The sequence below is a fragment of the Spinacia oleracea genome, chromosome 6, assembly GCF_020520425.1.
Source record: "Spinacia oleracea cultivar Varoflay chromosome 6, BTI_SOV_V1, whole genome shotgun sequence".
Taxonomy (NCBI): domain Eukaryota; kingdom Viridiplantae; phylum Streptophyta; class Magnoliopsida; order Caryophyllales; family Amaranthaceae; genus Spinacia; species Spinacia oleracea.
The window spans coordinates 56,344,972-56,417,060 of NC_079492.1; the positions used below are offsets into that span (position 1 = coordinate 56,344,972).

Below are 72,089 nucleotides of genomic sequence, written 5' to 3' on the forward strand. Positions count from 1 at the left end.
TGCTAGACAAATAATGCTAGAAAACCAACGACGACCTCAAAAACTGCTCAAACATTCATAAACCAATTGGCCAAAGAGTTATACCAAAATACGTGTTCCGCAAGCCCGAACGATCGCCACAAAAATAAGCGACGCTCGGGATGGCCTGTAACGAATCCCACAAACGCTGCACAACGCGTAAGGACGTTATTAGGCAAGCACGCAAAATCGAAGTCGCATAAACAAAAAATATACGCAAACAGAAATCGAGCACCAGTCATGGACGCATTTTCAGCGCCCCTGGCTGGGCGCCAATATTTCTAACGCCCACTGCTGGGCGCCGAAGTTGCTGCCTGGCCTTTTGGTCAGGCACAGCAGCTTTGGTGCCCACGCATGAAGAAAATACGTAGCAAAAAAAAACTTTTCGTGAAAAAAAATTTGCTACGAGGGCGTATGAAAAGCACTCGATTCTAAAAGCGACTTATAAAAAAAATAACCCTTTGTTTCGTTGTTAGGCCTCCTACGACGATGATGTTCGGCACCAAAACCGAGCATGCTAATTAAACCTTGAATGTCACATGGGCAAAGTATTCAAAAAATATAATGTTCAAATGAAGTTTTCAAAGAAAAATAATGTTCGAATAAAAAAAATAAATCCGAGTCTAGACTAGGCTATGCCAAAGTACAATCTAAATCCTAATTCTTAGTTGTCTTATCCATAGAATCAGTCCTAATGCTTGGTGTCGTCCTACAAGTCAAAAGGTTAAAGTGTTAAACCATATTGAGTCTCCCCTCCTAACATTTAAATCAATAAGCACCCATATGTAATTGTCATCCCTTGCTAAGAATCCACGGCCTCAATACTCTCTGACCAATAAAAAGAATATACTATAGTATTTGCAAAATGGAAACAGTCACATTCTGGAAATCATCCCCCATAGTCGCACAACCCCAAAGTGAACCTAAGGTGTCAATACCATTGGCAAGAAAAATTAATGGCCTCAAGGCTTATAATCACATTGGGTCACGACTATCATAGTCCTCTCGAGTCACTCACTCCTTGAAATACTACTAAGTACGGACTAAAAGATTTTCCATGAATGCAACATGACAAACCATGAAAATACCCAAATCTGCATGCCATAAGGCTACCATTGGGGTAAAGCAATACACACTAAGAGAGAAGCCGCACTAATGATTCTAGCCTTGCAAAAATAAAAATTCGATCTCCCCAATTAACTACCTTGCCAACATTAAGCAAAATGGCGCATGACAAATGAACACCCAAGGGTTAAAACCTGAAGTGTCAACCAACGAAAGTTATGGTCCAATTAGCCTAAGTCTGAGAGTCGCTTGGTCAAGCATTATAGGCTTACGCCACGTCATCGTTTTGAGTCTAGGCCACCTCCTTATATTCATACACGGGTTATAATCAGAAAGATTAATGAAAGTTTGAGTCTAAATCACAACTTCCAATTAAATCCCAGAAACTGAAATCTGAAAAGAAGCAAAAAATTATTTTCGATGTAATTCTTTCGTTAAATTTCAATAAGGTAAAAATAACATTTTGAAGCTACGCTATTTGCACATTTTAAGAAACGACTAAATACGCTTGCAAAGTAAGACAATTTAAAAGGTCCACCCTAGGCCCACCAAAGTTAAAGGTCCACTATAGGCCTACCAAACGAGGCTCACTCAGTCTCGCCTCGTGACTCAAAGACCACAACCATCTACCTTTTAGCCCAAACAAAAAATTGATTGAAGGATTTGTGTTGGGGTGAAATCCCAAGCAAAAAGAAAAAAATAGAAAGAGAAAAGGGAGAGCGAAAAGAGCAAGCCATGAAATACTTAGCCCGTACCTCCCAAAGTGCGAAATTTACCCAACTAAACAAAGCAAAAGAATTGAGTCAACCAATCCAAATCATAAAATTCTACGATGTCTACCCTTTCCAATCCTTATGCTCTTAGACGCCCTCGCTCTGGGGTCCCTGTTCAGCTCATTTAACCCATCCATGTTCTCGTTGCCATAACCCAAGAAACCATTACCTCAACTCTTGTTTTTTGAACTTGTTATCAACCGCAAACCGCGCATGGCCATTGGCACGTGCGTCATGCCCATCATTTCCAAAGTCCAAACCTGCTCTTACACCACCATTAGCATAATGACCATATAACTTGTTTGGATGCATCCTGTTGATATACCCTTGAGTCGTCCCCATGCTACTCATTGGCCCTGGTTGATGTAAACTCATGACACTAGCTCGAGGCTGCAAATTGTGAGTCCTAGCAAACATAATCCTCATGCTTGACCAATACCTACACAAATTATCCTATCCCATTCAACCCATCTTTCAAACCGTCTTGAGTCACAAATAATAAAAAAGGAAAACAAATGATAAGTACAAAAAAGTAATAAATAATAAAAAAGGAACTTTGCAAAGCGCCTCTAAAGTTAGTCTAAAAAGAAAAAAAAGCATTTAGCGCACCAAAAAAAAAGGATTCGCCAAATATCATTTTCAGCGCCCAGAGTTGGGCGCCGAAATATTTAGCGCCCCAGCCTGGGCGCTGAATCTCTCTGCTTGCCAAATTTTGTCTAGAAGTGCTCGTCATTTTATCCGCACATGCACGGAAAAATAACGAACACTTGGAGGGGTACAACACGTATTCAGATATACGTACCACCAAAAAATACATGTACTCAAAAAAATATAAAATAAATTTTTGGCTTAAAATAATAATAAACTTCACTTATTCTACCGTTTCAAATAATATGTTTCCACCTCAGAACGTACTTGTTTAAAATCGGCATTCTAAAAAACCATTTTCTAGGCTAAGAACTACGCAAGACCTGATTCCAAATTAAATCTATTTAAGGCGGATACGTAGGCAATCCATGATTCGGTCCAACCAATTTGCAAAAATATTAAAGCCTATAGAATAACAAGAATAAAAATAGAAGTCCCTCATTGAAATTTAATTACTTGCAACCCAAGTCGAAAGAAAAATTTAAGTCAAAGGAAGAATCCAAATCACCAAGATGCCAAATTAATGAGCACACATCGAAAAATAATAAGGGCACGTACCCTTGCCAGAAGGAGCACTCACACTCCTAGGCACTTAGCCAAGACTCAAAAGATCACTCTGCCTTAATTGAATGGGGGCTAACGCAAGCGTCCATGATCTCTAAAGTACTCGACTTGACCCTCCCTAAAGCGAACTAACTCACTTAAAGACTTTCTTTCACCACTAGACATAGTCGCTCACTTAAAGACTTTCTTTCACCACTAGACACAGTCATGATCGCCAACAAGTAGTAAGGGCAGTAAACCTTGCAATAAAGAGGATTGTTCTACGGCATCGCCCCATCGTTCCTTCGAACTCAGGGCACCCGTTCATGGTAATTCAAATGCTTGCTAATCCCCTTTGAAAAAAATAAAAAAATGGTACATTGTCAATAGGACTTGGCACTTAACCAAGGCTCACCCTACTCAGGAATATGACATGGGCATCTAAAATCGAAATCTGAAAGCATCATAAATGGGAAGACATAATAAGCAACTGGGGGCTAAAAAATTGAAATGAAAGAGCTAGGGAAAGAACTAAGTATACCTTGACCTTTTGTGCAGACATACACCAAGTAAATCTAAGTCAATTTGAAAACGGTTTATATTCCCGCAGTTCTGGAAAGGATGGCCTTAAAATCCTAAAGCATATGCCAAACGGGCACAAGTATATCTTGACGCCTGCACCCTGGCTCCCAGCAAATCCTTAGACAGCATTCCAAAAATCGTAACAGTATTTTTGATTCACTCATGTAATCCTGTACGAACCCTTCTATAAGTCAACCTACTTAGGACACCTCGGATTGTACACAGTAGGACTCGGATTTTAAATAAATTTTAAATGATTTTTCAAAGACTTCTTCGAACATAATAAAGTGTCATTGGTTTAATCTAAGTATGCATTTATCTCGATGTTGCAAGTGAGTCAAAAGATTTCCAAATATGATTATGGGTAAAGAAAGGCACCTAGTTTTTGGTCAAGGCACACTTCAACATGTGACTACCTTGACCATGGCAATGTCGCACAATACGACATTTACAAGAGAAGTAGCAGATCACTACTCGAGCGTACCTCGCACTAAACGAGTCTGGTTCAAACTATTCATGATCCATGTCACCATGAATGCACAAAAACGTATGCAAGGCATTATAGCACCAAGCTAATCCCGTAGCTACAATTGGGGGCTTGAGAAAAACACTCTAAAAATGCTCGAAATGACGATTTTATCGCAAATTCTCGACGCTAATGCTATACATATGTCATAGGGGCACAATCCTAAGCTTTAATCGCGTAAAGCGAACCTTAGAATAGGCTATAACCCCTCCCAAATTCTAAGCGCTACTTAGAATATATAAAATCACCCCACTAACAAGGGTAACTGAAAATCGCGAGTCACCAAAACTCCGATCAAACTACTGCACATAACGCTCGCCCTACAAGCATCCGTTACACAGTCTACATCGTTCCAAAGCAAAAGCGAAAGAAAAAAATACTGTCAAAGTTCTGCCCAGAAATCATTTTCAACGCCCAGAGCTGGGCGCCGATATCAAGCTTCTAAGCAAACTATTCAAAATCAGTCATTGCTCAAAAAAAAAAATGATTCAAGCAAACTGATTAATGGACCGCACACAACGGCCATCCTATGAACGCTCGTTCGCACCACTAGTGGAAAAAGGCTTATTTGCATCCCCGCATTTGCCACGCCATTCTGAACATGTGACGCAAATAACAAATTTTAACATAAAATATACTCATTTGCGTCCCAGCTTTGCTAAACTGCGAAGCAAATAACTTTAGGATGCCCGCCAGAGTCATTTGCGTCGCAGATTAGTAAAACTGCGACGCAATTTACTAAATCAAGTGCATCGCAGATTTACTAATCTGCGACGCAAATGACTCTAGGATGCTCCTAGAGTCATTTGCCACGCTGATTTGTAAATCTGCGACGCACTGGAATTTTTTTTTCTTCCCTCAATTTCCCGCTCACGCTTATTCCTTTCAACTTTTCATTCTGACTTAGGTTTTGCGACAAACAACAATAGTGCTTCAATTCACTCCCACCATACGAAACAAACAACATTGCTTCAATTCACTTCACCGGCGCCGCCGCCCACGGCCAAGGAATTGGTCTTCACCCGCCGTTTCCCTCGCCTGCCCTTGCTCTCACATCCGTCGCCCCCTGCACAGTGTCGCCGTTGTACATATCCTTGTCGTCTCATATTGACTCGATTAAGCGGCAGGTTGAGCGCTCTCACTCTGACATTCTCAAGGAGGTCGATTCTTCTAATTCTCGCCTACACAAGCGCTTGAAGGTCTATTTCTCTTCTCTCTGATTATTTTTCTAGAAATTCCCGTTGATATTCTGTTGAATTTTGAAAAACCATGTATTAATTTCAATGTAACTCTAGAATTGTGTGATTTGTGCAAGTAATTAGGTTACTTCGTCTCGGAAATAATGTTTAGGTTTTCGGATATTTTGCTGAATTTTCAATGGTAAGAGATGTTGATTAGTAATGTATGAATTTTGTGTGAATTCGTTGTTATGAATAACCGAGGATAACCTAGATGTGAAATAATTAGTAGTATTAGGAAAGGCTTTGATGCAAATTCAAACTATCAGTTGCTGATCTCTATGAGATGCCAGAATTCTGTGATTTGTGCGAGCAAACAATTAGGTTGATAGCTGATAGTTTTATCTGCATTTGTTATTAGACTTGTTACCAGTGTTTGAAGTTTGTGTTACCAGGGAAGTTGTTAAGCGAGGCTTCCGTGTGTTTTTGAACTAGTAAGGCTCATTTAAGTTTTGGATGGACAAATTTTATGCCTATTGATCTGGATTAGATTATAGGTGCTATTTGAAGGCTCTTGAAAGAAAATGCCAAATCCTTGCTTATCTCCTTGTAGATGCAATGTCCTAATTGGTGAGAGCATGAGAATTAATTTTCTCGGACAGTAAAATGATAATTTTCTCGTCATTTTTGCCTAAATATGTACTATAACGACCCAATTACCCTTAAATGTGGAATAATAGATTAGTAGGAGGCTTAGAAAGTTATAACTATGCATATGAGACATGTAATAAGTTTGAAAACATTCCTTAGGTTCTTTAGTTAAAAGTTTGGTTCGAAAACGTCATTTTTGCCTAAATATGTACTATAACGACCCAATTACCCTTAAATGTGGAATAATAGATTAGTACGAGGCTTAGAAAGTTATAACTATGCATATGAGACATGTAATAAGTTTGAAAACATTCCTTAGGTTGTTTAGTTAAAAGTTGGGTTCGAAAACGTCATTTTTGCCTAAATATGTACTATAACGACCCAATTACCCTTAAATTTGGAATAATAGATTTGTACGAGGCTTAGAAAGTTATAACTATGCATATGAGACATGTAATAAGTTTGAAAACATTCCTTAGGTTGTTTAGTTAAAAGTTGGGTTCGAAAACGTCATTTTTGCCTAAATATGTACTATAACGACCCAATTACCCTTAAATGTGGAATAATAGATTAGTACGAGGCTTAGAAAGTTATAACTATGCATATGAGACATGTAATAAGTTTGAAAACATTCCTTAGGTTGTTTAGTTAAAAGTTGGGTTCGAAAACGTCATTTTTGCCTAAATATGTACTATAACGACCCAATTACCCTTAAATGTGGAATAATAGATTAGTACGAGGCTTAGAAAGTTATAACTATGCATATGGTTTGGGTTAGAATCGAAATAATGACAGCATGCATGATTGATGGTGTCTTTTATGGGTTTCGATCTGTTCCAAAATGTTGCAAAGCTTAGATCAGAACTGTGCAGATCAGTGCACAGAACTGATCAAAACTGACCAGTTCTGTGCACTGATCTGCACAGCTCAGATCAGAACTGTGCAGATCAGTGCACAGAACTGGTCAGAACAGATGTTATAACTATGCATATGAGACGTGTAATAAGTTTGAAAACATTCCTTAGGTTCTTTGGTTCAAAGTTGGGTTCGAAAACATCATTTTTGCCTAAAAATGACCTAGAACGACCCAATTAGCCTTAAATGTGAAATAATAGATTGTAAAGAGCCTTAGAAAGTTATAACTATGCATATGAGACGTGTAATAAGTTTGAAAACATTCCTTAGGTTCTTTAGTTCAAAGTTGGGTTCGAAAACATCATTTTTGCCTAAAAATGACCTAGAACGACTCAATTAGCCTTAAATGTGGCTACTACGTATATAATTGCATTTACATGTGTAAACAAAGTATATAATTGCACTTACATGTAAAATATTCTTTGCATTTACATGTGTAAACAAAGTATATATAATTGCATATTTTATCGAATGTGTAGTGCTTTTCGGAGTTACAAGAGACTAGGTGGACAATCTAAGGGAACTAAATTAACATGGATTCCAGCACAGGTATAATTAGTTTATTATTTACCTAAGAAGTAAGTTTTTCAAAATTATAACATACAATGTGATAGAAATTTTACTTGTGTTATTTATTTTAATGCATTTAGTGTGCTCAACAACCGGGATCACTAGATTGTGGCTACTATGTCATGCGTTTTATGTACGACATAATAATGAATCATGGTAATAGTCAAGATCTTACTAAGGTATGTTCTCATAAACTACGTACTTTATATAATAAATTGAAGTACACAAAACTATTATATTGATCAATCGTTGATAAATTGAATTATTTACACTTTTTTAGGATTTTTCAAGAACATTGCCTTATTCACCGGAGGAGATTAATGAGGTGAAAGATTTTTGGGCAGATTACTTCATGAACAATGTCGAATTTTTAGCTTAATTTGTAATATGAACTTGATCTCTAGCTACCTACGTACCTTTGTTGTAATAATTTTATGTTTGTTGTAACATGTTGGTTGATCGATCTATGCCGAATTTAATTGCCTTTTATTGGGAACGTTACAAGATTGTGTTGCATCATTTTTGAAATGCACAATTGGGAACGTTAATTACGTTGTAATCTTTTGTGACAGGTATTATTTATAAATGTATTCCCGGTATTGGGAATGAAGCGTCTAATTTCAAAGACGATCATGTCGGAATTTCCAACTAAAATATTAAAAAACGAATTTTTTTTTTAAAAAAATAAGTCATTTGCAACGCACATTAAGCTAATGTGCGTGGCAAATGACTTTTTTTTTGGCGCCTAAAAGTCATTTGCGTCGCACATTTAGCTAATGTGCGTGGCAAATAACTTTTCATCATGGTGCCTGAAAAGTCATTTGCCACGCACATTAGCTAAATGTGCGACGCAAATGACTCTTATTTGCGTCGCACATTTAGCTAATGTGCGTGGCAAATGACTTTTCAACATGGTGCCTGAAAAGTTATTTGCGTCGCACATTTGCTAATTGTGCGACGCAAATAAGGTTCATTTGCGTCGCACAAATGTGCGACGCAAATGACTTTTAGTCATTTGCGTCGAGAGCTTTTGCCACGCACGATGTGCGACGCAAATATGCTTAAAAGTGCGATGCAAATGACCCTTTTTCCACTAGTGCACATACATATCATCATTCACGAACACGTTCAAAAAATATAAGAGCGATCAAATTCTTACACCTCAAAGTATGTTCCTCGGGCCATATAGACTTGCCCGACCATTGCAATAACTGTACACCTTAAGAGCAACAGTTCCTTAAAGTAATTGCCCCAAAGCGACAAGCACCGTAGTCCACCAATCGGCTACGGCTTCTCAAGAAAATCATCACGTTCTAAAAACAAAGAAAAAACACAAAAGAAAAGAGAATACATAGAACTTCCAAGTGAAATAAACGAATGAACAAGAGGCCAACTGTGTCATCAAAAGACCAGCCCAACGCCCAGGTGGGGCGCCAAAAATGTACCCATGCTCAAAAAAGGCCCTAACTTCTAGTGGGCCCTACCATACTCATTCGACTTGAAAATTGCTGAAAGTCGCACCTCACGACTTTGTTAAGAGTAGCACACCACTACAAAGGTCGCTCGCACATACGAGCATGACCCCAAACATGATTACAAGATGCGAAAAACAACCGACGAGCCCCAGTGCTTGGGGGCTCGCGAAAAAAATAGACTCCAACGAGGAGCGCGCGATCAAAATCACATTCCCGGACTGCGCCATGCACCATGTCATGTTTGGATATCTCAAAAAATATATTGTTAAACAAAAATATACACAGTGTGGACCCACTTATAGGACACATCTAAAAATATTACGACCCACCAACAGGTTGTAATCACAAAAGCCCTTATACATAGACAAAATAAGAAATTCAAAATGGGCTCGCCCACCCTCAGCGGGCGGGGTCTGCGTCTCTAAGCCGCGCAGGTCCTTAGTTTTCGAAAAATAAAGTCTTCAAATTTAAAATAGGCTCGCCGTCTTCAGCCGGCGGGGTCTACGACGCAAACCACGTAGTTCCTTATTTTAAAAAAAAAACAAAATAAAATTTCAAAACAGATTCGTCCACTTCTATCGGACGGGGCGTCCACCCTCAGCGGAAAGGTTCGCCATCTTCAGCCGGCGGGGTCTACGTCACAAACCGCGTAGGTCCTTATTTTCAAAAACATCAAAACAGATTCGTCCACTTCTATCGGACGGCGGGTCCACCCTAAGCGGACAGGCTCGCCCACCTTCAGCGGGCGGGGTCTGCGTCACTAACAGCGCAGGTCCTTAGTCGCTGCAGCGATAACTTTTATCGGTTTTCCCTTTTTCCGAAAATTAAAGGATCGGTTTTCCCTTTTTCAGAAAATTAAAGGATCGGTTCTCCCTTTTTTCGAAAATTAAAGGATCGGTTTTCCCTTTTTCCAAAAATTAAAGGATCGGTTTTCCCTTTTTCCGAAAATTAAAGGATCGGTTTTCCCTTTTTCCAAAAATTAAAGGATCGGTTTTCCCTTTTTCCAAAAATTAAAGGATTGGTTTTCCCTTTTTCCAAAAACTAAAGGATTGGTTTTCCGTTTTTCCAAAAAAGAACGATGTGCTTGATTTTCCTTCGTTTTACGTCCTATAAAAACAAGGGGGTTTTCTCGTTTAGCTAGCCCTGAAAATGAGAATCTTTAAAAACGTTTTACCTCGTGATTGGGCTTGGCCAGGCCCAATTACACTTTATAGCTTTGATTTCGAAAAACTCTGTAGCTACTCCCAATGACAAAGTGAGGGAGTTTTCTACGCACCTTTAGATTTCTTCCAATGACAAAGTGAGTAAGTTTCTATACTATCAGTTGAAAAATCCCAATGACACGTGAGGGATATGTCGACACTTCAAGTGATGACCCTTAAGTCAAATGTTATCAATCGGGGGCTCGTGAGACCCTCGTAAAACAAGTCACATACACCATGGCTTGTGTGACGCACTCCGTCTAATACTTTGACCATCGTCTTACTCCAAGACTCAGTCAAAGTGGGGGCTAACTGTAGACACCTACTTTTGTCCCCATTACCGAAAGGGAAAGGTTCGATGATGAAAGCGTAAATCTCCACTTGACAACGCATCTCCTATAAAATAAACGAATCTCGATTCCCCATTTCATTTCACCCGAAACCTGCTATTTATGGAAACCTGCTAAAAATAGTAATTGCCGTAAAAGGTAGCTTCTAAAAGTGGCAAGTCATAAAGGATAGAAACCTGTCAGAATTAGGTGTTGCACTCCAACATAAATCCTAAATGAGATAGAAAACTGCGAGAATCCTATTCCTAATAGGATTCGGAAATAAGAGTTACGTATTAATTAAAATCCTAACGAACCTAGAGTTCGTAACGGGCCCAGACGCATTCCTTCATGAAATTGATACGCGCTAAAAGACTCGAAATAATCTCAAACTCTCCGGATTCTAGGAATCCGAAGCTGACAAAGAAGCGGCCCAAACAGCAATTTCAACGCCCAGCCCTGGGCGCTTAAATTGCCAGGATCCTATTTTCAACGCCCAGAGCTGGGCGCTGAAAGTACCTGGGTACGAATTTTTTCCTAACTCTTCGCGGATTAGAAGTCTGCAATTCTATTTTTCCACGAACTCTTCCCTATAAATAGGTCCCTAGTTTCGACGTGAAACGACACACAACAACACACAATTATATTCTGAGTATTGACTCCAACCCTTAGCCTAAGCCTCTCGCTGCGAAACTGTTCACGCGTTCTGTCGCAATCGATCCATAAATCGAACAGAACGTATCCTGTCCCATAATTGAGATTCGTTAAATAAAAAGGAGAAATAGCAAAGTCAAAGTGGTTAGTTTTCTGAGAACCATGACGCACCTCTCAAGGGTGCGTCGTAATGTGTCCCTTTTCGGTGATTTAACTACTTTCCTCGCCCTTTTTATGAACTGTTAAACTAACCTACTCTGATTGTTCTATCACGCCTAACAAATATAATATTTTTGGGAAATCGGATTATCATGCTAGGTCCCTTAATGCTATTTAAATCAGATAATCACGATCAAATTAGTATTTTATGTTGCATATTGCTAAAATCAACTCAGATTAGTTTAATAGTTAACGCATGTCCCTTCAATTATTTATGCTGAGCTAGTAAGGATATCCTGCCTCTGGAGTTATCGACGAGCGAATTACTCCTCTCGGTAGTTACAGTCCCCCGAACCCTTAATCTCTACCTTGCGGGTGTATATTGAGAGATCCTCACACCAGGGATCACAAGGGAACCTACGGCCGTCGTGGTCAAACATAATTGCACTCCCTTTATGTCACGATAACCGGGTTTTGTCAGTTTTTCTCATTGTCGTTAAAAACTGAATGACGACTCCTATATTACTAGTCAATTTGGTGTATACTCACAAGAAATCTAATTACACTTGATTGAATAAAAAGAATCGTCACACCCACGAGGGACGAGGTCACGCATTAGCCTCGCGCTTTTTCGACCCCCTCACAAAAGCCCCCCACAACAGATGACCTGTTGAGGCGAACAAAGCCCGCCTCAACAGCTCACTGAGCTGTTGAAGCCCCGCCTGTCGAAGAGGGCCTTGTTCGCCTTTATAGGCCCAAAATGCCCCCCTCAACAGGTATTTGTTCTACTAGTGTGCCTACTTGGGTATAGAACATCAAACAATAGAATATCAACAGGCACTTTGAGAGTCCTTTGAATATTCTTTTCTCCTTGAAGCACTTGTAAAGTCTTCTAACAGATGTCTATTCTTTAAAGCCACTTCTAAGGTCCTTAAAAAATAAGTGTTCGGATTTTCTGAAGAACTTCGAAAAGCCTCCGGAATGTCCGTTTATGTTTGTTGTTCGCCTTGGAAACGAATCTCCAAAAGGACATTATTTCGAGCAAACAAACATTATGTTCTCAAAAATTCGTGGTAGAAACAATACCCTTGTGTCTCATTTGAATAAATCACAATGAAACATATATCTATACTTGGGCCTTAGTTTGTTGAATAACAAACACTAAGCTCCCACTGAGTTTAGGAACTCTTTAGATATATATTATGGAAAGATATTCTGAAATTACTTTTCAATAGCTTTGACGAATTTGGTTTAGTTTGGTGTAGCTGAGCATTTTGTTTTAGAAATTATAGGAAAAATCTTTATGAATCATCATTGACCGAATCAAGTACTAATTGACTTCGACCATTCCAACGTAGATATGCCATATCTTATGGACTTAGATCGTGAAATTACTACACACAATCATTGATGATCATTCTTGGTTTAAGTAATCAACAACATGATTTTACCTACTCCCTCCGTCTATTTTTGTTCTTTACGTTTTCCTTTTTGGGCATTTCAAAATGTTCTTTACATTTCCTTTTATATTATCACATAAATGACATAGTATTCTATCAAAATTTGTGTCCAATTATTATTTTAACCAATTAAATTATTTAATCTCTCACACTTTTCCATTGGGACATTAATTTTTTCTCATTTCCCAATATCAGAATTTTGATAAAAGTGAAAATATTATAAATAAACGTAATTTATCTTGTTTAAATAAAAAATTTGAGGAATTTCGAAGCAAATTAATTAAACGTTAAAACGCGTGAAAAATATCAAACGTAAAGAACAAAAAGAGACGGGGGGAGTAGATCTTTATGATTTCTTGCCAAGTGGATTTTATACTTCTGAATCTTTAAACTAGCCAAACAGATTCAAACTTATATCACATTGAGTAAACAAATCCACATTCACTCAAAACCATGTGAAATAATAAAGTCATAAAATCTTTCTTTAGCTTTGAACTCTATTGTCTACGTGTTCTAACAATAGTTCATGTCTTTTGTTACTTTCAACAAGTAAGACTAGCTTGTCTTGAATTGATCTAGAAATCAATCAACTTTCAAAAGTCCATCAAAATAGATCTTTTGAATGTTAACTTGTTGATATGGTCTAAGCAACAATGCCAAAGATTAGTGGAACTCAAATCAAGAGATTGATTTGAACCTAGTAAAGTTCTTATTGTTTGTTTTTAATCAAGCATATTGACTCAACCCGTAAATGACCATTGCATTCAAATAATCAAACAAACATTGTTTTTGGTTTTCTTGAATGTGAGTCTTTCTGTGTTTGAAGCAGAAATTTAGGTATGATGATTATGGAGGAAAATAGCCATTAAGTTCCAGCCTTGAAAGGACTTAAAACAAACCAGATGACCCTACAACTAATGTAGCATTGCCATGCTTCATTTCCCACTTGTAGGTCATTAGTGTAGCCTAGATTCCATTGTTTTAGTTATTAGCGAAGTAAGAACCTCAAACGGTATATGATACCAAGGAAGTTTGATTTCTAGGTCACTTCTCCTTAAACATAAACTTATAGGTAGAAACGGAATCGTAAATTCCTTTCCTTTGTTCCTTGTTTCCCTATTTCTTGTACCCTTTCTTATAGCCTTAAGAATTAACTTCTCTCATGTTGACTTTTATATTTTGTTAGACATGTCCAATGTCACTCCAACAAAGTTCTTACCATTTTATTTATGTTGAATATTTGCTTCAACTAGATGATCTTACCAGAAACTTCTAAAGTTCTCTAAGCATCGATCTATTCGAATGTCTAGGGACTAGACTCATTCGAGAATTAAATGGAAAAAGATATTACGTTGTTAACTATTGGTAAAGCTGAGCGTTTAAACTCAATGCTTTATGATCTCAAAACTACATTGTATTTTGAATTCACAAGCACCAATCGGTTTGCAATTCGACTTTGATACTCGAAAATAACCATAAAAGTCGCTAAAAGAAACGTACATTTTAAATTGCTCACATCTCTCATTTCGGTGAATCGTTCTTGGATTCACTACCAATCGAGGAAATTCACTGTTACCTTTCTAAAAGGATTTACTGCAGTGCAAGATATTTAATTATAAACAATAATTAAAACATACATCGAAGCATGCAAAGTCTAAACATTTATCATGAGTAATAACTTGAAAATTAAAGCATTCGTGCAATTTAAACAAGTCATTAGCATTTATTCGAATTTATTGTTCCGGCAGGTGTGAATAAAATGATTCCAAGATACTTAAATCATTGAAGAATTAAGCACATTATGTATTTAGACTCAATTCTAAAATATTTTAGGTAAGCAAAGCCTTTGCTTATAGTCTAGAAACTACTCTTGGTTGATAGGTACGTCTAAGAACTTATTAGGTAAACCTATCGCATTTACCACGACATAAAAGAACTCCTTACTTATATCGTTGAGTTTCACCAAAACTAACATGTACTCACAATTATTTGTGTACCTTACCCCTTTAGATTCAATAAGTAACACCTCGCTATGGCGGAAAACTATTACTATGATTGATGTAAAGGTTAACTAAGTAAGTGTTATTTTGGCACGGCACCTTTCAACTCAATTTTTAAGTTTGGAACTTAAGGCTCTTACTATGTTGGTTAGATTTTAAGTGAACTAAAATCCTTAATCATGCAACATAATCAAGCCATAATCTCATGCATAATTAAGACATATTTAAAGCAATAAATAACTTAAAACATGCATAAGATATAAATGTGATCTAGTATGGCCCGACTTTATCTTGAAGTTTCAACTTCAAAGTCCGTCTTGAAAATGGATTGGGAACTTCGTCTTGAATTTTCCATGGGAGGCGCCATTTTCTTCAAATATGACAAGCTATAATTAAACTAATTACAACTTTTTGATGGTATGCAGACCATATTTAAAGCAATAAAATTTGGTACTTTTGACCAATATTACATTCAAATTAATGGTACGCAGACCATATTTACTATCCTACTTGGGCCATACTAGTCACTTTTCAATAACCTGCAAAACAGTACATATACAATATATACCATTCACCCATTCATTATTATGAATGGCCCACATAGCTGGTTAGTAGAACATATTATGTATCACATAAACATTTGCAGCAATTAATCAAGGCTTCCAATAATCTACCAATTATTCAATCCTTATTAATTCTAATCAAGTTGTTTTAACCTTAAAGGAATGTAGACCTAATCAAGAGTTTATGACTAAAAAGCTCCCACTTAAACCAATAAATTTACATGCTTTACTAATTTTAAACATAAAAATGTATTTCCTAGTCTAACCGGAAACATACAAATTTAATTAAAATTTAAAGCTCATATAAATTTATAATTGAATCCTTTAAATTTATTTTCAGTTGAATTAAATGAATGAATTTAAATTAATTCAAGGTTTTAATTTTAGTAAAATAATTAGTATAAATTAGAATTTATAATAATTAGATTATTCAAAATTAAATTCCGAGAAAAAAATTTAAATTATAAATTTTAAAATTAATTAAAATCGTTTCCGGACTGAAAATTCAAAATTAAAATTAAAACGAACCAATCGGGTCAAGACAAGGCCATGGGCTTGCGCCCATGCCTCGTCAAGTCCAACAAGCAACAAACCCCTTGTCACTCGATTGATCGTACCGCAAAGCCCAAGCACCAACGCAGCAGGCCCAGCGAGCCACGCTTGCGCGCAGCCCACTCGCCCATCGCATTGGCACGCTGTTGTGCATGTTGTTGCCTTGGCTGCTTGCCTTGGCGTGCTTGCTGGTCGAGGCAACGTACGTGTTGGCGCAGCATCCATCGCTGCCCACGAGTGCTTGCCTTGCTCGCTGCACTTGCCTTGCCCCTCGCCCCATCGCCCTTCGAGCCACACATGACCAGCTCCCTTGCTTTGCGTGCGCGCCCCAGCTTGTTGCTCGTTGCATTCGTACCGCACGGGTGACGAGCTCCCTTGCTCGTCGTCGCGTGCTCGCACTATACAACAATCATGAGCGTATTTCATAAAAATTAAAACTTTTTAATTCAAAATTAATGACAAATTAATATATTATATTAATTTCATAATTTTAGGCCGAAAAATCGAAATTTATTAATCAATTAATTTCCGATTATCATGGATTCAAATCTAGGTCATAAAAATTTAAAATTTATCATAAATTAACAATTTTTATGGTGGTTTTTAATCATAGATGCCTAATTAAATTGTTAATTAATTATGAAAATCAAATCAATTCTAAATTATTCGAATTTCAACTAGTTTTAGACCTGTGCGACGCACGGATATATTATTGTTTTTAAAACTAACATTTAAAAGGTTGGCACATTCAAAATAGAAGAGTGAACAATATGACTAAAAATATACTGGATTTTCTCCCATCCAGTCCTCGTAATATAGGATTCTTGCAACCTTGGAGAGCGGGCAGTTGGACCAGGCGATCCGTAGAAGATAATTAATGAAACGAATGTCTTCGAAAACTTGAGTTGTCAACAGAAAAGGTTTTATTGAAAATCTTCCTACTATATGTAACTTCAGAACCCTGTAATTTAAATTTTACCAGAAAACACATTAGTCAAAAATACTGGTTCACAGTCAAATACAAAGAATCATCTTGTAAGTGCAGTCTATTATTACCCCGATGCAATATTTTGATAGAGTATTGAACAATGGATGATGGATACACTAAAGATGGTCAGCGTTAAATTTTCAGCAACACACAAAAAGTTCTTCCTCTGGTGTTCATTTACGGGAAGTTCCGTACCAAAAACACAACCATGCGTGGCCTTTGCTGTTTGTGTGGTGCGCGGGCTTGCTGGACGCGGACCTGGCTTCGTGCTGGGCCTTCGTCTAGCAAGCTCGTCCGATGCTAATTCGTACGACGCGCTTCCGATTAATTTCCCGATTCCGGAATTCATTTCCGATACGAACAATATTTAACATTTTCGATTCCGGAATTAATTTCCGTTTCGAACGAATATTTAATATTTCCGTTTCCGGAATTATTTTCCGATTTCGATTATATTTCGGATACTGACAATTTTTCCGTTTCCCGCAATATTTCCGATTCTGGCAATATTTCTATTTTCGATAATATTTTCCGATACGTACCATGTTTCCGTTTCCGGCAACATCTATGACTTGGATAATATTTATATTTCCGATACGATCCATATTTCCGTTTCCGGCAATATCATCGTTTCCGGAGTATTCACTATTTGCCTTTGACGATCTCAGCTCCCACTGAAACCAAGATCCGTCGATTCCGAATATTCATAGATGGAGTATTTAATGCCATTAAATACTTGATCCGTTTACGTACTATTTGTGTGACCCTACGGGTTCAGTCAAGAGTAAGCCGTGGATTAATATCATTAATCCACTTGAACTGAAGCGGCCTCTAGCTAGGCATACAGTTCACTTGATCTCATGAATTATTAACTTGTATAATTAATACTGAACCGCATTTATTAGACTTATCATTAAATGCATACTTGGACCAAGGGCATTATTTCCTTCACCCGGAACACCTCAATGGAACGGTGTGTCGGAACGGAGGAATAGAACCTTGCTAGACATGGTTAGATCAATCATGGGTCAGCCGAACTTCCAATAGAATTTTGGGGACATGCACTAAACACAACTGCACTCACTATAAATAGAGCTCTGTCTAAAGCTGTTGAAAAGACTCCATATGAGTTATGGTTTGGAAACCTCCAAAAGTGTCTTTTCTTAAGATTTGGGGTTGTGAAGTATACGTCAAACGATTAATTTCAGACAAACTTCAACTAAAATCTGACAAATGTATCCTTGTGGGCTATCCAAAGGAAACAAAGGGGTATTACTTCTACAATACATCTGAGTAAAAGGTGTTTTTTGCTCGAGATGGTATCTTTTTGGAAAGATATCACATTTCCAAAATGACAAGTGGGAGAAAAGTAGACCTCGAAGAAATTCGAGTCGAACAAAAAACTCTAGAGAATTCTCAAGATGACATTCAGGTTGAAAGTCAGAGACCTTTAGAAGAATTTGGTGAGGATCAAGGACCATCTAGAAATGTAACCCCGCGTAGATCGCAGAAATATAGATCTGAACCGGAAAGGTACTTAGGTATTTTGACGAACTAGAGCTATGAAGTTCTATTACTTGAAAGTGATGAACCTGCGACTTACAAACAAGCTATGACGAGCCCTAGCTCCAAGCAATGGCAAGAAGCCATGCAATCTGAATTAGACTCCATGTCTGAAAACTAAGTTTGGGATTTGGTCGATTTGCCAGATGGCTACCAACCCATAGGAAGAAAATGGGTTTTCAAACTGAAAATGGACAAGGATGGGAAACTTGAAGTTTTCAAAGCTAGATTGGTTGCAAAAGGTTACAGGCAAGTCCACGGTGTGGATTACGATGAAACATTTTCACCAGTTGCAATGCTAAAGTCTATTCGGATAATGTTAGCAATCGATGCATATTACGATTACAAAATATGGCAGATGGATGTCAAAATCGCTTTCTTAAACGGCGTTTTAACAGAAACTGTGTTTATGACACAGCCTGTGGGTTTTGAGGATCCAAAGAATGCTAAAAAGGTATGCAAGCATAAGAAATCAATTTACGGATTGAAGCAAGCATCAAGGAGCTGGAATATACGTCTTGATGAAGCAGTCAGGGACTTTGGTTTTATCAAGAACGCAGACAAATCTTGTGTATACAAGAAGGTCAGTGGGAGCAAAATTTATTTTCTAGTATTATATGTCGACGACATATCACTTATCGGGAATGACATTCCTATGTTGAACTCAGTCAAGATTTTGCTTGGGAAATATTTTTCGATGAAGGATCTAGGAGAAGCACAGTACATACTGGGCATCAAGATTTACAGAGATAGATCTAAGAAGATGATTGGACTCAGTCAAAGCACTCACTAGTAGATAAAACCTCAAGTACTTTGAACAAAGTGCTTGGGTTTTACAGAAACCTCAAGCACTTAATTGAACCCAAAAAAAATTCTAAGTAAATGCTTGTGGTTTTCTATTCACCCAAGCACAAAGTTGTAAATTTACAAAGGGCTTGGGGTTTACTATTCACCCCAAGCACTAAACCTTCCCCTTTACAATTTTTTCACTTAGGTTACTTTCGATTTACACTGCCAAATTTTCATTTCCCGCCTAACGCACACCTATCATTTCCCTTCTTTCTTCCTTTTTCCCGTTGCACAGCCGTTCTCTTGCTTCGTTCATTTCGAAACCTCTGGTCGCTGCTTGCTCTTTTCTTGGCTCTCCATTCTTCGCTGCTTGCTCTGGTCTTGGCTCCGTTCTTGGCCCCGTTCTTGGCTCCGTTCATTCCTCCGTTCTTTGCTCCGTTCATTGCTCCGACCTTGGCTCCGTTCTTGGCTCTGTTCTTCGCTCCGTTCTCCTTTCTTTCCTCCGTAATTTGCTCCGTTCTTGCACTGCCATTTTCTTGCATCGTCGTCGCTCTTGCACCGCCGCCGCTCCTGCACCGCCGTTCTTCTTGCACCGCCACCACCGTCGCTTATGATCTGTTCTTCGATGTTTGGCTCTGTTTGACTCCTTGGTTTTGGCTGGTTCGTCTCCTTCCTACAAGCAAACTTCCGTGATTTTTTTAATTTTTTTTGTGAATACTTGTGTGATTATTTTGTGAAATATTTTGTGAATTATTTTGTGAATATTTTGTGAATTATTTTGTGAATTATTTTGTGAATATTTTGTGAATTATTTTGTGAATATTTTGTGAATTATTTTGTGAATTATTTTGTGAATAGTTTGTGAATTATTTTATGAATTATTTGCAATCATCTACACTTGATTTGTGAATTAAGTAGAATAAGTTCCTGTAAAAAAATGTGCTAATTAATGTACTTATATTTATGATTGATTTTGTAGCGATACGATTCATCTTGGAGCTAGTGAAGAGTGTAGCGATCGAAATTAATAGCTTGCTTTGATATTGGTATGTATTTCTAATATTTCATTCTTTCTCCTTGTATTTAGTCTATGTACAATATTTGACTGTACGTGGTATTGTTAGTTATTTGATGGAAATGTTCTAGTTAAGTTGTTATATATAATAGAAGTTAATGCATGAACCTAAAATTTGCATAACTTGACCAAAGTAGATGTTAATGAGTCTTATCAACCTAATATTAACTATATTTAATATGTAAATGGCTTATAATACGTATTTAGGTTCATTAGTTGAGAGTTGGGAGCGAAAATGACCATTATAGTCAAAATATATCCTATTACGGTCAAACGAGCCTAAAATTTGCACAACTTGACAAAAGTAGATGCGAATGAGTCTTAGCAACCTGATAATAAGTATATAAACGTGTAAAAGGTTCAAAATACTTATTTAGGTTCATTAGTTAAGAGTTGGGACCGAAAACGACCATTATAGTCAAAATATGTCCTATAACGGTCAAACAAGCCTAAAATTTGCATAACTTGACCAAAGTAGATGAGAATGAGTCTTATCAACCTAATACAAAGTATATAAACATGTAAAAGGTTCAAAATACTTATTTATGTTCATTAGTTAAGAGTTCGGACCGAAAACGACCATTATAGTCAAAATATGTCCTATAACGGTCAAATGGGCCTTTAATGTGCATAACTTGACCAAATTAGATAAGAATGATTCTTAACAACCTAACATTAACTATATTTAATATGTAAAGGGATTATAATACGCATTTAGGTTCATTAGTTGAGAGTTGGGAGCGTAAACGACCATTATAGTCAAAATATGTCCTATTACGGTCAAACGAGCCTAAAATTTGCACAACTTGACCAAGGTAGATGAGAATGAGGTTTAGCAACCTAATACTAAGACGTATGTAAACATGTAAAAGGTTCAAAATACTTATTTAGGTTCATTAGTTAAGAGTTGGGACCGAAAACGACCATTATAGTCAAAATATGTCCTATAACGGTCAAACGAGCCTAACATTTGCATAACTTGACCAAAGTAGATGAGAATGAGTCTTAGCAACGTAATAAAAAGTATATAAACATGTAAAAGGTTCGAAATAATTATTTAGATTCATTAGTTAAGAGTAGGGACCGAAAACGACCATTATAGTCAAAATATGTCCTATAACGGTCAAACGAACCTTAAATGTGCATAACTTGACCAATATAGATGAGAATTAGTCATAGCAACCTAATAATAAGTATATTAAATGTGTAAAAGGTTCAGAATACATATTTAGGTTCATTAGTTGAGAGTTGGGAGCAAAAATGACCATTATAGTCAAAATATATCCTATTATGGTAAAACGAGCCTAAAATTTGCACAACTTGACCAAAGTAGATGTGAATGAGTCTTAGCAACCTAATACTAAGTATATAAACATGTAAAAGGTTCAAAACACTTATTTAGGTTCATTAGTTAAGAGTTGGGACCGAGAACGACCATTATAGTCAAAATATGTCCTATAACGGTCAAATGCGCCTAAAATGTGCATAACTTGACCAAAGTAGATGATAATGAGTTTTAGAAACATAATATTAACTATATTTAATATTTAAAGGGATTATAATACGTATTTAGGTTCATTAGTTGAGAGTTGGGAGCAAAAACGACCATTATAGTCAAAATATGTCCTATTACGGTCAAACGAGCCTAAAATTTGCACAACTTGACCAAAGTAGATGAGAATGAGTCTTAGCAACCTAATACTAAGTATATAAACGTGTAAAAGGTTAAACAATACTTATTTAGGTTCATTAGTTAAGAGTTGGGACCGAAAACGACCATTATAGTCAAAATATGTCCTATAACAGTCAAACAAGCCTAAAATTTGTATAACTTGACCAAAGTAGATTATAATGAGTCTTAGCAACCTAATACTAAGTATATAAACATGTATAATGTTGAAAATACTTATTTAGATTCATTAGTTAAGAGTAGGGACCGAAAAAGACCATTATAGTCAAAATATGTCCTATAACGGTCAAACGAACCTTAAATGTGCATAATTTGACCAAAGTAGATGAGAATTAGTCTCAGAAACCTAATACTAAGTATATTAAACATGTAAAAGGTTCAGAATACCTATTTAGGTTCATTAGTTAAGAGTTGGGACCGAAAACGACCATTATAGTCAAAATATGTCCTATAACAGTCAAATTGGCCTTAAATGTGCATAACTTGACCAAAGTAGATGATGATGAGTCTTAACAACCTAATATAAACTATATTTCATATTTAAAGGGCTTACTATACGTTTTAGGTTCATTAGTTGAGAGTTGGGAGCGAAAACGACCATTATAGTCAAAATATGTCCAATTAAGGTCAAACGAGCCTAAAATTTGCACAACTTGACCAAAGTAGATGAGAATGAGTCTTAGCAACCTAAAACTAAGTATATATACGTGTAAAAGGTTAAAATACTTATTTAGGTTCATTAGTTAAGAGTTGGGACCGAAAACGACCATTATAGTCAAAATATGTCCTATAACGGTCAAACGAGCCTAAAATTTGCATAACTTGACCAAAGTAGATGAGAATGAGACTTAGCAACCTAATACTAAGTATATAAACATTTCAAATTTTAAAAATACTTATTTAGGTTCATTAGTAGTTAAGAGTTGGGACCGAAAATGACCATTATAGTCAAAATATGTCCTATAATGGTCAAACAGGCCTAGAATTTTCATAACTTGATCAATGTAGATAATAATGAGTCTTAGCGACCTAATACTAAGTATATAAACATGTAAAATGTTCAAAATACTTATTTAGGTTCATTAGTTAAGATCAAGTTGGGACTGAAAACGACCATTATAGTTAACCATGTCCTATAATGGTCAAACGAACCTTAAATGTGAATACTTGACTAAAGTAGATGAGAATGAGTCTTAGAAACCTAATAATAAATATATTAAACATGTAAAAGGTTCAGAATACCTATTTAGGTTCATTAGTTAAGAGCTAGGACAGAAAACGACCATTATAGTCAAAATATGTCCTATTACGGTCAAACGACCCTAAAATTTTCATAACTTGACCATAGTAGATGAGAATGAGTCTTAGAAACCTAATACTAAGTATATAAACATGTAAAAGGATCAAAAAAATTATTTAGGTTCATTAGTTAAAAGTTGGGACCGAAAACGACCATTATAGTAAAAATATGTCCTATAACGGTCAAATGGGCCTTAAATGTTCATAACTTTACCAAAGTAGATGAGAATGAGTATTACCAACCTAATATTAAATATATTTAATATTTAAAGGTATTATAATACGCATTTAGGTTCATTAGTTGAGAGTTGGGAGCGAAAACGACCTTATAATGAAAATATGTCCTATTACTGTCAAACGAGCCTAAAATTTGCACAACTTGACCAAAGTAGATGAGAATGAGTCTTAGCAACCCAATACTAAGTATGTAAACATGTAAAAGGTTCAAAATACTTAATTAGGTTCATTAGTTAAGAGTTGGGACCGAAAACGACCATTATAGTCAAAATATGTCCTATAACTGTCAAATGGGCCTTAAATGAGCATAACTTGACCAAAGTAGATGAGAATGAGTCTTAGCAACCTAATATTAACTATAATTAATATGTAAAGGGATTATAATACGTATTTAGCTTCATTAGTTGAGAGTTAGGAGCGAAACGACCATTATAGTCAAAATATGTCCTATTACGGTCCAACGAGCCTACAATTTGCACAACTTGACCAAAGTAGATGGGAATTAGTCTTAGCGACCTAATAATAATTATATAAACATGTAAAAGTTTCAAAATACTTACTTAGGTTCATTAGTTAAGAGTTGGGACGGAAAACGGCCATTATAGTAAATATGTCCTATAACGATCAAACGGACCTTAAATGTGCATAACTTGACCAAATTAGATTAGAATGAGTCTTATCAATCTAATACTAAGTATATTAAACGTGTAAAAGATTCAGAATACCTATTTAGATTCATTAGTTAAGAGTTGGGACCGAAAACGACCATTATAGTCAAAATATGTCCTATTATGGTCAAACAAGCCTAAAATTTGCATAACTTGACCAAAGTAGATGAGAATGAGTCTTAGCAACCTAAACTAAGTATGTAAACATGTAAAAGGTTCAAAATACTTATTTATGTTAATTAGTTAAGAGTTGGGACCGAAAACGACCATTATAGTTAAAATATATCATATAACGGTCAAATGGGCCTTAAATGTGCATAACTTGACCAAAGTAGATGAGAATGAGTCTAATTATACTTATATTAACTATATTTAACATTTAATTGGCTTATAACATGTATTTAGGTTTATTAGTTTAAAGTTGGGAGCGAAAAGAACAATTATAGTCAAAATATGTCCTATAACGTTCAAACGAGCCTAAAACTTGCATAACTTGACCAAAGTAGATGAGAATGAGTCTTAGAAACCTAATACTAAGTATATAAACATGTAAAAGGTTCAAAGTACTTATTTAGGTTCATTAGTTAAGAGTTGGGACAAAAAACAACCATTATAGTCAAAATATGACCTATAATGGTCAAATGGGCCTTAAATGTGCATAACTTGACCAAAGTAGATGAGAATGAGTCTAATAATCCTATTATTAACTATATTTAATATTTAAAAGGCTTATAATATGTATTTAGGTTTATTAGTTGAGAGTTGGGAGCCAAAAGAACAATTATAGTCAAAATATGTCCTATAACGTCCAAACGAGCCTTAAATGTGCATAAGTTGACCAAAGTAGATGAGAAAGAATCTTATCATCGTAATATTAAGTATATTTAATGTGTAAATGGTTTGGAATATATATTTAGGTTCATTAGTTAAGAGTTGGAACCGATAACGACCATTTAAGTCAAATTGTTCATATAACTCAATTATTGTTTTAAAATAATGTTTATATTATATTTTACAATATTCATTTCTCTTACTAATTTATTGCGTGTTTTTTTGTTGGATTTGATTATAGGAATTCATGAAAAAACCAAGGGAGCGTTCCTTCACGACTGATGAATAAAAGGTGCTCAAGACAAGTTGGCACGATTTATTACTAATGAATGTCTTTGATTGTTCGCGTTTTTAGCATTATTATGAATCTTATACTGTAGTTTTCTACCTTTTTCCATTAACAATTTAGATACAATATATTTTAACCCGTTGTATGATATTTATTTTGATTTTTTTCAATTATTGAATGGTGTATGGATGAGACAAGGGCATGTTTATTGGTGTATAGGATATACGTTGTGGTTGGATGAGTTTGTTTGGTGTAGGTAAAGGTTTTATAGCTATAACATATTGTGCTAAAGTGGTACGGGCCTGACAATTTTATTTTTTTAAATAATAATAATATTATGTGCTTGGTGTATTTTTTTTTTAAATACCCAAGCACTTGATAGTAGCAGATTTTATTTAAAAATATTGTTAATATCAAGTGCTTGGGTGTTTTGGAAAACCCCAAGCACTTTACAAGTCAAGTGCTTGGGGCTTTCCTAAAAACCCAAGCACTTAACATGTCAAGTGCTTGGAGTTTTCCATAAATCCCAAGTTAAGTGCTTGGGGTTTTTCGTAAACCCCAAGCACTTAACATGTCATGTGCTTGGGGTTTCTGGAACCCCAAGCACTTAACATGTTAAGTGCTTGGGGTGAACCCCAAGCACTTGAAATATTACAAAGTGCTTCACCCTCAAGTGATGGGGGCATAATCACCAGCACTTGATGGCATTTTACCCCAAGCACTTGAGGTTTTTTCTACTAGTGAATTATATCAATAAGGTGCTTGAAAGGTTCAATATGGCAGACTCCAAGAGAGGCTACCTACCCATGTCTCATGGAATAACTCTAAGCAAGACTCAGTGCCCAAAAACACTAGATGAGCGTAGACGAATGAGTGGGATTCCATATGCATCATTGATTGGTTCAATAATGTATGCTATGATATGTACACGCCCGGATGTTGCGTACGCACTTAGTGCTACGAGCAGATACTAGTCAGACCCAGGAGAGGCATATTGGACTACTGCCAAGAATATTATGAAGTACCTGAAAAGGCACAAAGATGATTTCCTGGTCTATGGTGGAGATGATGAATTAATTTTTAAAGGCTACACGGACGCAAGTTTCTAAACCGACAAAGATGATTACAGATCACAGTCTGGGTTTGTCTCCTGCCTCAACGGAGGAGCAGTAAGCTGGAAAAGTGCTAAGCAAGCACCATTGTGGATTCTACAACTGAAGCGGAGTACATTGCTGCACATGAAGCAACAAAGGAAGCTATTTGGCTAAGGAAGTTCATAGGTGAACTTGGTGTAGTCCCCTCCATTAAAGGACCAATAGCTCTGTATTGTGATAATAATGGTGCTATTGACATGCAAAGGAGCCTAGACACCACCAGAGAGTCAAGCATGTACTTCGTAGATTTCACCTTCTACGAGAGTTCGTTGAAAGAAAAGAAGTCGAGATAAGGAAGATTGGAACTGACGACAACATCTCAGATCCATTAACTAAACCTCTACTGCAGGCGAAGCACAACTCGCACACTGAAGCTATGGGAATCAAGCATGTTGGAGAATGGCTTTGTTGTCCTTATTTAATGTTTTAAAGTTTTATAGTTTAATACTTTGTAAAACGTTATTGGTTAAACATTCACATTATTGAATAGAATTCATTTTTCCATTTAATTTGTGGTTTATTAAATGATGAGTCCCTTCAAATTGACGATATATTCGAGATAGACTGTCAGGACCTGACTAAGAAATGTCTATCAAGTGAACTTGAATGTCAAAAGTTGAAAATGGTCCCTGGTCGGAGTTTTCTATAAAGATGGACGCCTAGAAAACGTTAGACGACTAGAATGCAAGATGACTAGTGGTTCTGTTTCTTGAACTATGTGGACATGGCGATGTCGCGATCATTTGCATAGATACTTACTTTGGGAAGACTAGTATCGGACAGACCTATGAAACTTTACTGTAAGAGATGAAAATCTGTCATAAGTAAATTTCATTAAAATTATTAGACACTAATCCTCAATACCTGAGTGATTTGAGATTACTTGTTTAAGAACTGGTTACTTTGACGTTGTCAACCGTCGCACCGTAAAAGGAGGCTATAAAGGCAACGCTTGGGTAATCACCTATCAAACGAAGTCTAATCTCAAGATCGCAAGATTGGGATTGTCCTCCCCTAAATCGGGATGAGATGCTGAAAGTTGTACAAGGCCACTAGGAGAGCTAGAAACTGTAAAATGCATGGCCGTGCTCAGATGAATCATAGGCTATGATTATCTGTTTATTTGATCAGGTGAACTCTGAAACCGAGAAACACCTCTGGACATAATAAGATTGACAACTCTTACCTTATGTTCAAGAGCAAGCATCAAGCGACAAAGGAATTAGGCAATGCACACTTGTCCCTAAGGACAAGTGGGAGACTGAAGGAAATAATGCCCTTGGTCCAAGTACGCATTCAATGCTAAGTCTAATAAATGCGGTTCAGTATTAATTATACAAGTTAATAATCCGGTGAGATCAAGTGAACTGTATGCCTAGCTAGAGGCCGCTTCAGTTCAAGTGGAATTAATGATATTAATCCACAACTTACTCTTGACTGAACCCGTAGGGTCACACAAATAGTACGTGAACAAATCAAGTATTTAAGTGAATTAAATACTCCATTTATGGATATTCGGTTCCAGTGGGAGCTGAAATCGTCAAAAGGAAAATTATGAATACTCCGGAAACGATGATATTGCCGGAAACGGAAATATGGATCGTATCGTAAACATAAATATTATCCAAGTCGTATATGTTACAGGAAACGGAAACATGGTACGTATCGGAAAATATTATCGGAAATGGAAATATTGTCGGAAACGGAAATATTGCCGGAAACGGAAATATTGTCATAACCGGAAATATTATCGAAATCGGAAAATAATTATGGAATCGAAAATATTAAGTATTTGTTCGAAACGGAAATTAATTCCGGAATCGGAAATATTAAATATTGTTCGAATCGGAAATGAATTACGGAATCGGAAAATTAATCGGAAGCGCGTCGTACGAAATAAACATCGGACGAGCTTGCTAGACGAAGGCCCAGCACGAAGCCAGGCCCACGCCTAGCAAGCCCAGCGCGCAAGGCATGAGCAGCAAGCAGCCAAAGGCACGCAAGGCCCAGCGCAAGGCCAGGCCCAACGCGCCGTTGTGTTGCGAGCAAAGACGCGGACTGCGAGCGAGACACGGGTTGCGAGCACTCGTGGGCTGCGAAGCCACTCGTGGGCTTCTCTGCGCGAGCGGGCATGGCCTGCACTCTTGTGTTCCGTGCTCGTGTGTGTGTTGAAGTTCGTACATGCATCGAATCCTTAAGAAATTAGGATTAGATTAAAAAGATTAATTTCCTAAAGTTACTAGTTTTAAGTAAAGTCTAATTCTAATAGATTTAGATTACTTGAATCCTAGTAGACTTCTAATTCCATTATTCCTACCCTATAGATATATGATGGCATTCACAATTTATGAACACATAATTTCAATTATTCACATAGTTTTAAGGATTAAACTAAGATTAATATTGCTTCAAATATTCAAATAAAAATAATACCTTAGGTGCAATTCTATTTAATTAAATCTAAGGCGGATCCGAACGTGTTGTGGACTATCTACGGAGGGACAACATTTGGAGTCCTAAACTTGTTCTTGTTCGGTTCGGGCGCAGCTAGGGAGGGCACGCTACAAAGTGTATGTATCCTAAATTATGCTAATTGTTATGTGGCAATTAATTTGGATTCCTGGCTTTATGGTTTTTCCGCATGATTTATATATGATTTATATGTATCATAACCTAACAGTTAATCCCCCTTCTTTTTATCTTTTACTGATTGTCCTTCATTGATCATCTAAACTCTTCGTGTTAATTTTTTTGCCCTTCTTTTTTATTTTAGTTGTCCTTCATTGATCATCTAAATCCTTCATGTATATTTTTTTTCCTTTTTTCTTTGCAATTTGTTTTTCCTTCATCGCTAATTTTATTTTAAAAAAATATTTATCCTATTATTCACTCCCTCCATCCCAAAATTAAAATCTTGTATTTCAAATCGCGCGTCCCATAATTATTGTCATATTTCCTTATTTGAACTTAAAATACTTCTCATATTACCCTCATTTGAGACCACAAAAAATGCATTGAAAACCTCCCCATGTACTATATTCTATTACCTGTGTACTTGATTTCTTTTTACATGTTCTATATTCTATTTTCTCATCCAAATTAATCATCAATGTACTATATTTCTATCTCTCACACACTATATTCCACTTTTATTAAAATTCGTGTTTTTAATCAAACGGGACTATAATTTTGGGATGGATGGAGTAGTTCATGATTTTTCTTTTACAAATAGTAATGTTATTTTTTCTTCATAAATATTTTGTAATTTTCAAAAATATAATTCTAGTAATGTACTTTTACACTCCACTTTTATAGATTTATAGTTGCATGTTTTTTTTTTTTTTGACAAGCAAGAGAGAAAATATATTATAACCTTAAACTGGTTACAACCTAGACAATGCAACCAGGCAGAGAGACAAGGAAACACTGTCACACACAGCAAGTCTCAACACACTGAGACTGAACAACCCTAGAGCTAACTATAAAGCAAACAACCAGCTCTTATCTAACTCATTACATCTATCTTGACACAGCTGAATAGCTCCATGTTTTACACTATACTTCAAAGATTGAATGACAGTAGCAACAGTTGGCATTGTCCCTTCCCAAACTGAAGTATTCCTAGCTCTCCAAATTGGATAAACCAAGCCTGCAACAGCAACAAAAAAAATCTTTCTTTTAAAAGCACTCTTGCAGTATCTTCTAGTCCAATTCATAACCTAGAGAAAACTTTCCTGGTACAAGACAGACCCAACCAATCTGTAATTTCAGCCAAGCATCCAAGACTGTAGGAGCAGTCAAAGAAAATATGAGTACTGGTCTCTGGGGTAGAACCACAAATATCACATAGATTATCAGTGCTTATGCCATATTGATGAAGTCTACTCTTGGTTTTGTGCCTATCCAACAAAGCTAACCACAAGGAGAACCTATGCTTAGGAACATACAAAATATACCTGGCCCATTGGGTTCTTTCTGATGGAGTGCAAAGCTTGATGTACATACTCTTAATAGAGTATTTAGTATCAGTGAGCCAGCTAGGACCATTAAGCTTTTCAGTACACATCCCTTTGACCTTGAAAATATGCTTCACAGGCCAACTAGCAGCTAGTGATGGTGAGAACAGCCGCCAATTTTTGTTCTTTACATACAGAGCATGTATCCACTTCACCTATAAGTTATCTAGCTTTTGCTCAATTTCCCATGCCAACTTTCCCACAGCTGCTTGGTTCCATAAAGATAAGTTCCTGAACCCTAGACCACCTTGCTCCTTAGAATCACAAAGTTTGTCCCAATTTACACTACCAGGTCTACCATCATCATATACTCCAAACCACAGGTATGATCTACAGATGGAATTGATTTCTTAATGATAGTGTTAGGAAGGAGAAACAATTGACACCAATACACACTTATGCTCATGAGGACTGAGTTCACCAATTGCATTCTCCCAGCAAAAGACAGATGTCTTGAGCTCCAGACTTTAATTCTAGCCACCATCTTCTCCACAAACAAATTGCAATCACCCAGCCGAATTTTCTTGGGGCTAATGGGAACCCCTAGGTATCTGAAGGGGAAATTATCAAGCCAGAAAGACCAGTGATGATGTTTTTGGTGTGAGCTGACAACCCACATCAGTAGATAGAAGATTTACTAGGATTCACCTGTAAACCAGTAGAAGCAGAGAACAGCTTGAGACCCTCCAACATAAGCTGGAAGGAAGTTACATCTCCATGACAGAAGAGCAAGAGGTCATCTGCAAAACATAAGTGGTTGAGATTGACTGTCTTACATCTTGAGTGGTGTTTGAAATTGTGATGAGAGGCAACCAGCTTCATAATTCTTGAAAAGTACTCCATATAGAGAGTGAATAACAGGGGGGAAAGGGGGCCCCCCTGTCTTAAACCTCTTTTAGGTTGAATTAGGGGAGAAGGAACACCATTTATGAGGAGAGAATACTGAGTAGTGGTCAAACAAGTCATAACCAACTGGATAAAGTGATGAGGAAAGCCAAACTCCTTCATAACTTCCTCTATGAAACTCCACTCTACAGTGTCATAGGCCTTCTTGAGGTCTAATTTCATCATGAAACTAGGCTTAGCATTGCCTCTAGTATAGGACTTAATGATATCTTGGCAGATCATCACATTATGCAAGATTGATCTTCCTGCAACAAAGGCACCCTGAGTGGGAGAGATGATATATCTAGTTGCATGTTTCTTGTACTTAAAGGCTTAATTAATTCCTTCATATATAATAGCATATTGCCCCGCCCATAAGCGTTAAGAATGATGTTACTTCTTTTATTAGAATGTTTGTGTGCTATTTGTTCAGTGATAATTATTGTAATAAAGTAAATCTCCTTCAAATTATGAAAAACACGTTTTTTCCATTTTAAATTTAAATTGCGCCAAGTTATTTTTGCAATTTGGACTAGGTGATGAATTTATTGTTTTGAAAATCCAAAATTAAAGTTCCTAAATTCTCCACACAATTTTTATGCCGTTTTTAATATTTCAACTACTTAGCTCTCAACTTTAACCCTCAAAGTAAATATGAGAAATTAGAAAGCAAAATATAATTTTTTTTGGGACCCCCATTTGTAAATTCCTAGATCCACCCCTTATATTAGGCCCTCTCTGAATTGAGGTTAGAGAGAATTTCAAGAGAGGAATCGTTAATTACCAGATGATTTATTTAGGGTAATCTTTCAAAAGATCTAGGTTTGATGTGTTAGTATTATTTACAAGAGTGACTTCATCAAATCAATGTACTATGTACAAGAGAAGATAGGACTTCTCAAAATAATAATGCAAAATTAGTTTTTTTTTAAATTTCTTTTTTGCAAAATATACAAAATTAAAAAAAAGTAAAAAAAAGGGAAAAAAATTAATGTAACTGGAACACGGATTTGTATATGAGCTCCCATGAAAGAAGAGAGAGATTTCGATGGGGCAAAGGAGAGACAAAGAGAGTCTAATGTTTTATGGTGGTGTTGTATTGTTACACTACGGGTAATGTAGTACCTGATCGGCAACAGAAAGTGAATACAACATAATGGAACGAAATTGAATGGTAGATTTTATAAGAGAACTTGTGATATGGCCGGACCTACAAATCTTGAGAATCATTGAATAGACAAATTCTTTGATTCTGTATTGTATTTGACAAATTCTTATCTGTAGACGTTTATTGAATAAACAAATTCTTTGATTCTGTATTGGTATTTGACTAGGTCCTTCAGAATCAACGTAACCTGCTTATGAGGCGAGGATATGCAGATATAAACATTAATTTAATTTGATTTTTCTTGCCGACTAGCTCCTTGGTTTTTAAGGTGACTAGCCCCTTTAATTTTTTTCAGGCTGACTAGCTCCGATGCTTTTTAAGGCTGACTGGTGTGAGGGGGTCGAAAAAGCACGAGGCTAATGCGTGACCTCGTCCTTCGTGGGCGTGACGTTGTCAGATCAAGTGTAATTGGATTTCCTGTGAGTTTACACCCAATCGACTAGTAATATAGGAGTCGCCATTCAGTTTTTAACGACAATGAGAAAAACTGACAAAACCCGGTTATCGTGACATAAAGGGAGTGCCATTATGTTCGACCACGACGACCATAGGTTCCCTTGTGATCCCTGGTGTGGGGATCACTCAACGTACACCCGCAGGGCAAAGATTGAGAGTTCGGGGACTGTAGCTACCGAGAGGAGTGCTCATCGATAATACTCTAGAGGCAGGTTATCCTTACTAGCTCAGCATAAATAATTGAAGGGACATGCGTTAAACTATTAAACTATTCTGAATTGATTTTAGCAAGGGAAATTTGGTAATATTAATCCAAGTTTTGGGCGATTTTCTTTTATTAATCCCACCTACGACATATTTTTTAATAATCCCACATTTACTACCCAACGACTTTTGTTGGGCTTAAGTGATCGATAACCGGTGAAAAAATCAACGAGATGGTGATGCATTGATGATGATGACTGAATATATCGAGAGAGAGTACTGCCACATAGGGACATATTACCGCCTACAACAGGTTTATGACTTGTTAGGCCCAATAAAAGTCGTAGGGTAGTAAAAGTGGGATTATTAAAAAATATGTCGTAGGTGGGCTTAATAAAAGAAAATCGGCCAAAGGTTGCAATATGCAACACAAAATACTAAATCGATCGTGATTATCTTATTTAGATTGATTTAAGGTCCCTAGCATGATAATTCAATTGTCCAAGGTATTATCTTATTAGGCGTGATAGATCAATCAAATTAATAGTTTGACAATTTTATAAAAGGGGTGATGAAAGCGATTAAATCATATGAGGGACACATTACAACGCACCCTTGAGAGGTGCGTTGTGGTTCTCAGAAAACTAACCACTTGGCTTTTCTATTTCTCCTTTTATTAACGAATCTCGGGTTTCCAAGCAATGTTCCAGTATTTAGGCTTAATTCATCAAGCTACAAGGGACAGGATGCGTTCTGTTCGACTTTTGGGTCGATTGCGATAGAACGCTGGATCAATTTCGCAGCGTGAGGCTTAGGCTTAAGGCTAGAGTCAATACTCAGATTATGGAATTGTGTGTTCTTTTCACGTCGGTTTTAGGCTGTATTTATAGGAAAAGAGTGTGTTCAATGATAGATTTTTAAGATACGAATCCAAAAAGAATCCGGAGATAAAACGGCCCCAGGCATTTTTCAGCGCCTAAGGCTGGGCGCCGAAGATTTCGGCGCCCAGATCCAGGCATTAATGGGATCTGGGCCGAGTTCTTTGTCATATTTGGACTCTTAGAACACGGAGCTTTTGAGATTTATCCGAGTCTTTTAGTGCGTTTTAACTTATGACGGAATGCGTCTGGGCCCGTTACGAACTCTAGGTTTGTTAGGAATTTAATTAATACGTAACTCTTATTTTCGAATTATACCAAGAATGCAAATTCTATCTCTTTTAGGATTTATGTTGGAGTGCAACACCTAATTCTGACAGGTTTCTATCTTTTATGACTTTGCCACTTTTAACAACTACCTTTTACGACAGTTACTATTCTTAGCAGGTTTCTATAAATAGCAGCTTTGGCTGAAATGAAAAGGTGATTGAGATCCGTTTTTTTATAGGAGATGCGTTGCCAAGTGGAGATTTATGTTCTCATCATCGAACCTTCCCTTTCGGGAATGGGGACAAAAGTAGGTGTCTACAGTTAGCCCCCACTTTGACTGAGTCTCGAGATGATACGATGGTCAAAGTACTAGACGGAGTGCGTCATACAAGCCATGGTGTATGTGACCTGTTTTGCGAGGGTCTCACAAGCCCCCGAGTGATAACATTTGACTTAAGGGTCATCACTTGAAGTGTTAACACATTCCTCACGCGTCATTGGAATTTGTTAACTGATAGTATAGAAACTCCCTCACTTTGTCATTGGAAGTATCTAAAGATGTTTTCGAAATCAAAGCTATAAAGTGTAACTAGGCCTGGCCAAGCCCAATCACGAGGTAAGACGTTTTTAAAGATTCTCATTTTCAAGGTTAGCTAAACGAGAAAACCCCTTGTTTTTATAGGACGTAAAACGAAGGAAAATCCAGCACATCTCTCTTTTTTGGAAAAACGGAAAACCAATCCTTTGATTTTTGGAAAAGGGAAACCATCCTTTGATTTTTGGAAAAGGGAAACCTGGAAAAAGTTATCGCTGCAGCGACTAAGGACCTGCGCGGTTAGTGCCACAGACCCCGCCCGCTGAAGGTGGGCGAGCCTGTCCGCTGAGGTGGACGCCCTGTCCGATAGAAGTGGACGAATCTATTTTGATGTTTTGAAAATAAGGACCTACGCGGTTTGTGACGTAGACCCCGCCGGCTGAAGATGGCGAGCCTGTCCGCTGAGGGTGGACGCCCCGTCTGATAGAAGTGGACGAATCTGTTTTGATGTTTTTTGAAAATAAGGACCTACGCAGTTTGTGACGTAAACCCCGCCGGCTGAAGATGGCGAGCCTTTTTTTATTTTGAAGATTTTATTTTCTTTTCATTTTCGAAAATTGAGGACCTGCGCGGTTAGTGACGCAGACCCCGCCCGCTGAAGGTGAGCGAACCTGAATTCGTCTTTTCGATTTGGGACTCGCGTGGTACGTGCCGCGATCTTGTCCGATTGAGGTGGGAAAGTCCCTATTTCATTTGTTCTTGTGATTTCTTTTGAGAATTTCTTTTTATTCAGTCTTGTAAGAGCGAATTCTTTCGAGGGATGCTCGGATTTAGTTGCAACCTGAATGTGGGTTGACAACGTGCTTAGACGGACCATTGTCTCGTGGTCATCATCTTTCATGGTTTTGAGCTAGTCTTTACGGCTCAATTTTGCCACTACCTGGGTCCTTGATTAGGGGACTATGTATAAGTATCAACGGCGACCTTTGTCTTGAGGTCGTAATCCGGTTTTATCTTTTGAGATTATCCAAACACGGGACTTCGTACAACGTAGTCTGGGAATATTGTTTTAACTTTGCATACTCTCTTTTGAAATATATATTTTCTTTCGAGCCCCCAAGCACTCGTGCTTGACGTTCATTTCTTGTCAAAGAGGTTCCTTGGGGATACGCATTTTTTAATGTCTTTGTAGTGGTGTGCTACTCTTAACAAAGCCGTGAGGTGCGACTTTCAGTAAAGAAATCGGCAATTTTCGAGTCGAATGGATAAGGAAGGACCCTATAGAAGTCAGGGCTTGTTTTGGGCCTGGGCTCATTTTCGGCGCCCAAGCCTTGGCGTTAGAAATAATTCACGCCCAAGTGGGGCGTTGAAAATATTGTTTGGGCTGGTCTTTTGATGACAGTTGGCCTCTTGTTCGTTCGTTTATTTCCACTAGTGGAAAAAGGGTCATTTGCATCGCACTTTTAAGCACATTTGCGTCGCACATCGTGCGTGGCAAAAGCTCTCGACGCAAATGACTAAAAGTCATTTGCGTCGCACATTTGTGCGACGCAAATGAACCTTATTTGCGTCGCACATTTAGCTAATGTGCGACGCAAATAACTTTTCAGGCATGGTGCTGAAAAGTCATTTGCAACGCACATTAGCTAAATGTGCGACGCAAATAAGGTTCATTTGCAACGCACATTTAGCTAATGTGCGTTGCAAATGACTTTTCAGCACCATGCCTGAAAAGTTATTTGCGTCGCACATTAGCTAAATGTGCGACGCAAATAGCTTTTTAGGCATGGTGCTGAAAAGTCATTTGCAACGCACATTAGCTAAATGTGCGTTGCAAATGACAATTTTAGCGCCAAAAAATTAAGTCATTTGCCTCGCACATTGAGCTAACGTGCGTTGCAAATGACTTATTTTTTTTAAAAAAATATTCGTTTTTTAATATTTTAGTTGGAAATTCCGACATGATCGTCTTTGAAATTAGACGCTTCATTCCCAATACCGGGAATACATTTATAATTAATACCTGTCACTAAAGTTTACAACGTAATTAACGTTCCCAATAAAAGGCAATTAAATTCGTCATAGATCGATCAACCAACATGTTACAACAAACATAAAATTATTACAACAAAGGTACGTAGCTAGCTAGAGATCAAGTTCATATTACAAATTAAGCTAAAAATTCGACATTGTTCATGAAGTAATCTGCCCAAAAATCTTTCACCTCATTAATCTCCTCCGGTGAATAGGGCAATGTTCTTGAAAAATCCTAAAAAAGTGTAAATAATTCAATTTATCAACGATTGATCAATATAATAGTTTTGTGTACTTCAATTTATTATATAAAGTACGTAGTTTATGAGAACATACCTTAGTAAGATCTTGACTATTACCATGATTCATTATTATGTCGTACATAAAACGCATGACGTAGTAGCCACAATCTAGTGATCCCGGTTGTTGAGCACACTAAATGCATTAAAATAAATAACACAAGTAAAATTTCTATCACATTGTATGTTATAATTTTGAAAAACTTATTTCTTAGGTAAATAATAAACTAATTATATATATATATACCTGTGCTGGAATCCATGTTAATTTAGTTCCCTTAGATTGTCCACCTAGTCTCTTGTAACTCCGAAAAGCACTACACATTCGATAAAATATGCAATTATATATACTTTGTTTACACATGTAAATGCAAAGAATATTTTACATGTAAGTGCAATTATATACTTTATTTACACATGTAAATACAATTATATACGTAGTAGTCACATTTAAGGCTAATTGGGTCGTTCTAGGTCATTTTTAGGCAAAAATGATGTTTTCGAACCCAACTTTGAACCAAAGAACCTAAGGAATGTTTTCAAACTTATTACACGTCTCATATGCATAGTTATAACTTTCTAAGGCCCTTTACAATCTATTATTTCACATTTAAGGCTATTTGGGTCGTCCTAGGTCATTTTTAGGCAAAAATGATGTTTTCGAACCCAACTTTGAACCAAAGAACCTAAGGAATGTTTTCAAACTTATTACACGTCTCATATGCATAGTTATAACTTTCTAAGTCCCTTTACAATCTATTATTTCACATTTAAGGCTAATTGGGTCGTCCTAGGTCATTTTTAGGCAAAAATGATGTTTTCGAACCCAACTTTGAACCAAAGAACCTAAGGAATGTTTTCAAACTTATTACACGTCTCATATGCATAGTTATAACTTTCTAAGGCCCTTTACAATCTATTATTTCACATTTAAGGCTATTTGGGTCGTCCTAGGTCATTTTTAGGCAAAAATGATGTTTTCGAACCCAACTTTGAACCAAAGAACCTAAGGAATGTTTTCAAACTTATTACACGTCTCATATGCATAGTTATAACTTTCTAAGTCCCTTTACAATCTATTATTTCACATTTAAGGCTAATTGGGTCGTCCTAGGTCATTTTTAGGCAAAAATGATGTTTTCGAACCCAACTTTGAACCAAAGAACCTAAGGAATGTTTTCAAACTTATTACACGTCTCATATGCATAGTTATAACTTTCTAAGGCCCTTTACAATCTATTATTTCACATTTAAGGCTATTTGGGTCGTCCTAGGTCATTTTTAGGCAAAAATGATGTTTTCGAACCCAACTTTGAACCAAAGAACCTAAGGAATGTTTTCAAACTTATTACACGTCTCATATGCATAGTTATAACTTTCTAAGTCCCTTTACAATCTATTATTTCACATTTAAGGCTATTTGGGTCGTCCTAGGTCATTTTTAGGCAAAAATGATGTTTTCGAACCCAACTTTGAACCAAAGAACCTAAGGAATGTTTTCAAACTTATTACACGTCTCATATGCATAGTTATAACTTTCTAAGTCCCTTTACAATCTATTATTTCACATTTAAGGCTATTTGGGTCGTCCTAGGTCATTTTTAGGCAAAAATGATGTTTTCGAACCCAACTTTGAACTAAAGAACCTAAGGCAAAAATTTTGGCAAAAATGGCATTTTCATATGCATACTTTACTTACTTGTTTAGTGGCTCCTTAATCATCAAATTTCTCTTCTTCTGTTGAGAATCAAATATGTAGACCTCACGTTTAGACAAGCAAAGAACTAAAAGCATCCAGTGACTCCTACATACAAACAATAAACGTATGTAGTTAGAAAAAAAAAAGTTAAATTTATAACAATCAATTAAAAACGAAGTTCAAAGTAATTTTCATACTTTTCGTAGTATGGACATAAGATGAATGTCTTAGAACTAAGTGCACTCATGGACCTCGTGATGTACAATAGAATTCGATCTGCATCGGACTTTAACATGGTGGCCGAGATCATCTCCGGGCACATGAATCCAATACTATTGGGGTGACAATCATCGTGAAAACACAACTCACTCAAAGCCCTATAATATAGAGTGTAAGAACGTTAAGACAATCATAAAAATCAAATTTAGGGGCAAAATATGAATTTAGGTAACTCACGTAGCAAAAACTTGTATTATTGATATATTGAGCCATGCTCCCGAGAGAAGTTGATCGGTGTCTTCAACGGTGACACTAATTTCAAAGTCCTTTTCCATATTGAATGTCCTTTTAGTGCAATGTACCTTAACGTGCTCCCCTTCTTTTAATCCCAACATCATAGTTTTCATCACATTGCACTTACCACTCAAATTTTGCACTTTATAATTTTCAAGGAAATAGGTTTTTGATTTAGTGTTGGACGCTTTTGTTCCACTTCCCCCAACCACTATCTCTTTCCCTTTGTTCCCTTTCCCTTTAGGCTCTTTACTTGTAGGCTTGTTTACCTGAGGTATGATTTTCAAATAACGATATACATATTAGTGAGCATACATGGTATAATAGTTCTACTTCAAATTATCATGCATATGTTAGTTACCTCCTCATTCGTAAGCGACACCAAATGTTTTGGCCACTGAGTGAAGGTACCATGAGCTTGAGCAAGTTTCTTAATATATTGAGAAGGCACGGGGACGGGAGCTTCTTTGTACGCGGGCTCAAAATCATCAACGCTCACTTTCACGTTATCGGACGTGACGTCGTTGTGGTGATCAAGGAGCAACTCTGGACATATGGTACCATAGGCAACAAAGACTTTCTCCGAGCCTATGTTCAGGTATAGATGGCACGGGACAGGTTCCTTATTATTTATTTTGAACAATAACGCAAATACAATGTAACATGTTAGAAAAGTTCAATAGAATTAACTAGAAACAAAGTACTTGAAAAACACAAATTATCATACCGTAATGTCGGCAAATGGATCTAAACCCCCGGAACGACAACTACTATGAACATTTGCGTCTATCCTCATATGGCTTGGTATTTGGACACCAAGTTCTTTAGCAAATGTGATAAATTTCTCCATGACCATGGCATCCATCTTGGAGTTCATCTCTTGTATTGTCTCATCTTTGACCCTTTTGGTCACTCTTGCTTCCATTTCCTCCATCTCCGCATCTCCATACCGTCGAAAGCTACGCCGCTCTCCGGTCCCCCACACAGCTTTGATGCCTACTCCACCACCAAATGTTAGTGGTCTCCCTTCTTTAGTCTTACCAAGTGCACGAGATAAGACATCATCTCGTGCACTTTTGGGAACAAATTCCCCTTCATCTTGTTTCCTTTTCCATTCATCCTACATGAAATCAAATGGTTTTGAGAAAAGTTCAACACTTGGTTTCATATTTAAGAACATATATGAAATTAGAGGAATCACAACATTACGCAAAATTGTTAAATGAACTTACAATATTTTCTTTGACCTTTTGTGTGCCCTCATCCGGCAAGTAAGGATTTCCTTTCTCATCTGGTTTCGATCTTGCAAGAAGCCATAAACATGTCCTACTCGGCAAACTTGAAGAAATTGTAGACGCAGAGGAACCTTCAGATGACGAAGAAACTGAGGGAATGTACCCTTTTCTCTGCCATTCACTTGTCATTTCAGCATATGATTTCTGTCCCATATGATGAGGATATATGTTGAAAGATTGACTTTGTCTTGCTTTCTCACTTATTTCCTAATTTTAGGGGGGTAAAAGAAATTATTACAACAAAATAAAACTTAGATTATAACAAGACTTTAAATAAGAATAATTTTTATACCTCAGCTTCTTCGGAGGTACGTATCTTCACAAATTCCTTCCATATATCCTTAGTTATATAACTATACAAATCATATGGCATCTTTTCATCTTTTGGCCTTTTCCTTGTACCCCGAATCCAACCAGTCGCCAATCTTGATTTGAATTCCCTCCAACGCTTATCACAACTCTTTAAGACAACTTCTTTCTTAGTTTCATCTGTGATATGAAATTCTCTCTAAATGAAAGAAAAAGAAAAGGAACAAGAAAGTCTTTTAGCACATGAAAAAGACACGTAGATATGTACAACTGAATTTCCAAAATAAAACCGGTTACCTTGACGTCTTCCCACAAAGTGTCTTTTATTCCTTGTGAAACATCTTCCCAGGTTCTGATCAATATTGAAACCTTTGCGCGACTTATCTCGCCAATGTGATTCTTGTAATCCGTTGCCCATTTCCCTGTGGGTCGGTCCAAGTGATCCCATTCAATTTTTCTTGGAACCCCGGGCATGGATTTTATTCCTTTTGTAGGGCCTCTTGGCTTCTTTTTTTGCTTTTGGGGCACTTGATTTGGTGATTTGTTAGAAGGACCTGAATTTGCGTGTTGATCTTCATCCATGCCTGACGCTACTGCATTGGAAAATCATTAAAATTACATACCTTCAAAAGCAGGATTTTAAAATAAAAATAAAGTTCTGATCAGTTCTGTGCACTGATCTGCACAGCTCAGATCAGAACTGTGCAGATCAGTGCACAGAACTGGTCAGAACTGATCAGTTCTGTGCACTGATCTGCACAGCTTTGAACTGATCAGTTCTGTCCACAAACCCACCCAGTTCTGTGCACTGGTCAGAACTGATCAGTTCTGTCCACAAACCCACCCAAAAACAGACTGTTCTTTAAAGATTAAGCAACAAAGAAAGCACAACCAAGCTCCTGAAATGACGTTTTCGAACCCAACTTTGAACCAAAGAACCTAAGGAATGTTTTCAAACTTATTACATGTCTCATATGCATAGTTATAACTTTCTAAGCCTCGTAATAATCTATTATTCCACATTTAAGGGTAATTGGGTCGTTATAGTACATATTTAGGCAAAAATGACATTTTCGAACCCAACTTTGAACCAAAGAACCTAAGGAATGTTTTCAAACTTATTACATGTCTCATATGCATAGTTATAACTTTCTAAGCCTCGTACTAATCTATTATTCCACATTTAAGGGTAATTGGGTCGTTATAGTACATATTTAGGCAAAAATGACATTTTCGAACCCAACTTTGAACCAAAGAACCTAAGGAATGTTTTCAAACTTATTACATGTCTCATATGCATAGTTATAACTTTCTAAGCCTCGTAATAATCTATTATTCCACATTTAAGGGTAATTGGGTCGTTATAGTACATATTTAGGCAAAAATGACGTTTTCGAACCCAACTTTGAACCAAAGAACCTAAGGAATGTTTTCAAACTTATTACATGTCTCATATGCATAGTTATAACTTTCTAAGCCTCGTAATAATCTATTATTCCACATTTAAGGGTAATTGGGTCGTTATAGTACATATTTAGGCAAAAATGACATTTTCGAACCCAACTTTGAACCAAAGAACCTAAGGAATGTTTTCAAACTTATTACATGTCTCATATGCATAGTTATAACTTTCTAAGCCTCGTACTAATCTATTATTCCACATTTAAGGGTAATTGGGTCGTTATAGTACATATTTAGGCAAAAATGACATTTTCGAACCCAACTTTTAACCAAAGAACCTAAGGAATGTTTTCAAACTTATTACATGTCTCATATGCATAGTTATAACTTTCTAAGCCTCGTAATAATCTATTATTCCACATTTAAGGGTAATTGGGTCGTTATAGTACATATTTAGGCAAAAATGACGTTTTCGAACCCAACTTTGAACCAAAGAACCTAAGGAATGTTTTCAAACTTATTACATGTCTCATATGCATAGTTATAACTTTCTAAGCCTCGTAATAATCTATTATTCCACATTTAAGGGTAATTGGGTCGTTATAGTACATATTTAGGCAAAAATGACATTTTCGAACCCAACTTTGAACCAAAGAACCTAAGGAATGTTTTCAAACTTATTACATGTCTCATATGCATAGTTATAACTTTCTAAGCCTCGTACTAATCTATTATTCCACATTTAAGGGTAATTGGGTCGTTATAGTACATATTTAGGCAAAAATGACATTTTCGAACCCAACTTTGAACCAAAGAACCTAAGGAATGTTTTCAAACTTATTACATGTCTCATATGCATAGTTATAACTTTCTAAGCCTCGTAATAATCTATTATTCCACATTTAAGGGTAATTGGGTCGTTATAGTACATATTTAGGCAAAAATGACATTTTCGAACCCAACTTTGAACCAAAGAACCTAAGGAATGTTTTCAAACTTATTACATGTCTCATATGCATAGTTATAACTTTCTAAGCCTCGTAATAATCTATTATTCCACATTTAAGGGTAATTGGGTCGTTATAGTACATATTTAGGCAAAAATGACATTTTCGAACCCAACTTTTAACTAATCTACAAATTAACTTGGTGAAAAAATAGTTGCCAAAATAGTACCTATCTCACTATTTCTCTTTTTCAACATAAAATCCTTCATCATGATCTCGGCGTGTATAACTCATGTCAACATCGTCAATCATTTGAGGGATATGCCAGGAGGAAGGTGGAATCTCATTAAACTGCTCATCATACTCTTCTTCATCATCTACATCCTCAACGCCAAGTATTCTTCTTTTGCCTTCCAGAACAACTGACCAACTACGATCGGCAGGGTCAACCATGTAAAAGATTTGTTTTGCCTGTGATGCTAATATGAAAGGATCTGCAAGATGCCCAACTCGACTAAAGTTTACAAGTGTCAGGTACCCATGTTCATCCTTTTTGACACCGCGACTAATATCAACCCACTTGCACCGGAATAGAGGAATCTTAAAATACTTATATTCCAACTCTAATATTTCTTCAATGACTCCATAGTAAGAGTTCGTCTTATCTACAAGTGTTCTATCTTTTACACTAGCATACTCTGAAGACAAACATATTGCCGTAACACCACTATTTTGCATCGTCGTTTTGTCATCTTGTCGCTTCGTGTAAAAAGAATAGCCATTGATGTCGTACCCCTCATAAGATATGACTTGACATTTAGGACCATATGCCAACCATCTCACCATGTCAGATACCTCATTAGGCGTGTCGGAAAATTGATCCATCACTCGACGCTTGAACCATGTGAGGAATGAACGATTATGCTCTTTTATCAGTTGAGGACCATTTTTTGAAGGATATTGCTCTCTAAGAAAGTTCATGTGCTCAGCCACGTATGGATGGACTTCACTAAGACTTTGCACCACAAACAGCTCAACCTTACACATCATTTCAGAACTGATTGATATCCTTTTCTTGCCAATTGTACCTTGACCCCCAAGTCTCCCATCATGTCTAGACTTTGGTACTCCGACTTCTTTCAAACGTGCCATATATTGAGAAACCCATGCAGCAACTTCCTCCGCGACGGTTCGTTGGACAATACTAGCTTCAGGTTTGGCCGGATTCATCACTCTATTTTTCAAGGTACCCATTTCCCGTTCAAAGGGATACATGTACCTCATACAAACTGGCCCACAAAGCTTAATTTCACGAACAAGATGAATAATCAAATGAGGCATCATGTCAAAGAATGATGGCGGAAAATACTTTTCAAACCGACACATGGTCTCAAGTACATCAGCCTGCAAATCATCCAGTATTGTTGGATTGATCACCTTGCTACAAATTGTGTTGAAAAAGAAACACAATCTTGTAATGGTATACCTCACTTGTGGCGGCAATATCCCTCGAATTGCAACCGGCAGCAATTGTTGCATCAACACGTGACAATCATGAGATTTCATTCCAACTAATTTCAAGTCAGACATGGACACAAGTCTACGAAAATTTGAAGAGTAACCGGCAGGGACCTTTAAGCCATGCAAAGACTCACAAAAGCTAACTTTCTCCTTTTTAGACAAGGTGAAACAAGCTGGGGGAAGGTACCAGCGTTTTCCCCTTTCTTGAGGTGCCAACTCGGAGCGACCCATAGCAGCCATATCTTGTCTAACTTTAGGCCCATCCTTCGTTTTCCCTTGCATATTCAACAATGTCCCAACAATGGCATCACAAACATTTTTCTCAATATGCATTACATCCAAACAATGCCTAACTTCCAAATCTCTCCAATATGGGAGATCCCAAAAGATAGACCTCTTCTTGTAACCACCACTTGGCTGACCTTTATAAGGCTTACCAAACTCTGTCTCAATGTCTTTAACCCGTTCATAAACCTCACACGCACATAAGGGGGCAGGAGCTTCTCTCATCTCCAATTCTCCATTAAAAGCTTCCTTCTCTTTTCGAAATGGATGATCTTCAGGAAGATACATCCGGTAATCCATGTACACATCTTTCCCACAAAATTTTAGGCGCCTCGAGACCAAATCATCATGACAAACTGGACATGCCTTCTTTCCCTTTACAGAATACCCTGACAAATTTCCATAAGCCGGGAAATCATTTATCGTACAAAAAATCATGGCACGTAAAGTGAAATTGGTTTTGGTGTATGCATCAAACATCAACACCCCTTCATCCCACAACAATTTCAAATCTTCAATGAGTGGCTCTAGATACACATCTATGTCATTTCCGGGTTGTTTAGGCCCAGAGATTAAGAGCGACAACATGATGTATCTACGCTTCATGCATAACCAAGGAGGCAAATTGTATATGGTGAGAAGAACCGGCCAAGTGCTATATTGGGTACTAAGTGTCCCAAATGGGTTCATTCCATCCGTGCAAAGACCAAGCCTGAGATTCCGAACTTCTTCCCTAAAGACCTTGTACTTTCGATCAATGTTCCTCCATTGTGGAGAATCAGCAGGATGCCTCATTAACCCATCTTTCTTCCTCCCCTCGGCATGCCACCTCAAGAGTTTTGCAGTTTTCTCTTCTGAGAAAAGGCGCTTAAATCTTGGTATAATTGGAAGATACCAAAGCACCTTAGCCGGAGAAGGTTTCTTCTTAGTTGATGTTGCATCATTCTCCACGATCTTGTAACGGGACAATCCGCATCTTGGACACTCATGCAGATTTGCATACTGCTTTCGATACAACACGCAATCATTTGGACACGCGTGTATCTTCTCATAATCCATACCCAAAGGACACATAAGCTTCTGGGCCTCATAGTTAGACCTTGGAAGTTTGTTTCCTTCAGGAAGATTACCAGACGTGGCCTCCAAAAACTGTGAAAAACTCTTGTTGGTCCAACCGTTTTCCACCTTTAAGTTGAAATATTCGATGACGGCACCAAGTACAGTTTGTGTAGAACCAGGATATAATGGTGTTGCGGAAGCTTTGATTATACTATCATACATATGGGGACGCTCAACGAAATGATGGTCTTCCACATCATGCATCATATCATCTATCCTATCTTTCTCCTCTTCTTCCTCACTTTCAACACCAATATCATCCTCAATTTCATTATCATCACCATTATCACAATGATTATGCTGACTCGAGCTCGGCATACTAGAACTTGCCCCATGATCTATGCTCTCACCATGCCATGTCCACGTCGTGTAGTTACCCTTAAAACCGCGACGAACTATGTGATCAACAATATCATCAATATCCCGATACCCCCTTGAATTATTGCAATCACAACAAGGACACAGAATTAAACTTGATTCATGTTCTGATTGATGTTTCAAGGCAACCTTAATGAACTCTTGAATCCCTTGTAAGAACCTTGTAGAAAATCGTTTACTACCATACATCCAACTCCGATCCATTTTCAACCACTAAAGATAAAACAATATGACCAAATTTTGTCAAAGGTTAGAATATAAACTAGGCTATTCATATCATTATAAATCCATGGCTTCCAACAAAACCTACCATAACTAATAACAAGTTCCCATAGTACAATTCATTTCACATCACAAATTCACAAACCCGAATTTTGTAGCAAACCCAAAACATCATTTCATAACCTACACAAACCATCTCATAAACCTAAACAAACCCAAAAATTCATTTCATAACCTTAATTCAACAAAACCTAATTGTAATAAACAAATAATTTCAACAAAACCAACTATTACAATTCACCAAAAACTACAATTAAAATTCAACAAAACCTAAATCTTAAATGTGCACAATTAAAATTCAATTAAATAATATCCACAATTAAAATTCAATCTTAAAATTCAACTAAAATGTACCATTAAAATTCAAACATAATATCCACAATTATAATTAAAATGCACAATTAAAATTCAATTAAATAATATCCACAAAATAAAATTTAAATGTACCTAATTAATCGATGGAGCAATTGAAGAGAGGAGGGCCAGCGGCGTGGCAGCCGACGGCGTTAGCAAGCAGCGGCGACAGTGACCTGTGAAGAGGCCGGGGGTTGAACGACGATCAGGGGGCGGCGACGAGCAGGAAGTTGGAGGACAATGAGCTGTGCGAAGAGGAGGTTGACGCGGCAGGAAGACGAACAGCAGGTCGAGGAAGACGGAGGTTGACGGCGGAGGACGAGGTTGACGGCGGAGGACGAGGAAGGCCGAGGAAGTTGGAGGAAGGAATTGAAGCAGTGAGGGGTGAAGCTTTTGCAATTGGGTTTCAATTTAGGTCGCGCGCTGTGGAATATCGCATTTTAGAAAAAATACAAAACATCATTTGCGTCGCAGAATTACTAAACTGCGACGCAAATGACTCTAGGATGCCCCCCAGAGTCATTTGCGTCGCAGATTAGTAAATCTGCGACGCACTTGATTGAGTTAATTGCGTCGCAGTTTTACTAATCTGCGACGCAAATGACTCTGGGGGGCATCCTAGAGTCATTTGCGTCGCAGTTTAACAAAGCTGCGACGCAAATGACTAAATTTTATGCTAAAAATTGTCATTTGCGTCACATGTTTAGAATGGCGTGGCAAATGCGGGGATGCAAATAAGCCTTTTTCCACTAGTGTTCACTTGGAAATTCTACGTATTCTCATTTTTGGAACGTAGAATTTTATTAGAGATCACAATGAGTTGAGTGATCGTGATGATTTCTCGAGAAGCCGTAGCCGATTGGTGGACTACGGCGTTTGTCGCTTTGGGGCCAATATTTAAAGGAACTGTCGCTCTTAAGGCGTACCGTTGTTGCAATAGTTGGGCGAGTCTATACGGCCCGAGGAACATACCTTGAGGCGTAAGACTTTAATCGCGTATATATTTTTTTATTTTGCTACGGTCGTTTCGTAGCTTGGAGCCCCCAAGTATGCATGTTGGGATGCTTCCTTTTGACGTACGATTTTTGTAGGTTCTTTCGAGAAAGATGCCTTGGGGTCCCGCTCGTGTAGGTGCGAGCTATCCCTTCCGTGGTAGGTAATATTTTGCTACCTTTAATCCTTAATGTAGAAGTCGTGTGGCTTGCATTTTGAATTTGGGCGATAAGTAGTCTTTGCCTCATGCTCTTGGTCGTGCCCACTTTAGTGCAATATGCCTTACTCTTTTTTGTTTTAGACTTGTACCATGGGATGGTTGAACTTATGGTGCGACGTAGGCTTGTGTGGCCTAACAGCGTGTCTTGGAACATTCCTCCAGGTGTTGGGATATCATTATTATTCTTTGCATTGGAGTACTTCATCACGCCTCGTTCAGGTGCTCGAACAAGTATAGCACCTTCTGCGTGGGTGTGCATGGCTTATTACTTCGTTCGATGCGAGGATTCATAGATGTTTCTTTCTTTTTTTTATCCTTGATTTTTCTTTCGCTTTTGCTTTGGAACGACGTAGACTGTGTAACGGGCGCTTGTAGGGCGAGCGTTATGTGCAGTAGTTTGATCGGAGTTTTGGTGACTCGCGATTTTCAGTTACCCTTGTTAGTGGGGTGACTTTATATATTCTAAGTAGCGCTTAGAATTTGGGAGGGCTTGTAGCCGTTCTAAGGTTCGTTTTACACGATCAAACCTTAGGATTGTGCCCCTATGACGTGTGTATAGCATTAACGTCGAGAATTTGCGATAAAATCGTCATTTCGAGCATTTTTAGAGTGTTTTTCTCAAGCCCCCAATTGTAGCTACGGGATTGGCTTGGTGTTGTAATGCTTGGCATACGTTTTTATGCATTCATGGTGACATGGATCATGAATAGTTTGAACCAGACTCGTTTAGTGCGAGGTACGTTCGATTAGTGATTTGCTACTTCTCTTGTAAATGTCGTATTGTGCGACATTGCCATGGTCAAGGTAGTCACATGTTGAAGTGTGCCTTGACCAAAAGCTAGGTGCCTTTCTTTACCCATAATCATATTTAGAAATCTTTTGACTCACTTGCAACGTCGAGATAAACGCATACTTAGCTTAAACCAACGACACTTTATTATGTTCGAAGAAGTCTTTGAAAATTATTTGAAATCCGAGTCCTACTGTGTACAATCCGAGGTGTCCTAAGTAAGTTGACTTATAGAAGGGTTCGTACAGGATTACATGAGTGAATCAAAATACTGTTACGATTTCCGGAATGTTGTCTAAGGATTTGCTGGAAGCCAGGGTGCAGGCGTCAAGATATTACTTGTGCCCGTGTGCCACATGCTTTAGACTTTTAGGGCCATCATTTCCAGAATTGCGGGAATATAAACCGCTTTCAAATTGACTTAGATTTACTTGGTGTATGTCTGCGCAAAAGGTCAAGGTATACTTAGTTCTTTCCCTAGTTCTTTCATTTCAATTTTTAGCCCCCAGTTGCTATTATGTCTACTCATTAATGATGCTTTCAGATTTCGATTTTAGATGTCCGTGTCATATGTTTGAGTAGGGTGAGCCTTGGTTAAGTGCAAAGTCTGATTTTTTCAAAGGGGATTCGCAAGCATTTGAATTACCATGAACGGGTGCCCTGAGTTCGAAGGAACGATGGGGCGATGCCGTATGCGTAGAACAATCCTCTTTATTGCAAGCTTACTGCCTTTACTACTTGTTGGCGATTATGACTGTGTCTGGTGGTGAAAGAAGGTCTTTAAGTGAGTTACTTTGCTTTAGGGAGGGTCAAGTCGAGTACTTTAGAGGCCATGGACGCTCGCGCTAGCCCCCATTCAATTGAGGCAAAGGGATCTTTTGAGTATTGGCTATGTGCCTAGGAGTGTGAGTGCTCCTTCTGGCAAGGGTACGTGCCCTTATTATTTTTCGATGTGTGCTCATTTTGGCATCTTGATGACTTGGATTCTTCCTTTAAATTTTTCTTTCGATTTGGATTGCAAGTAATTAAATTTCAATAAGGGACTCTATTTTTTATTCTTGTTACTATATAGGCTTTAACATTTTTGCAAATTGGTTGGACCGAATCATGGATTGCCTACGTATCCGCCTTAAATAGATTTAATTTGGAATCAGGTCTTGCGTAGTTCTTAGCCAGAAAATGGTTTCTTAGAATGCCGATTTTAAACAAGTACGTTCGAGTGGAATCGTAATGTTTGAAATAGGGTGAAATAAGTGAAGTTTATTATTATTTTAATCTGTTGCTTTGCCGTAAGCCAAAAATTTGTTTTATTTTTTAAGTACATGTATTTGCACAAAAATCTTTTCATGTGTTTTTTGGTACGTATATCTGAATACGTGCTATACCCCCCCCAACTCCCCAAGTGTTCGTTATTTTTCCGTGTATGTGCGGATAGAATGGCGAGCACTTCTGGGCAAAATTTGGCAAGTAGAGAGATTCAGCACCCAGGCTGGGGCGCTAAAGATTCCGGCGCCCAGCTCTGGGCATTAAAAGTGATTCCTAGGGAGATTTCTTGGCGCGTTGCTTCTTTTCGTTTTGTGCCAAATATTTGCGAATCTTTTTTGTGCGCTAAATGCTTTTTTTTAGACGAACTTTAAAGGCGCTTTGCAAAGTTTCTTTTTTTATTATTATATTTTTTTTACGTTAAGCGTAGAATGTACTTTTCATTTGTCTTTTTTTTATTCGTGACGCTTGAAAGATGGATTGAATGAGATAGGATACTTTGTATAGGTATTAGTCAAGCATGAGGATTGGAAAGGGTAGAAGATCGTAGAACTTTATGTAGTTTTTGTGGTATGATTTGGATTGGTTGACCCAATTCTTTTCCTTCGTTTACTTGGGAAAATTTCGCACTTTGGGAGGTACGGGCTAAGTATTTCATGGCTCGCTCTTTTCGCTCTCCCTTTTCTCTTTCTCTTTCTTCTTTTTTGCTTGGGATCTCCCCCCCCCCCTTTTTATTTGGGCTAAAAGGTAGATGGTCGTGGTCTTTGAGTCACGAGGCGAGACTGAGTGAGCCTCGTTTGGTAGGCCTATAGTGGACCTTTAATTTTAGTAGGCCTAGGGTGGACCTTTAAATTGTCTTACTTTGCAAGCGTATTTAGTCGTTTCTTAAAATGTGAAAATAGGGTAGATTCAAAATGTTGTTTTTACTTTATTGAAATTTAACGAAAGAATTACATCGAAAATAATTTTTTTTGCATCTTTTCAGATCCTAGTTTCCGGGATTTAATTGGAAGTTGTGATTTAGACTCGAACTTTCATTAATTTTTCCGATTATAACCTGTGTATGAATACAAGGAGATGGCCTGGACGCAAAATAATGACGTGGCGTAAGCCTATAATACTTGACCAAGCGACTTTCAGACTTAGGCTAATTGGACCATAACTTTCGTTGGTTGACACTTTAGATTTTAACCCTTGGGTATTCATTTGTCATGCGCCATTTTGCTTAATGTTGGCAAGGTAGTTAGTTGTGGAGATCGAATTTTCATTTTTGCAAGACTAGATTCATTAGTGCGGCTTCCTTCTTAGTGTGTATTTCTTTACCCCAATGGTAGCCTTATGGCCTGCCGATTTGGGTATTTTCAGGGTTCGTCATGTTGCATTTATGGAAAATCTTTTAGTCCGTACTTAGGAGTACTTCAAGGAGCGAGTGGCTCGAGAGGACTATGATAGTCGTGACCCAATGTGATCATAAGCTTTGAGGCCATTAAATTTTTTTTTGCCAATGGTATTGACACCTTAGGCTCACTTTGGGGGTTGTGCGACTATGGAGGAATGATTTTCAGAATGTGACTGTTTCCATTTTGCAAATACTTGAATTACATAATATATTCTTTTTATTGGTGAGAGAGAGTATTGAGGCCGTAGATTCTTAGCAAGGGATGACAATTACATATGGGTGCTTATTGATTTCTTTCAAATGTTAGGAAGGGAGATTCAATATGGTTTAACCTTTTAACTTGCAGAACGACACCAAGCATTAGGACCGATTCTATGTATAAGACAACTAAGACTTAGGATTTAAATTGTACTTTGGCATAGCCTAGTCTAGACTCGGATTTATTTATTTTTTATTCGAACATTATTTTTTGAACACTTTGCCCATGTGACATTCAAGGTCATTTAATCAGCGTGCTCGGTTTAGTGCCGAACATAGTCGTGATAGGAGGCCTAGTGACGACACAATGAGTTGTTTAGTTTATAAGTCGTGTTTCAAAGTCGAGTGCCTTTTTTCCAATACGTCCTTGCAACAGATTTGTCGCTCATTATTCATTTTTTTTATGCGCGGGCACCAAAGCTGCTGGGCTTGACCAGTAGGCCAGACAGGAACTTCGGTGCCCAGGTTGGGCGTGGAAAATGATTGGCGCCCAGCCAGGGGCGCTGAAAATGCGTCCCTGACTGGTACTCGTATTCTGTTCGCGTATCCTTTTTTCGTATATACGACATGATTTTACGTGTTTGCCTAATAACGTCCTTTACGTGTTGTGCGGCGTTGTGGGATCCGTTACAGGCTGTCCTGGGCGTCGCTTATTTTTGTGGCGATCGTCCGGGGCTGCGGAACACGTATTTTGGTACAACTCTTTGGCCAATTGGTGTTTATGAATGTTTGGGAAATTTTTTAGGGTCGTTGGTTTTTTTGTCACACACAATCACATAATTCGCTACACACAACTAACATTACAACATGAAGCAAAATAATATGTCACGTAGTTTATGATAGGCTTCTATGGGTAATATTTGCGCCGGCTTGGTACCTCTTCTATCGTCGATCCAACACATGCCCCGGTCGGGGAAGTGCATTCATAAGCGAATTTCGTCCCAAGAGGCCAATCACGATGTAAGCCAAGGGGGCATGCACCAATGAGAGGGACCTAGTGGGCGAGCGATTGGGTTTGGGATAGGTGTACTACTAGCGAAAGTGTCGAGTGGACAACATTCGAAGCGTATGCACCCCCTGGGTGGCGATGGGTATCATTATTCCCAACTCCCGAGATGAAACATGTCAAGGGAGCCAAGATTCGTTATGCGGTTCTGTCCGTTCACATTAATATGCTGATTTTCAGGTCGTCCCAACTTGATAGGGAAATAAACGCGGGGTAGGATCTTTTCACCCTTCGGCTATTTTCATTACCTACGAGCACGAGTATTTCAATAACATCCCCAGTGGAGTCGCCACTGTGAGGGGGTCGAAAAAGCATGAGGCTAATGCGTGACCTCGTCCCTCGTGGGCGTGACGTTGTCAGATCAAGTGTAATTGGATTTACTGTGAGTTTACACCCAATCGACTAGTAATATAGGAGTCGCCATTCAGGTTTTAACGACAATGAGAAAAACTGACAAAACTCGGTTATCGTGACATAAAGGGAGTGCCATTATGTTCGACCAAGAAGGCCATATGTTCCCTTGTGAACCCTGGTGTGGGGATCGCTCAACGTACACCCGCAGGGCAGAGATTGAGAGTTCGGGGGACTGTAACTACCGAGAGTAGTGCTCATCGATAATACTCCAGAGGCAGGTTATCCTTACTAGCTCAGCATAAATAATTGAAGGGACATGCGTTAAGCTATTAAACTATTCTGAATTGATTTTAGCAATATGCAACACATAATACTAAATCGATCGTGATTATCTTATTTAGATTGATTTAAGGTCCCTAGCATGATAATTCAATTGTCCAAGGTATTATCTTATTAGGCGTGATAGATCAATCAAATTAATAGTTTGACAATTTTATAAAAGGGGTGATGAAATCGATTAAATCATATGAGGGACACATTACAACGCACCCTTGAGAGGTGCGTTGTGGTTCTCAGAAAACTAACCACTTGGCTTTGCTATTTCTCCTTTTATTTAGCGAATCTCGGGTTTCCAAGCAATGTTGCAGTATTTAGGCTTAATTCATCAAGCTACAAGGGGCAGGATGCGTTCTGTTCGACTTTTGGGTCGATTGCGATAGAACGCTGGATCAATTTCGCAGCGTGAGGCTTAGGCTTAAGGCTAGAGTCAATACTCAGATTATGGAATTGTGTGTTCTTTTCACGTCGGTTTTAGGCTGTATTTATAGGAAAGGAGTGTGTGGAAAGATAGATTTTTAAGATACGAATCCATAAAGAATCCGGAGATAAAACGGCCTTAGGCATTTTTAGCGCCCAGATCCAGGCGTTGAAAATGGGATCTGGGCCGAGTTCTCTGTCAGATTTGGACTCTTAGAACACGGAGCTTTTGAGATTTATCCGAGTCTTTTAGTGCGTATTAACTTGTGACGGAATGCGTCTGGTCCCGTTACGAACTCTAGGTTCGTTAGGAATTTAATTAATACGTAACTCTTTTTCGAATTATACCAGGAATGCAAATTCTATCTCTTTTAGGATTTATGTTGGAGTGCAACACCTATTTCTGACAGGTTTCTATCTTTTATGACTTTGCCACTTTTAACAACTACCTTTTACGGCAGTTACTATTCTTAGCAGGTTTCTATAAATAGCAACTTTGGCTGAAATGAAAGGGTGATTGAGATTCGTTATTTTATAGGAGATGTGTTGCCAAGTGGAGATTTATGTTCTCATCATCGAACCTTCCCTTTCGGGAATGGGGACAAAAGTAGGTGTCTACAATTGGGCCCCTTGATTTTTTAGAATGACTAGCCACCTTGATTTTTTTGGATGACTTGCCCCCTTGATTTTTTTTGGCTGACTAGCCCCTTGATTTTTTCGACTGACTAACCCCCTTATCTTCCCCATAAAACAATATTAGGGGCTTGGTGCCTTAGTTGAGTATTAGGTCATCAATTTGGGGTTAAGGCCTTTTCACTTTGGGTTCGTAGTTCTCATATATGCTACTAGTCTTATATGCACGCGATGCGTGCGAAATTATATAAAAACTTAAATTTTTTAGGAAAATTTGGTAATATTAATCCAACATTTGGCCGATTTTCTTTTATTAGTTCCACCTACAACATATTTTCTTAATAATCCCACCTTTAGTACCCAACGAATTTTTTTGGGCTTAAGTGACCAATAACCTGTGAAAAAATCAACGAGATAGTGATGAATTGATGATGATGATGACTGAATATATCGAGAGACAGTACTACTACGTAGAGACATATTACCGCATACAACATGCTTATGACCTGTTGGGCCCAATAAAATTCGTTGGATAGTAAATGTGGGATTATTAAAAAATATGTCATAGGTAGGCTTAATAAAAGAAAATCGACCAAAGATTGGATTAATATTACCAAATTTTTCAAATATTTATTATTACAACTAATCACAACAAATATTATGCAAGAAAATATACGCAAAGTTAATATTTAAAAACATTAAGGTCATACTATATGTCAATTTTGCAATCTAAGTTCATATTTAACTAATCAAAACAATCAATCAAAATATTTATGTATGTAAGAAATGTAAATAATAGTAATACAAAGTAATAAAAATTTTACATTACTCTTTAAGTAATTCAACATGACAATATAGCGTTTGAGAGGTTTCGAAGAGGCGATCACCTCCTTCTTCACCATGGGAAGACCTCGAAAAACTCAGCCCAAATCTTCTGGAAAGAAGTCGAAGAAACAAGATGAAGGTGCAATTCCTAAACCACACACTCGAGCAACTATAAAGAACCACCAAGCTCCATCAATGGTGGAGGATGATGAATTTTCTGGAAAATCAATTGTAGACCCAGATGATCTGATTTTCGAGGAACACGAAATTCTTACCCCAAAATCATCACTGGTTGCTCTCCAACAACGATCATAGGTTCGAAATGATTTCAATGAATGGATTAATGACCTTCAATCGGGTAATGATGCTCGTACCCTTTTTCATTCAAATGTGAGAATTGGCGCGAACACCTCTAGTTTGCCTGCTTTAGGGGTTTTTTTTGATCTCCCCGTTTCCTACAATGGGGGTTTGGCACGCGGCGGTTAGTTTAGAGAACCGTTGAATTGTTTTTGCACCTCGAAGGAGTCGCAACCAAACTTTATTTTAGGTCCCGTTTGGGAAGACCGCAAAATGACTCTATTTTTGGATAAGGTCTTGAATCCTTGAAACGGATGGGTGAGATCCGGGCTCGGGAACGAAAATGCTTATTCGGCGAGCTTTAGAATTATTCAAGTACGTTGGCACAACATTGTTTCGAAAATAAACCCTAAGATTAGCCTATGTGGGTTCGAAATTTAGAGCAAAATAGAATTTCTAATTGTACGGTGGTCACTTTGCTTTAAAGATTGATTTAAGGAACCTAAGGCCGGTTTGTCCAAAAATATCTTCGTTATGCGTGATGTAACCTTTGTATTTTGTTGTATTTAACATGTTGGTGATGAAAGCGATAAAACACATAAGCAACATCACAATACTAAATAAAGTGCAGAATTAGTAAATACAAGACCCCCTAGAAAAGGACTAGGGAGTAGGTCCACATTGCCTAGAAATGGACTAGGCAAGTGAAGGTGCGGAATTGAAAGTGCGAAATTGAAATTGCTATATTGAAATTGCGATATTGAAATTGCGGTATTGAAAGTGCGATATTGAAAGTGCGATATTGAAATTGCGATATTGAAAGGTGCATAATTGAAATTTGTACTTGGGCACATGAGATTCGAACGCCAAGCGGCTCCTTAAAAATAAGTGCGCCCGACACGAATTCAAAGCAAAAAATCTCAACTTGGGAGAGGTTGCTCAACCCAAATGTCCTAGATTTTGCATATTGAACTTGAAATTGAAAGTTTGAATATTGAAAAGTTTGAACTTGAAAAGATTGAAACTTGAACTTGAAATGATTGAAATTTGAACTTGAAATGATCCTAGTTTAGAGAGGTAGTTATGAGCAACCCTAAACAAGGTGGGATCTTGAAATTTGAAAACTTGAACTTGTATATTGAAAAATGGAGTCTTGAATCTCAAATGACTAAACCTTTAAATGCTAAAAGGTGTCATCTTTGATTACTCCACACTTGAAGGTGATTCTAGATCAAAGAGATGAATGTAAACAACTTTGAACATCCTTGAATCTTGAAAGTTTGTATTTTGTATTTGAAAAAGTTTGTATTTTTGAAAAAGCATGTATGATGGTTGCAAGTGGTGTTTTTTTATGGAAAAAAGCACCAACTTGCTACTCATTTGAAATCAAAATAGCATGATTTATTGAAATGGGATTCGGATTTACCTAGTTAGGCTTAGGCACGAGATCCCAATTGCTCTTGAATTTAGGAATTTTTGTTTGTGTTTTTGAAGAGTTTTGAAGTTTGTATTGTGAGGAGTAATGTCGAAATTACAACGTTGTATGTGTTGTGCTCCCTTTTTTTCGATGGAAATGAGGGGTATTTATAGGAGGGAAATGGTGCAAAACTCCAGCACACGCCAGCGCCTGGCGCCAGGCCAGCGCTGGGCGCTACTGACGTGGCCTGGATGCCGCCAAAAATGACGGAAAGATGCCGTCCTTGATTTGTCTTGTATGGGTGTACCTTCGTACCAATAGTATGATGTTTGGCGTGTAGTGTTTTCTTGGAGGTTAAGACTTGAATTTGCATCTAAAAACAAGCCTTTCTCGGGTTTTTGAATTCCGGTTTTACGGGGCGGGGCCCGGCATGCTCGGTTTTGTGGGTCGGCGCCCGAATTTGAATTACCTTATATGATTTTGAGTGGAAAAGGCCTAGTAAGACCAATGGGAAGGTCCACTAGTTGAGATTGAACTTGTATTTTGAAATTGGATTTTGGAAGTTGTATTTTGTACCGAGTTCCGGGAGGGGAACGGTCTCGGGGATTGGATTTTGGACCTTGGATTTTGGAGGTGTTCTTAGCAATTGGGATTTCCGCCTGGAGTTACTCCAATCACCTAGCAAGGATAATGGTATCGTCATCATCCCAAAGGGGAGACACAAATTAGGTGTCTACACCTGCGAAATCAATTGAACATAATACTGCAACTAATATGCTGCTTGATGTTGAGATTACACCTGATAATGAGAACTTAATACCCCCTGCAATTATTGAACTGGATGATATTGAGGATGAAATTACTTTCTGGAAATCAGCAATTGTTTGCTATGTGTTGGGAGCTAACCCTCCCCAACATGTCATGGAGGGGTATGTTCATCGAATTTGGGGGAAACTGGGAGTAGACAAAGTAGCAATGGTGGGGAAGGGCCTTTTTCTCATTAGACAAAGTAGCAAAGTGTGGAATATGACTGGCTTCCCGTTGAGTGCACCCACTGCAGGGGGATTGGGCATGTTAGCCATGTCTGTTCCAAGAACAACCCAAAGCAGAACAAGGCTGCTAAGGTGATGAGCAAGCCTGTACAAAAAGTGTGGCAACCCAAAGCTGTTCAAAGAACACAGGTGACAGAAGAGCAAGCCAATGAACAAGTAATCACTACTCTTGATGCAGAAGGGTTTGTGCAGGCAACTTCTTTCAGTAGGCAATACTGCCAGCAACTAAAAACAGTTAACACAAGGAATAGATTTCATACACTGTGGCTCACTGATGATAATGATGGTGAGATTAGCTTTGATACTAAGGTGTTTAGGGATGGTCTGTAAGATCAGGGGTTGATTGCCCCTTGGTCTAATGGATAATATCCTTTGCTGGAATGTGAGGGGACTGAATAGAAGAGCCAAACAATCTGAGGTGAGAAGGTTTATTCATTCTCATATGGCTAAACTGTTATGTCTCCTTGAAACAAAGGTCAAGGCACCAAAAATGGGTGACTTGTACCTCAATATTTGTCTAGGGTGGAATTTCACTACCAACCTTAGTTGTTCCTTTGTAGGTAGAAACATTCTGGCATGGGATCCTTCTACTTTTGATGTAGACATAGTGTCTATGAGTAGCCAACACATTCATAGTGTGATCAAACCAAAAAGCACTGGTGTCAGTTTTCAGAGCACCTTCATCTATGGGATGAATGGGAAAAATGAGAGATTGCCCCTCTGGAACTCTCTCTCTCACATTGTTGATAACTGCAGTCAACCATGGGTCATTGTGGGTGACTTTAATGCTCTAATGGAGATTGAAGATAGAATTGGTGGCCCTGTTAGGCTTGGAGATATTCAGGCCATGAGGAATTGTATGTTTCACTGCAACCTCACCACCATTAAGACAGTTGGAAGACAGTATACCTGGAACAATAAGCAAGAAGGGGAGGCAAGAGTCTTTTCAAGAATTGATAGAGTTTTGGCCAATGCTAGCTGGTTGGATCTGTTCTCTACTGCAGAAGCAAACTACCTCCTTGAAGGTGAGTTTGATCATAGCCCTATGTTTCTTTGCTTTCACAAAAATGATAACTTAAAGAGGCCTTTCAGATTCTTTAATATGTGGGCTAATGCTGAAAACTTTATTGAAGTTGTTCAAATCAACTGGGAGAAACCTGTGTTTGGATGTACCATGTACAAAATTTTACAGAGACTCAAGTGGTTAAAGATAGACCTGAAACAAATGAACAAGGAGGGTTTTAGTAATGTTGTTCTGTCATCTACAAATGCATATCCAAACTCATCTGCAGCAAGCTCAGTTTGGTGCTTCCTGAGCTAATCTCTCCTAATCAGGGAGCATTTGTTTCTGGTAGATCTATCCTGCATAATGTTTTGATTTGTCAAGATATAGTAAAGATGTACAACCAATCTCACACCCCCCTTGCTGTTTGATGAAAGTTGATATTAAAAAGCCTATGACACAGTAGAGTGGGCATTCATTGAGGAAATGCTGACTGAGCTTGGGTTTCCTACCTTCTTCATCAACCTAATCATGACTTGTATTTCAACAACAAGTTACTCTCTTCTCATTATTGGTAGCCCTTCTGATCTTATTCAGCCTCAAAGAGGACTCAGACAAGGAGATCCTCTCTCTCTCCTCCTCTTTACTCTATGCATGGAGTATTTCTCCAGAGCTATGTCTACAGTTGGCGAACACCCTCAATTCCATTTCCATACCAGGTGTAGAACTCTTCAGTTGAATCACCTTTGTTTTGCTGAAGATCTTTTGATGTTTTGCAAAGGTGATATTACCTCAGTTAGCCTACTTTTGGAAAGTTTTAATCTATTCTCAAACACTACTGGCTTGCAAGCAAATCCATGCAAATCCTCAGTGTACTGCTGTGGTATCTCTAATACTGACAAAGAAGGAATTAGTTTTGTTTCTAGTTTCAGCTTTTGAGAGCTACCTTTTAGGTACTTGGGTGGGATAATTAGTACCAGAAAACTTCAAGCTGGTGAATGTGAACAACTGGTGAAAAAAATGGTTGCTAGAATTAAAATATGGAGCTCAAGACATCTATCATTTTCAAGAAGAATGCAGCTTGTCAACTCAGTTCTGATGAGTGTCAGTGTGTACTGGTGCCAGATCTTCATCCTCCCTAAGAGTGTTATTAGGAAAATTAACTCTGTATGCAGAGCCTATCTTTGGCATGGTACCTATGATGATAGCAGACCTGGTCCAGTGGCTTGGGTTAATCTGTGTGTTTCAAAAACACAGGGTGGGCTTGGGTTTAGAAACCTTGCTATTAGGAACCAAGCAGCTGTTGGAAAACTGGCATGGTCCATTGCTCAAAAAGAAGATAATTTATGGGTAAAATGGGTTCATGCAGTCTATGTTAAACAAAAGAACTGGTTGGTGTACATGCCCTCTATTGCTGCTAGTGGGGCAGTAAAGTACATCTGTAAAGTCAAGCTTGATTGTACCAATAGACTGCACTCTGACTCTTGGCTGACAACCACAAAATACTCTATTGGTGACATGTATAGGCAGCTGAGTGAGCAACAGGCTAAGACCAATTGGTCTCACTTTGTATGGAATAGATTCACCATTCCAAAACATAGGGTCATTCTTTGGCTGGCTCTGCAGGGCAGGTTAAAAACCAAGGCCAGGCTGTTCCCTTATGGGGTTACTGATGATGATCTGTGTGCTCTTTGTGGTCTACATAGAGAGAATAGATCTCATCTATTTTTCGCATGTCACTACAGCACTAAGTGTTGTAGGAAAGTTCTTCACTGGTTAGGGTTCAACACTCAAAGAACAAGCTTGTTCATGATCCTCAAATGGGCTCATAGATACTGTGTGGGTGGTTTTAGGAGGAAAGTTTGTTATGCTACTGTTGCAGGGGTGGTTTATCAAATCTGGAAGGCAAGAAATTCAGCTATTTGGGATGCTAAGTTTCCATCTCTGGATAGTAGCGTAAGCTGTATTCAGTTTGATGTTAGAAATAGAATTAAGAGTATCCTAGGTAAGAAAGTGAGTGCTAGAGATAGGGATTGGCTGTATTCCCTAAAATAGTACTGGTTTTTTGCTCTTTTGAGCTTTGTATGCCTGCTAAAGTGGAGGGGGTCCTTCCTAGAAGGTTTGTCTCCCTTTAGTTTGGCTTAGTTTGTACTAGTTGTTGATTAATATATAAAATCCTCTCTTGTCAAAAAAAAAAAATATTACATTAGTTTTATCTCCATTTCATCTAAGCTTTTTTACGCATCAATTCCTTAATTTTGAAGGAAAACAACACTTAAAAAGAAAGGAGAGAAATAATGATTGAAAGCTCAAAAAAGATATGGAACCCTAGAAATACAAAATTAATTATTGAGGGTCAGGAAATATCTAGAACTACTCCCCTTAAACGGATGAGCATGCGATGCATTTAAATAATTGATAGTACTCTAGTGATCAGGAAGTAATGAGAAATTTAATAGCTTTTCGGGAAATTAGTTCGGAAAACATAATTATTCTATTTAACATTGGATCGCAAAATCGTATAACGTGTTGCGTATATTCATAAGCTAGGCGAAACGAATAGTCGTATCATACGACATTGGTGTTAGGTTATGAAAAATATAAAACATATATTTCATGCGGAAAAACCATAAAGCTAGGAATCCAAATTAACTGCCACATAGTTAATTAGCATAATTTAGGATGCATACATTCAAAGCGTGCCTTCCCTAGTTGCTCCCGAACCGAACAAGAACAAATTTAGGACTCCAAGTGTAGTCCCTCCGTAGATAGTCCACAGCACGTTCGGATCCGCCTTAGATTCAATTAACTAGAATTTATCCTAAGGTATTATGTTATTCGTACTTAATTATATGGCAAATCATTAAGCTTAGTTTTTAACTTAAAACTATATGAATTCTTGAGAGAATATTATATATCTAAATTGTGATTTCCCTCACCTATTTATAGGGTAGGATTATCGGAACTAGACACCTACTAGGATTCAATTTATCTAATTCAATTAGAATTAGACTTAAATTAAATCTATTGACTTTAGTGTTTAGCTTAACAACTAACTCTAGTAGTTTTAGGAAAATAATCTAATGGAACAAATCCTAAACGCCTAAGGATTCGAAACACGTACGAACACAATGACACGCACGAACAACCCACAAGGAGCTGTTGTGCGCGCGCGGAGCTCGGCCCAGCAAGCAGCGACGCAGCCCATTGCAAGGGCGCTGCTGCTGCTGGCCTTGCCTTGCTCCCTAGGCCTGGCCTTGCTTCGTGCTCGGCTGGGGCCTGCTTTCTTGGCGGGCTTGCTGCTGCTCGCTTGCTGCGCTTGCGCGGGCTTCGCTAGGCGCAGGCCTAGCTTCGTGCTGGGCCTTGCGTCTAGCAAGCTTGTCCGATGTTTATTTCGTACGTCGCGCTTCCGATTAATTTTCCGATTCCGGAATTCATTTCCAGTTCGAACAATTTTTTATATTTCCGATTCCGGAATAATTTAAACAAATATTCAATATTTCCGATTCCGGTAATATTTCCGTTTCCGGCAATATTTCCGATTCCGGTAATATTTCCATTTTCGATAATATTTTTTACCATGTTTCCGTTTCCGGCAATATCTATGACTTGGATAATATTTATATTTACGATACGATCCATACTTCCGTTTCCGGCAATATCATCGTTTCCGGAGTATTCATAATTTGCCTTTTGACGATTTCAGCTCCCACTGGAACCGAGATCCGTAGATTACGATTATCCATAAATGGAGTATTTAATTCACTTAAATACTTGATCCGCTCACGTACTATTTGTGTGACCCTACGGGTTCAGTCAAGAGTAAGTTGTGGATTAATATTATTAATTCCACTTGAACTGAAGCGGCCTCTAGCTAGGCGTACAGTTCACTTGATCACACTGAATTATTAACTTGTATAATTAATTAATACTGAACCGCATTTATTAAACTTAATATTGAATGCATACTTGGACCAATTAAGTTTTACGTACTCCCACTAAACTTCTTATATATCTATAAGAATCATGTACATTTTTATAAAACTAAAATACTTATTAGCTTCACTAAAATACAGTTCCAATTCCCAATTGCTTGCTTAAATCTGTACTTAGATTTTATAAGCTAGTTTTCCTTTTCAAGCATTTATTTGGATCCACAAATCCTATGACATACCATGTACATAGTTTATTCCAACATTTGATTGAGGAATACATTTTGTCATCCAATTGCCATATGTACCAATATGCAATTATTGCTTGAATTATAGACTTTAAGCATTACGATTTTGCATGAGGTTTCAACACAATCCACACCGTGAATTTGCTTGTAACCTTTAGAAACTAATCTAGCTTTGTGTGTGAACACAATTTCATGTTTGATGGTTTTTATCCTTAAAACAAACTTGCAACCAATAGGTGTGAAACTATCCTTGCAAATCAACAAAATTTCAATTTTTGTCATCAAAACATTGAGTATGTTTTATGGCCTCTAACCATTTAAAACATTTGAGACTATGTATGGCCTCTAACCATTTTCGGGAATCTGGGTTTCGTCATAGCTTTCTTACAGGTCACAAACTCATGATAATAGTTTGACTGCAAGTTGTAGGTTTCTTCACTATCTAATAGAAGAATCGCATAGCTTCAGTGACCTGAACTCCATGTTTCTTCACTATCTAATAGAAGAATCTCATAGTTTCAGTGACTTGAACTCTATACCTACTTGGGAATAGATCATCAAACAATAGAATATCAATAGCCACTTGAAAGTCCTTTGAATATTCTGTTATCCTTGAAGCACTTGTAAAGTCTTCTAAGAGATGTATATTCTTTAAAGCCACTTCTAAAGTCCTTAAAGAATAAGTGTTCGGATTGTCTAAAGAACTTCGAAAAGCCTCCAGAATCTCCATTTATGTTTGTTGTTCGCCTCGAAGACTTTCGAGGTCTATTTTCTCCCACTTGTCATTTTGGAAACGAATCTCCAAAAGGACATTATTACGAGCAAACAAACATTATGTTCTCAAAATTCGTGGTAGAAACAATACCCTTGTGTCTCATTTGAATAAATAATAATGAAACATATATCTATACTTGGGCCTTAGTTTGTTGAATAACAAACACTAAGCTCCCACTGAGTTTAGCAACTCTTTAGATATATATTATTGAAAATATATTCTGGAATTACTGTTCAATAGCTTTGACGAATTTGGTTTAGTTTTGGAGGTAGTTGAGCATTTTGTTTTAGAAATTATTGGAAAAGTCTTTATGATTTATTATTGATCGAATCAAGTACCAATTTACTTCGATCATTCCAACTTAGATATGCCATATCTTATGGAGCTAGATCGTGGAATTACAACACACAATCATTGATGATCATTTTTTGTCTCAAGTAATCATCAACATGATCTATCGTAGATCTTTATGATTTCTTGCCATGTGGATTTTATACTTTTGAATCATTGAACTACTCAAACAGATTCAAACTTATATCACTTTGAGTAATAAACAAATATTCACTCAAATTTAGGTGAAATAATAAAGTCATAAAATCTCTCTTTAGCTTTGAACTCTATTGTCTAGGCGTTCTAACAATAGTTCATATCTTTTGTTACTTTCAACAAGTAAGACTAGCTTGTCTTAAATTGATCTAGAAATCAATCAACTTTCAAAAGTCTATCAAAATAGAGCTTTTGAATGTTAACTTGTTGACATGGTCTAAGCAACAATGCTAAAGATTAGTTGAACTCAAATCAAGAGATTGTTTTGAACCTAGTTAAGTTCTTTCTGTTAAAGAGTTGTTTGTTTTAATCAAGCATATTAACTCAACCCGTAATTGACCATTTCATTCAAATAAACAAACAAACATTGTTTTTGTTTTTCTTGAATGTGAGTCTTTCTGTGTTTGAAGCAGAAATTTAGGTATGCTGATTATGGAACAAAATAGCCATTAAGTTCCAGCCCTTGAAAGGACTTAAAACAAACCATATGACCCTACAACTAATGTAGCATTGCCATGCTTCATTTCCCACTTGTAGGCCATTAGTGTAGCCTAGCTTCCATTATTTGAGTTATTACCGAAGTAAGAACCTCAAGCGGTATATGATACCAAGGAAGTTTGATTGCTAGGTCACTTCTCTTTAAATATAAACTTATAGGTAGAAATGGAATTGTAAATTCCTTTCATTTGTTCCTTGTTTTTCCTATTTCTTGTACCCTTTTCTTATAGCCTTAAGAATTGAATTCTTTAGTGTTGACTTTTATACTTTGTTAAACATGTCCAATGTCACTTCAACAAAGTTCTTACCATTTTAATTTATGTTGAATATTTTGTTTCAACTAAACGATCTTAGCAGAAGCTTATAAAGTTCTCTAAGCATCGATCTATTTGAATGTCTAGGTTCTAGACTCATTCGAGAATTAAATGGACAAAGATATTAGGTTGTTTAACCATTGGTAAAGCTGAGAGTTTTAACTCAATGCTTTATGATCTCAAAACTACATTGTATTTTGAATTCACAAGCACCAATTGGTTTGCCATTCGACTTTGATATCGAAAACAACCATAAAAGTCGCTAAAAGAAACGTACATTTTAAATTGCTCACATCTCTCATTTCCGTGAATCGTTCTTGGATTCACTACCAATCGAGGAAAATTACTATTACCTTTCTAAAAGGATTTACTGCAGTGAAAGATATTTAATTACAAACAATAATTAAAACATACATTGAAGCATGCAAAGTCTAAACATTTATCAAGAGTAATAACTTGCAAATTAAAGCAATCATGCAATTTAAACAAGTTATTGGCATTTTATTCGATTATATTGTTCCGGCAGGTGTGAATAAAATGATTCCAAGACCCTAAAAACCATTGAAGAATTAAGCACATTATGTATTTAGAATCAACTCTAAAATCTTTTACGTAAGGAAAAGCCTTTTGCTAATAGTCTAGAAACTACTCTTGGTTGATAGGTACGTCTAAGAGCTTATTAGGTATAACGGGATATTTAATTTAATATTTTATTTGCTTGGGCCGGGCCGCGAGTTTTAATTTAATATTTCATAATTAATTATCTAGAATAATTATTGGTTTGAGTGAATGTATGAATGTATGTATGCTTTGCATGAACAGGTTGTTTCATATGACTCAATTAGATTAAGTTCACTAAATAATCGAACCAACATAGAAACAACTAGGTCCAAAGTAATATTGAGTTTAAAAATTGCCTTCCAAATCAAGCACTTACAAAAATCTAGGGATATAAGATAGTAGGTTTCCGCCAAAGCGAGGTGCTATTTTAGTAGACTTAGATGGTAAGGCGTCCCATAGGAGCACGTTGGTTGTGGTTTCAACTTAAACAACAATGGCATTATGTTGTGGCAATGGGATAAATTATGGTATTAATTTATTAACCAAGAGTAATTTGGAGATTACTAGCAATAGGTTTTGCTTTCCTAAAATCTTAAAATACTTAAGACATGCCAAAGCTGCTTAGGATTTAGGACTTTTAGGGTCTTGGAATCGTTTCATTCATTTTGGACCATGTTTTATTTTTTGCATGAATGAAATGTTTAATAGCTTTAATAATTGCATGCTTGCTTTTATTTCAAAGTTATTGAAGTTTATGAATGGTGATTTATTGCAAATTCTTTTCGATTGTAGTAATCAAATGGCTGCAAACAATAACACTTTCAACCTGCATTCAATTCTCGACAAAGAGAAGTTAAATGGCAACAATTTCCTCGACTGGCAATGGAACTTACACTAGTAGAAAAAACCCTTATTGCAGCGGGCTTTTAGACCCCTGTTGCAGCGTACATCGTATGCTGCAATTGGGGGGCCTGCAACAAGTCTAGACTTGTTGCAGCGTACAATGTTAGCTGCAAAAAGTACTTTTTTGCAGAGGACATATGCATGTACACTGCAATAAGTGTCAAAGTTTTGGCCAAAACCTTGACTTGTTGCAGCGTACAAATTTATGTAGGCTGCAAAAGACCCCACCTGTTGCAGGGTACATCTATTTGTACGCTGTAACAAGTCTGAAATTTGCCAAATTTTACACCCTTGTTGCAGCGTACACATATATATGTACGCTGCAACAAAGCACTTTTGGCGGGAAAATTTTAGTTTTGTTTAGGAATACCTAGAGTGCCTTGCACCAAATATAGAAACCTGTCACAACAATAATAGAATATCGCAACCTGTATAACAAATATAAAAACAATAACTGTTGTTTTGTATATATCCCAAAACCAAAGTGCACGTACCACATACATTTAAATATATGTACGTTTCAATTTCAACGTACAGATACATTTTAATATAAAAGATTGTTCTATAACATCTAAACCAACTCGATCAAGCGCGCTCAGACAAATAATAAATACTTCCTAGCTGGTAAAAAACTTAGCCCATTGCTCACGAACCACATCAATTTCCTCACTAGCATAAGGCGCATTCCTCGGAGTATAGACCTTCACAAAAACAGAAATTTCAATTAAACAAAAGATTAAATTAAATGCAAATTAAACAATGACCAATAACGACCCAATGAGCCTTAAATGTGCATAAATAGATTGGAATGCGTTTTAAAAACTTAAAACTAAGCATATGAATCATGTAATGAATTTGAAATGAGTTCTTAGGTTCGTTAGTTCAAAGTTGGGAGCAAGAATATTATTTTAGCATAAATATGAGCTATAACGACCCAATGAGCCTTAAATGTGCATAAATATATTGGAATGAGTCTTGAAAACTTAAAACTAAGCATATTAATCATGTAATAGGTTTAAAATGAGTCCTTAATTCTTTAGTTCAAAGTTGGGAGCAAAAATGCCTCACTTTAGCCTAAATATGACCTATAACGACCAAACAAGTCTTAAATGTACATAAATAGATTTGATTGAGTCTTGAAAACTTAAAATTTATCATATTAATCATGTAATAAGTTGTAAATGGGTCCTCAGGTTCGTTAGTTCAAAGTTGGGAGCGAAACTGTCATTTTAGCCTAAATATGACCTATAACGACCCAATGAGCCTTAAATGTGCGTAAATAGATTGGAATGAGTCTTGGTAACTTAAAACTAAGCATATTAATCATGTAAATGGTTTAAAATGAGTCATTAGGTTCTTTGTTCAAATTTGGGAGCGAAAATGCCTCATTTTAGCCTAAATATGACCTATAACGGACAAACAAGTCTCAAATGTGTTGGAAAGTTAAAACTAATCATATGAATCATGTAGTAAGTTTGAAATGAGTTCTTAGGGAAGAAATTTTGGCTAAAAGTAACTTGATTCAGCCAATTCTATGTCAATTTTTTAAGTCAAAATAAAGAATAAAGTTGACTAGATAGAAGCATACAAGCAAATCAATCCAACAAGCATCCACAAGGTGGATGGAATACCATTTAAATTTGTTGTCAATTTGCGGCCGTCCAGATTTAAATGATAAAGCAAGTTCACCAATTGTAGAAGCCTTCTCAAATCTCCGGTAGCACATTTCTATAAGATACATTGGAGCAACAGAAACCGATTACAAAGTACACCTTCTGCAACTAAAAGATTTGAAGTACAAAATGACACATAACCCATACAACAATACAGATAACAGATAAGCAATTAAGCATGCACAAAACCACAAACTGCACCATCACCAACAGGTAATAATTTAATCTAACATATACTCTATCTGATAAATTGATGGTAACCTCATCCAATGATCCTAACTGCTAATTTGGAAACCATAATATGTGGATATAACAGTGACGAGCTTATACTGAAGTTTTCAAGGAAAGTCTGATGCCAATGTCCACATTAATGTTTGTTCACCTGTAAGTCTGACCTTCTTTCTAAATTTTCATTACCATTTAATAACACCTCTAAAGTGGTATGGATGGTAATACAAATATTACCGCCTACTAATTAATTGGGCCATTGATGTTATGAAAAAAACGAAAGAAGGGTACTAACCAACCTTCAGTTTGTATGTGAGAACGAAGTCCAGTTCCTTGTTCAAACGGACAGCAGGAGGCTGCTTACTCAGATCAAGTCCAGGCCTATCTGGGCGCGTAACTCCTGCAGAGCTCTTATGTCCAACTTTGCTGATAGTGAAAGAAGTCTGGTAAGGGCATGCCAAAATTTTTAAAGCACGGCAACCTCACAACTAATGTTTCCATTATTTTTCTCCAAATCAAAAAATGATTCACCCTACTTTGCTAACATGCCATATATCAGACACCCTGAAACTAGAAACTGAAGATGGCTTGGCAAACACAATTTCAAAAATCACAATTATACCTGACACTGAAAAAGTTAATACTATTAGATTTTATTTGATGATCTCTACTCTTTTCAACGAGACGAAGGATGAATGAGATAACATATGCTGCATTCATAAATTTTAAGCTCAACTAGAACATTAAACGAAAGATACAAAGTGAAACAAAAAAGAAAGTAAAAATGTGAATAAAATTAGGGATTTCTTTTAGACACCCTCCACTCCTCCAGTACAAAATCTTTCTCGAAACAACCTTGATATTTTATTTCATCCAAAAAAATCTCAATAAACCAATTTCAACATTGCTATTAACATTGAAAATTACTCGTTAACGTTTTGTATGCAGATAATATAGTTTAGATGTCTGCATATATGGAAAGCTCAGCTAGAATAGTCTAGATGTCATCAATATATGGAAATCTCCTCTCTCGCCCATCAAAAATAATGGATCACCCCAAAGCTTCATCAATACAAGTTATCACAAACTCTTTATATTTAAACAACATCTATCATTTGCTCTTATATTTTGCTCAAGCACAATTGAAGCACGTGGAAACATATGATAGGACGTGGTAACATCCCATTGAAGCACGTGGAATTCCAATATAGGGACTAGGCGACCTCAAACGTCCTATCAGATGTTTCCATAAGGCCAATCAACCATAAAACAAGATTAGATACAAAAAAAATTGGTATGTATCAGAAGTAGAACACCAACCCCCTCAAACATACACAGTATAGTACTCACAAAACATTAAACAAAGAACATGTGCACACAGAAGTAACGAACAATTCAATCCTTCAATCAGCAAAATCCAAGACTTGTAAGGAATCGCAAAGAATCGTCAATCAAATCAAATTAAACCAATAAAGTTGATTAGTCAACAAATTGAATAAGAATTAAAGTAAAATAACACAAATTCAAGAAAAAAATTAAATTACCAGCGGGGGAAACGCGTGAATCGAAGATTGCTATCCTCAATAGACGAAGAAGGTTCGGATGTGTCGACCACCACTGCGGTTTGGATGTGTCGACCACCACTGCTCTGCCGCTGATGTGTCGGAAGAAGCTTCAGATGTGTCGACCACCATTTCTTACGAAAAGCCCTAACACCCAAATTCCCAATTTCAATTCACAAACTCTAATTTTCGGATGTGACTGAGAAGCAGAGGAGAGAGAAAAAACGTAGAGGGAAGAAGGTGCGGGGGCAGCGAGGAAGATTGAAGAAGAAGAAGAAGGGGCCAGGTGCTGCGGTGTTTCCGGTAGATCTGAGGCCAGGAAGATCGAAGAAGAAGGTGATGCGCGGGATGAGAAATTTTGAAAGGGGAAAAAATTCCAAGTACCCAGCTGCTGCAAATTAAAACGCGAACCAGTATTGTTAATTAGAAGCGAGAAGGGTTTTGGGAGCTGACCTGTTGCAGCGTACAAAGAGATGTACCCTGCAACAGGTTATAACTTATTGCAGCGAACAGTAAAAGCCCCCTGCAAAAACACTTATTGCAAGTAACATTTAAAATGTACGCTGCAACAACCCTTTATAGGGTTTGACCCGCGTTGACTGACTATTTGTTGAAGCGAATGAAGACATGTACGCTGCAACAAGGGGGGTGCAATAGGGGTTTTTTCTACTAGTGTTACAAATAGTTCTTATGCATGAGGAAAAAGAATATGTCCTTGAGGAAGAGTTACCTGAAGAGGCTGGGCCGGAGGTAACTCAAGCTGCCCTTAATCGTTGGATTCAGGCCAACAGGGATGTCAAATATGTGATGCTTGCATCCATGAGTCCCGGACTTCAAAAAATGTTCATTAACTCGGATGCTTACCAAATCATCTCGGAGTTGAAGAACATGTTTAAGGACCAAGCCAGAATCGAAAGATTCGAGACTCAAAGGTTGATCCTTGAGACTAAGCTCAAGAAAGGAGAACCAGTGAGCCCACATGTTCTTAAAATGATTGGACTCTTTGAGAACATGAGAGCTCTAGATTCTGACGTCTCAAATGATATGGCTATTGACATCATTCTCCATTCGCTTCATAATGGATATGATCAGTTGAAGTTGAATTTCAACATGAACAGCATGGAGAAATCTCTTACTGAGCTTCACGGTATGCTGAAAACCGCTGAAAAGACACTCAAGCAAGAGAATAAGCACGATATGCTTATGGTGCGTAAGGGCAAGAACTTCAAGAAATCAGGCAAGAATAAGGGCAAGAAGGGTAAGGGCAAGGCTACGCCCTCATCCAAGTC

The 72,089-nt window shown here is 37.4% G+C and overlaps 1 protein-coding gene across 1 annotated transcript; it reads right to left on the minus strand.

The window, feature by feature from the left end:
- Positions 1-37,010: 37,010 nt before the first annotated feature.
- Positions 37,011-39,653, minus strand: LOC130464110 (ubiquitin-like-specific protease 1). The gene is made up of 6 exons (XM_056833517.1): positions 39,347-39,653; positions 39,088-39,267; positions 38,891-38,995; positions 37,439-37,508; positions 37,229-37,327; positions 37,011-37,127 (listed from the first exon to the last, which is right to left on the minus strand). The coding sequence occupies exons 1-6, from the start codon at positions 39,514-39,516 to the stop codon at positions 37,029-37,031; spliced, it is 723 nt and encodes a 240-aa protein (XP_056689495.1). The 5' UTR covers positions 39,517-39,653; the 3' UTR covers positions 37,011-37,028.
- Positions 39,654-72,089: the final 32,436 nt, after the last annotated feature.

Excerpts from the sequence above, each read along its gene's own strand:
- LOC130464110 (XM_056833517.1), bottom strand. The coding sequence starts at position 39,516 with ATGAAAACTATGATGTTGGGATTAAAAGAAGGGGAGCACGTTAAGGTA. Across the intron at positions 38,996-39,087 it reads TTATGTCCATACTACGAAAA|GAGTCACTGGATGCTTTTAG; the intron begins GTATGAAAATTA and ends GTTTGTATGTAG. Across the intron at positions 37,328-37,438 it reads TAACATGGATTCCAGCACAG|TGTGCTCAACAACCGGGATC; the intron begins GTATATATATAT and ends TAATGCATTTAG.